We start from the raw sequence: 72,089 nt of genomic DNA on the forward strand, positions 1-72,089 counted from the left end.
GATGCTTTCAGTTTACGTACTGCTGTTAAAATAGATTCATCATCGGTGGCCACATCCGGCATGAGAAGTCCTGTGGCCTGTGTGTTGGCAGATGCTAACGATATCTGTCTATCTGTGAGCACCTCCTCAGAGAAAATGTTAGAAAACTTTGTTGTAAACAGGTCGCAATTAACTTGTGGCTCGGAAGCAATCGTTTCGTTCCACTTCATCGAAGATGGTAGACCATTCACATGACGCTGCAGTTTGGCATAGTTCCAAAACGATTTTGGGTGAGATTTGAGTTTGCGTTGAACTCCGATTTGGTATCGATGAAAGCATCGCCTGCTTAGGCTTTTATAGATGTTGTTAACTCGCACGTAATGGTTCCTCAATGACGCGGTCTTCTTCTTGGAGTACTTTTTTAGCGCTGCTCTCTTTTGTCTCTTCAATCTACGGAGTTCCGGAGTCTGCCACTGATTACGACCTTCAGAGACTGTCTTTTTTGGGACATGTCGGTTTATCGCGTACCACAAAACATGTGAAAATGTTTGTGCTGCAGTATTAACATCATTTACATCGAGAAGCTCGTCCCAATCTAGCGTTGAAAAAATACGTTGAATGCTGTCATAGTCTGCATTCCTGAAGTCGTTAAAGATACACGCAAAAAAATTGTGCGGTAAAAACTACCATTTTAGGGGGTTAACTTAAGCGCTCGCACCGGCAATTTTCAGCAGACCAGAAATGCGCTTGATTTTACCATGTCTGTAGTCGGAATCAGATTGTTGTAAATTATTTCTGTCAAATGTACCAGTAATGCGGTGGGGTGTACCGTAAACATAGTAAATTGGTCTGAATTTCCATGGTAGTTTCAAGAATGGGCGTAGTCAGCTAAAATAGTTATTTTTACCACAGAATTTTTTCCCGTGTAGGAGCTGAATCAACCTTACTTTCAACTTTGTTACTTATATCAAAGCTGATGTGTAATGCTGGATGATGAATGACGGGCTTCACAAATGGTGCTGGAGCTAATGCTATATTAGGAGCCACGTCTTGGGAACTAACAAAACATAGATCGAGGCTGCGGCCGTTCTCATTCACTACATGATTAATTTGCCGAAGTGTAGCGGTGCTGTAACGGTCGAGAATCTTGGTTGTACTCACGTTCAACGTTGAATGACAAGCATCTGGGTAAAGAAAACCACTGTCCGATTACCACAATTTCGTCAGAATTCGAGGCTCTGTCAACGATAGTTGAAACGGAATTAGTATGTGCTTCGATTAGGAAGTCGTCACGCGTTCTGTTCGGGCTAGTGATTTTCGAAATTGACCACAATTTTCACAGCAGTGATTTTGGTAACGACAGCTTGAAACTATAAATTTATTATTACTATTTTTCTTATAAAACTATTTACACCTCTACTTACATTTTATGGTTTCTTCGCTTTATCTAATTTCTCTTCGGGTCTCAGTAGTGGGCGCAGCGGTATCGATTATCCTGCGATTACAATTTATATTCTGAAAATTAATTTCCTTTACCGCAAGATATAATGTTCTAACTTACAATACACTGAAGACCCGTTTCCACTATTCTTCCACTATCCCAAACCTTCTATGCTTCAAATTCTTCTATTTCAGTTCTGTTTCCCGATTTAATTCAACTCACAATTTACGATTGTTTGTTTACTTCTCTCGCTTGGAGCAATTTAACCACCAAACAATTCACCTACTTCTTTTACCGCCAACTTCACAACGACCATCATCAGCATGCGCGATAAGCGCAGGGTTTTTCAATGTATGGTGGTGCGAACACGTTCTATCGGGAGGGATGTAAACAACGCACAGATAGAGGGTGTGATCCGATAGTTCAATTGCCAACCACAACTGCTCAACTGAAGACCAAGTATCGTCTTCAATTAAGTGAGCTTTTATGCCTTGTCGAATAGCAAGGAGAACTCCACCACCTTTAGTTTTCCTGCTGTTATGTGGCCCACGATCGCAACGGAAAACTTCATACTAATGATCTAGGGCTTGGCTCGAAAGAGTGTTTTGAGTCAACCAAGTTTTGGTAAACGCAATGATATCGTAACAACAATCCGAGCTAGCCAGCAAATAGTCGTTCAAGCAAGAATTCAATCCTCCGACATTCTGATAATAAATGTCAAGAATATCATCTTTAGTTGAACTCGTGGTTATGACATTGACATGCAATGCTGACTGAACATTTGCATCCTCAGAGTACGTGCGTAAACATGAAGTAGCCGTTGATAGCGAATTCACACTGGCGTTGTCACTCCTAGTCGGCTGTAGTGAAGCAGTTGTAGCAGCGATCGCACTAAAAATCAAAATACTTTCAGGCAGTGATGATATTCCGAGTTGGTTAAACTTGCCTGAGCAAGCATGCTGGAAAACCCCCTCGCCGGTTCCGAACACAGCAACGGAACGACTTGGACGGCCGGAACAAACAGGAACTAACGAAGAACGGCTGAGCTCGACTGTGTCGGGTGGCTTGGGGGCTTCCATCATGCTTTGTGATGTGCGTTCCGTTGTTGAAGATTGGTGAGTATTCGGATGATGATCGCTAGTGTCATGTCTGCGTGGAAATGTCATTTTAAATAGGACTCTCTGTGGGAGATTTCATGGCCCTGGAATTTCTTTACTTTTATTGAGCAAAACAGCATACTAAGCTTTAGCTAACAAAACAGTCATTTTTCTCTGATATGTCTCCAGTCTTACTAATGGACCGATGTACGAGTTCAATTTTAGACTTTTGAGCGGTGCAGTGTTATTTATGTGGCTTCCCCTGACTGTTTTGTTAGCTAAAGCTTAGAATGCTGTTTCGCTTAATAAAAGCAATGAAATTCCTTGGCCATGAAATCTCCCACAGAGAGTCTTATTTGAAATAGCATTTCTTCTCAACTGCGTACGTCGATCAAAGTCTGAGAAGAAATGGCATTGTTGAATGAGATCCTTCCAAATGTGGCGCTTGTAAAAATGTAAATAAATGGGCCCGCCAGAAAGTTTCAAAGTTGGCTCTAGCAAACGGAAAACGTATGATTTGAAACGTCTCATAAAATGACTTATAGGTCCATTGATAATCCATCAGTTCGCTGTGGTAGGATATTATCATACATTACGCGAGAAGGTGTTCACTCCGTTCACTCGACCCGATCATTTCACAACTAACTGCATTTCCCCGTTTTCCCCTAAACTCCGTTCATTCGCCGACTGATCTGTCAAACCTTTTATCTGTTTCTGACGTTTTTGACGGAGTAGCTCGCGTGCGTTGGTGCATTTCAGTGTTTCGCATCGATACGTAGTGATTTTTTAATTGAATTTTCCACTGCATTAATTAGCATTTGCCTAGTGAAACAATAAGGAAAGAAACAATGGCATCGCTCAATTTGGCCGTGTTGTCCAAAATTTCCAAGTTGGCGCCTATCATCACGAAAAATTTGATGCGGTAAGTTGGGCTCCGGCTCTTCCCCACGGGATGATGTAATTAACCTGAAAATGATTAAAATGTTGTTGCCTATGTGAATGAGATTTCCGAAATGTTTTATTAAATGTTATCCTGTTTAATTTGCAGACCAACGTTACAAACTCGTGCTATTCCCGCTTCCGGACTTGGTTCGCTGCGACACTACTCCAATGAGGAAGCCACCAAAAAGGACGAAGAGCTGTCCGAAAATGAGAAGAAACTGACCACCGAAATTGAGGGACTCAAAAAGGAAACGGATTCTCTGAATGAAAAAGTGAAAGAACTTGATGTAAGTAGCCTCCTTTCTGCTTCAGGGCTGGTATCGGTTCGCTTTCAGCGACTTGGTCTCTGTTTTAATGCAAGTCTCCACAAAGAATCCTTTTTTCATGGAAGGTATCTAAGTTTTTTTTTTTAATGGTCTCTGTGTCTTCCTTTCTGGTCTCAGTGTTTTCCTTATTGCCCTTGCGGTGAATTCTGATACATAATTCTAGAGACTCTTACGCAATTATTCTCCAGGAATTAGTTTTCTGATTCCTCGAGGCAAAGCTCAGGAATTCTTTCAGTGATGTCTTCTGTAAATACTTTCAGCTGTTATAGGCATACCTTCAGAAATTCCTTTGGAGAATTCTAACTAACTCCTCAAGAAATTTGTACAATAAAAACTCCAGATTTAATTAAAGGATTTGTCCGGAATTTGCTCCAGGAAATCCAACGCAACTACATTCAGTAATTTCCACAGGAACTCTGGAAATTTTTCCAAAATTTATTGCAACCCCAGAGTTTTTCACCAATTCAAACGATAACTTTCGCAGATCTACCAAAGATTTCTCCAGTTTTTACAAGTAAATCTTCAAAATCTTTTTTTCAAAAAACGCTAATTCATACGCCGATTTTTCCTGCTCTTCATCCAGTCATTTTCATATGGATTCCTTCACGTATTCATTAACGGGTATTCTTAAGAATTACTTAGAACCTAGCAGGAGTTAAAGGTTCTTCCAAAAATGCATCTTTAAGTTCCTTCAGAAATTTATATTTTAATTGAATTCTCCATGGATTCTTTAAAATTCTATTTGAGGTTTCACACCACTATGTACTACAGTAGTTATTCCGATCAATACTACATAACTTTCTTTTTCAAAGATTATTCATGAATCAACAGATATTTTTTTAGACAGACACACCCGATAATTTTCTTTGTAATCCACCACAGATAACGGAAAAATTATTCCAAGATCATTCGGAGTCCAATAAAAGTCCATGAGTCTATCAAACATATTTCTAATGTCGTTTTAGTTTTTAGGAACTGAGTCGGTGATCAACACATAAACAAACAAACGTCAAGCAAATTGTAGTTCGGTCGAACCTGATTCAGGTTGGGGTTGAAACTGTAATTCAGAACGGGTTTTGCCAGTTCCAACCTAGGTTCAAAAATCAACTCGACATAAAAATCCGTTGCATTGCATTGCGCGGTAACGGAGTATTTCGTAGATTACATACTTAAAATTGTCATGTTATTTACTTTACAATTTAATACCAACTACTTATAAAATTATTTTGGATGAAATAGCTGTTCAATCAGAAGTTAGAGATGACATGACAATTTTCATTGCCGCTCACGCCTATCTTCTCCGTTACGATGAAAGGAAAGGATAATGTTTATATGACACTTAAAGAGAGGCCAGCGACTCACCGACGCCTTCATAGATGTGGAAGAATTGTTCCAAGATCATTCGGAGTCCACTAAAAGTCTTGCCAGGAGTCTATCAAACAGAAGATCAAGAATCAAGAATCGGATAAAGAAACTACTAAGGGATCTTACAAAATCCTACAACAAATCAGTTAGCTGAAAAAATTTCAACAAAAACAGCTTCCAGAAAATTTTTCAACATTTTTCCAGGGGCATCTAATAAATAAAATTACGATTTATCCGAGGAACGTCATATTTTTTTACTAGATTTGAAAGATTGTTTCGGGTATATCAAACGTTGCAACAGAATCCACGAAGTTCTCGTAAATATTTTTTTCAAAAAATATGCTAGGATTCGACCTATGTAAGCTTCTTTGAATATTCTAAAGAATCTTCGTAGTTTTCTAAAGACCTCTGCTATGAACATCTTTAGAAAATTTCATTTAAAATCCTGCTGGTGGATTCAAGAAGATTTCGTCAGTGGTTTGAGTGAAAACAGTATATATTTTCGATTTTTTCTAATCCCTTGAATAATTCGCTAAGGAAGTCCACATGAACTTTTTGTGGATGAAACTGACGAAATATGTCAAAAATAACACTTATTAAAAAACGGCTTCGCGGACCCCCTGAGAAGCCTTCACGGCCCCCTAGGGCTTCGCGGACCACCGGTTGAGAAACCCTGATCTAGGAATTCAATCGATTTATTTCAGAAAATAACTTAGAAATTCATCTCGACAAACATCCAAAACTTCCCCAGAAAAAAAAAGTTTCGGTTTTCATTTTGCAGCGTTTAGTGTGGCAAAAAGAGCGCAAGCCAGTACAAAGCCGTGGTTGGAGTAGGAAAGGAAGAGTTGGGAAAGGGTATAGGGAATTGGAGAAAACTTGACGAAGTAATGCGTTTAAGGTGAAACAGCTTGGAATAAAAATTATATGATGTACCAGAATGTTAAAGAAACGTCAAACTACAGAGCAATTTCTATTTAAGCTTTGTGCACTAGCAGAAAATTTAAAATGGGAAGATCGACTTTTTACGTTCATTATTTCAGCATATTAATTCGTTTGGAATCGTGAGTAGGTAATAAGAATATTTACGGAAATATAATCTTTTCTCGGCCAGTGCGCTGCCATGTCTCATCTCCGATGAATTTATCCTCATTGTAATGGCGGGTTAGATATGAAAACAAGAATAAAGAGAGAAGAAATGTTAGTGATTGTTACATGCTTTATTGCTGTATTGGCCTACAATGAAATTATAAAAAAAATCGCCCTTTGGATTCCCACGATAACAATCCCCATGCAGCTTTCGAGAAACTCCATAGCAATGATCAATGTACACCATGTGCGGCATTCATTTGGAGCTGCCTGACAGCTTACCTTGTCAAGAGGCTGAACCCTCGGTCTGGCTGTTGCCAAGTTTCCCCTCTACCAGGACCAAAAACTCAGACGGACACTGTTTTTTTTATTAGTATTGTTGAATTGGTGATGGAGACTGTAATAGAAGCCTAAGGTAACTTTACTCTTCAATATTCACTATAAAAATGACTATGGAAAGTAAGACGCTGAGATCGATCATTAGGGTTCACTTGCTAGGTTCGAGAATATGTTGAACAGACAAGGAGCTGCTGATTTTCACAATGCTTCCTTTTCTCAGAAGCATGGGAATATGGATATTTTTCAAAAACTATCACGTCACAATACTAATAAAAAACAGTGTTCATGTGGGCACCATAGCCTAGTCCGTCTGAGTATTGGTCCTGATAGAGGGGTAACTTGGCAAAAGCCAGACCGAGGGTTCAGCCTTGACAAGTTAAGCTGTCAGGCAGCACCAACTGAATACCACATAAAAAAAAGAAAACTGTTTATAGAAGCAGAAATGAAGCGCGAACGCGAAGTATGACCTTCCATCCCATCTTCAAGTGCTCTCCACAAGAACAACTCTTAATTCTGGCACTGGTGCTCACACAAGAAATCTGCCTCGACCGAGTTGACTTGTGGTTATACTTTGAATTTTTAAGGGTATCTTTCAGTGAAATTCCTTAAGGTGAAACAGCTTGGAATCAACTTCTGAGATTGCACTAAAACTTCAAAGGCACATATCTCGCAAAGCAGGCCTCCAACAACAGTGCACTTTTTATTTTGGCTTTGTGCACTAGCAGAAAACTTAAAATAAGAAGATCAGGAACGTTTGCCTACTATTTCTCCAGTTTTGTGCCTTTGAAAACGCGAGTAGGGTCACAAGTCGGCCATTGTGACGGCCATTTTTGGATTCAGAGATGTTTCACCTTAAGAAGGCCGGTAAAAAAATAAATAAATGAATTTTTTGAGCAAATACCTGAATTAGTGTCTGATAAAATTCCTGGAAAACATGCATTCAGTAATTTGGACTTCAACTGAGTAGTACGTGTAATGCTTAAAAAATAAAAATATCCAGGACTTCTTCAGTAAATTTTCCTGCGATATTTGGAGAAATTTTTCCAGTAGTTCATTCTATAACATTGAGATTATTTTATCTACCAAATATCAGAGAAAATCTAAATACATCGAAAAACTGAAAAAGTGACTTTAGATACAATGTTGGTTAAAAAGTGATTATGAAGACCTAAAATTGAAAAATAGACATGAAACATGAAGAATAATCCATTTAAATACGATTTCAGGATAAATACAAACGTGCCCTAGCCGATGGAGAGAACATGCGGCGGCGGCTGACGAAGCAGATCGAAGACGCAAAGCTGTTCGGTATTCAGGGTTTCTGTAAGGACCTTTTGGAAGTGGCTGATATTCTGGGTCATGCCACGGAAGCAGTGCCGAAAGAGGAGGTAATTTTCCACACTATGCGATTTTCGGGATAGATTTTTACTTTCTTCCTTGTTCTTTTGTAGATTTCGGATAAGAACCCCCATTTGAAGAACCTCTACGAAGGGCTCACAATGACCAAAGCACAACTGAATCAGGTTTTCAAGCGGCACGGATTAGAAACGGTCAATCCCCTGAATGAGAAGTTCAACCCAAATCTTCACGAAGCGCTATTTCAACAGGTACATTTGAGTTTTAATCTAGAATTAGATGAGCCACTTCCCTATGATTTCTTTTATACCAATCTGACACATTTTGTATTAGCCGATGAGTCCATCTAAAGTGGAGTTATCCCATTCATGCTGTCAACCTCGTTGTCAAAGCGTTGTCTCTTTACACGCGTTACTGATTCTTCTGGTACTTCTTTGGTTGAAGCATTGAACATCTTCCTGATGAGCTCGATGGGCGCGTCATCCCGGCTATGATGCACACGGTCTCTTTAGAAACCGTTCGGTATGCATGATGCTATACGTGCTTTCCAACCGCTTTAAGTTTCTGCTCGTTCTAAGCGCTTTTGATCAGATTGATCCTTCATACCTCAGTATAAATAGCTCAACAGCCTGCGTTAGCTGACAATTTTAGCAGAGCTGTTAGACATAATTCTCGAAAGCGCTAGCCGTAGATGCCCTTTCACAGACATATTCAACGTGCGAAGCTGAGCTTGTCATCGATCTTTAGTCCAAGATGTCTCAGAGATCGCTTGGATTCTATGGTGCCTATCGATATGAGTGGCCGTTGCTCGGACTTGCGGTAGTTGACCAACACCACCTCAGTGTTGTGATGGGCCAGTTCTAGTTTCCTAGACCTCATCCAGGCCTTAACTATGGAGATCGAGTACGCTGCTGTCTACTATGCTTCCTCCATCGATTCGCCTTAGACCACTAGGGTGATGTCGTCGGCGAAGCCAACAATCTTAACACCTGTCGGAATGGGCAGTATACAGATAGGTCTATACGCCGACGGATCGGTTTCCCCGTCTTTGATAATAGCACCAATTTCTGTCGCATCCTTACATTCGGGAGTTTTCCTCCATTTATGCAGCGTTACATCCGGATGTATCCCGGTTCTGAACATACGGGATACCATCGGGTCCCGGTGCCTTATTTGACGCGAATGATTTCACGACTTCTGCTAGCTCTTCGTTCGTTCGTTATCCTCGCCACTTCTTCTCCGTCATCTGCCACATACAGCGCTGCAGCGCTGGGGGCCATGGGCTTGTGGGATGATGCGGGAAGAGTACATCGATTATCGATCGCAGCAACTTGGGCGACTTCTCTTGGTGCGCAATGGAACCTTTGTCTTACCCAGCTGTCACTACTGGCTGCTGATTAGCTCGGCTATCATCCTGTCGACCATGTGGGGAAATTCCTCAATTGATCAGCTTGGGGGCGCGTTACAGCTGCAAGACAACACGCCGCTATTTGTTGCTGTCGCAAAACCGTCATTTGAGATAGAGACTACTTCTTGGATTGGATATTGTCCTGTCGTCCCTCTAATTGCTAGCTATTGAGACCAATTCGCCACCCAGTTTCCGGTGTTGGCTGTTATGCTTTCATAAGTCCGATAGTAGCACCACGTCGATCTTCGTTTCCGAGACTGACTGCCAAAGCAGCTGCTGCACTACATAACAGTGGTTGAAATACAACTGAATTACTTATCTGCTCTGTCGACACATCTTAGGTACTTAGCTATTTGCTTACAATCGCTTGCCATATGGCCTTCGGTGCCGCATTTTCTGCACAGCTTACTTCTGTCGGGACCATTGGATTTCCACGATATATGGCCTTTCCCAAACCACTTGAAGCAAACTTCAGGAGGCTGTTGTATGCTTAGGCAAGCCGACCAGCCTACATTGAGTATGCTCAAGATTTTCGCTTTTTTGGCATCTGCAACCGCCTTATCGCCGCCATCTGGGCCCTTTCTAAAGTGGATGACCTTACTGGTTACGTCGATGTCACACTGCTCTTTGAGTGCAGCCGAGACCTCCGCTGCATCAGTGATTCCATCCAGATTTTTACACTGGAGAGTCGCTTTTACAGTCAGGAATCTCATATCAACCTCGTTCTTTTTTTTATCTAATCATTTATTTAGCAGGCTCATGCGCTCTTAGGCATTACGGAGCCGGATTCTATTGATTTAATTTACAAAATCATATTTGCTTCCTACGGAACTACGGAATCGTAAAACTCGCGGTTTGGTCGAGGTTAAGGAATACAATCATGTTTGGAAGGGATGGGAATTTAGGGTTTACTCGTTGATCTTCAACAGCAGCATATTGTAGTGGCGTTATTGGTGCTGATCAACGCAGAGTCAACATGACGACAACCTGTGGTACAAACAAACGAGTTTTGAGAGAAAAAAGATGGACATACAAAAACGGGATAGGGTAAGGTACCGTGGGGCAAGTGGGTAATGGAATTCGCATAGTTGAGATTCTTCAAATTCTAGAGACTTTAAATTGAAACAAATGAGGTCGTATATATTTTTTAGCTTGACTCCCACCAAATATAAGCAGCATGCTGAAATTGATTTTTATGAAAAATTAAAGAAAAAATACAGAAAAAGTTTTTGAAAAATGTCTCCTTACTTTTCACTTGCTCCAAAAGTGGGGCTAGTGAAAAGTTTACCGTTTTGAATAATAAATTCAAAAATAAACAGTTATATCCACGATTTCTATAAGCTTTAACATTTGTTAAGGCTTCTCAATGAACAATAACATAAGTAACATGTAAACAAAGAAAATTTTATTCTTTTCACTTGAATTTTCTTCTGTTCAGTTATGTTTATTGAAATGATTCGACAACATTATAACTGCAACATTTCCAATGTTAGTTCTTACATTATAGGACAGCAATTGCATTTCTGCTCTGTATAATTCCCACCGCTCGTTGTTTGTTTTTGAGAAAGTCGGATAACTCTTCGGGAGAAATCAAACGGAATCCTTCAATAACGTTTTTAGAATCTTTGTTATGTGGATAGACCTATATCCCATTTTGATGTTTTGAACTAGCTTTACATAGACATTCCGCGAGATTTCCGTGTGTTCTCTAATATTGCAACTTTTCAGTCAACGTCTTCCTTTTAATTGGCTGCCCGAAGTAGACATATTAATATTGTAATGTTTGGCAGCATCTTTTAGAGAAGTTCCATGATTTCTAATAGCTTTGACCGCTTGAGTATAGTGTTTCTTGAATTATCAGCACGTTATGTTGTTCTATGATAATTGCGAACCATGTTTACTTATGGCGACTTAAAGAGAAAACACAAATTCAATCTCTAATGATAAACTTTTCACTTGCCCCACCTGATAAGAAAATTGACGGTGTTTAAATTTAGTTATTTTTAGTTCTACGTCGAATTAATTCTAAAACTTTTTTTATTGCAGATTGAAACTGTCACAGAGGACAACTAAGAAGTGGTACAGGAAATTATTTTCCGCAACTTTTTTCCACTGAAAATATTAAAATAAGATTGTACGCTGCCAACTTGTTACGGAGTAACAGTTGACAGGTTAACAAATTTTCGCTCTATTATGCAATAATGACTGAAAAATCTCAGAAATATCTTACCTATCGTAATGTTCTCAATGGCCTCAAAGGTTTACGCTTGAGTTCAAAATGCTATTTCACATATTCAGTGAAATATATCAATTGTTTTCACTTACCCCATTTACCCACTTGCCCCGCGGTACCTTATACGAAGTGAACAAGCGAAACAAAACAGCATGTTTTCAAACAGAAATGTCAATTTGCTTCAAAATCTTGTAAACAAGGAACATGTACTCAAAGTCCAATCTACCCAACACATCTCTAGTGTCTTCATTGTCTGGTTTTCCTCGGACCCTGAGGGATGTACACTGAAACAAGCGTTGCAGTAATGAGAACCATGAACGTGTTTTTAAATTTACTATTCCAACCACGATTGAGCTATCATGAACGCTTTTTATTTGTGTTTTGTTCGCTCTCATTCTAACCGCGTAGATAGCCGAGCGGCTAGCGTTCGCGCTTGGCAATCGCCAGATCCTTGGTTCGATTCTGGTTTGCTGCAAGTTTTTAACCATGATATAGTAATTTTTACTATACAAATGGTGCCATGGTAAAATTGAATGCACAAAATATTCTAAATAAATGCGAATTTACACACTTAGCTCAAATCACCGAAGTCGGTAATTCGTTTACCGAAATCTCAACAGCTGAACGGTCGGTAATCAGTTCGGTAAACGAACCGATTACAGAACGATCGGTAATTTGAATTTTTCAGCGCAGATGTCAAAACTACCGATCGTTCGGTGATTTTTTACCGAAAAGCTGTAATCCATGACCGCCGGTTGTTTTTTATTCCTGGAAGCTTATCAGCAACATAAAAAATAGACAAAATACCACATATCATCTTCATATTTTTATTTCATCGTCATGATTGTACAATTGTATATGTTCATTCGCGTTTAAGCTTCATTACGACACGGATAAGTAAGGAATCAAGCAAGTCGGAAGATGGGGCCGTCGTTGTTGTTGATGAAAGCTGGCTGCGTTGCTCCCAATATGGGACGAACAAAACGAGTAGCTGTGCTGTGCACGGTGGTTCCTAAAAGCCGTACTGCAAATAATTTTGATTTTTACTTTCGTAATAGTTTTTACACAAAATGTTTGCAGCTTCTGAAGACTCACCAGGAAAAAAAATACATCACAGCAAGCGTCGATGGCGTCAATTTTCAGATTTACCGACTTCGGTAAACTAACAGATTAATTACCGAAACATCGGTTGAATATTTCACCGTTCTCGGTAATGCTGGCGAATTACAGACGCCTCAGTAAAAATGATGACAGATTCACGTCGATTCACCGAAATTCAGTAATTTTGCTGTCAAAAACTGCTTGATTACCGAAACATCTGTAGTTTGGTAAATTACAGATCAGATTCGGTGATTTTATTTACAGAACTCTCATACTCTGTTTGAGTGTGTAGTCTGCACAAATCAAGTGGCGTTGTGTATTTAATTTAACTCTCTGATATAGTATTTTCAACCGCAACGCTGTTCTCAGTGTAGGTACATTGATTTGATCTGGCAATTGCGTATTCGGGACAGCACCAGTCAACATGGTTGATGGCTTGGTAACCTGCTCCACAACCACATCGATTACTATCTGCGAGCCCTATTCGATAGAAATGCGAGCATAACGAGTAGTGCGGTTGGACATCAGCCGACACATCATCTTGATAAAGTCACGACTCATGATCATCCCTCTAAGGCGAAGTATGCCGTCATTGGAATTTATACGCGTCGTTGATGATTGTTGCTAAATCATGTTACACTTTTGAATTAAAACACGACTTCTTTGATACCTGCGGGAGAATGGAATGTAATAACCTGCCCAAATCCCCTGTATTCCATATTTGTTGCCAACTGAACAAGGACTGCTAATAAATCTTGCCTTCCGTTGCGCCTACCTTGGCGAGTGCGTCCCCTTTCTCATTGCCCGGAATCGTGCAAAGCTTATAAGCTGCACCTTTTTGTTTAGCATAATTCTTTAAGATTAGGATCATTTCACCAATCGTAGTCCGCCTTATAGTACAGCTATTAGCAAACTCGATTATTACATCGAGTTGCTCAGCAGTAGAGATGGTCGGGTTTCACATTTTTCAAACCCGAACCCGACCCGTACCCGAATTATTTTATTCCTTCAAACCCGGACCCGACCCGAACCCGAGACAAAAATTGAGAAGCAAACCCGGACCCGACCCGAACCCGAAAAATTTTTCCTGTTCAAACCCGAACCCGACCCGAAACCCGAAAAAGTTTTCTAAGAAAAACCCGAATGGAACCCGAGTTCGAAAAGATGATAAATTCATCGTTTCTGATGCACAGGGAAGCTTGCTGGTTGTTACTTTGTGAACAATTCTCATCAAACCCGACCTAAACCCGAAAGTTTTGAAGCCCGAACCCGACCCGTACCCGATAATTGTTTAGCCTTCAAACCCGACCCGAACCCGAACCCGAAAAAATAAAAATTTTCAAACCCGAACCCGACCCGAATCCGTCGGGTTCGGGTTCGGGTCGGGTTTCGGGTTTGAAAACCCGAGACCCGACCATCTCTACTCAGCAGCCAATTGCATTTTTGAGATCCCGATTAGTCACAGACCCACTATTCTCACTTGTGTTGGTGCTGGCCCGCTCATTTCTTAGCGGATACCTAAACCGGTTACTGATGAATCCAGAACCCTCCTTTCAACTTGTTATTTGGTTTAATGAATCATTAGAGCCGCTAGATAAGTCGCTTTTGTGATCCCATGGTTATCTAGCCAAGCAGGGAGGCCATGCTAGAGTTTACATAGTCATTCATGGGGTGCTATGTTCAGAGCCGAATCGGCGCAAGTCAGATAATGACATCTGAGCCTACTACCGCCCAGTTGACCAGGCGACGGATTTGGAGCTCTATTCAACTTTGAGATCTGCTAAGGTTTCACGGGATGGGGACAGCCTGCACCTATAGCCCACTCGCCTTTTCAGGCCAGTGCCCGACTATGAACTTTTTGTTCTTGCTGCCTGCATTGCAAATCAACGCAATACTGAGATTATTAGAAATACTTAAACCTTATTCTTAGTCATTCGACTGTGCTAAAATACTTCTACCTTTTCTTCTTTTTTTTCCAGGAAGTGCAAAACGTAGAACCAAACACGGTGGTTGTGGTGAGCAAAATCGGCTACAAACTGCACGAGCGATGCATACGGCCGGCATTGGTTGGCGTCTCGAAGGGATAAATTGCGGCAGCGAATTTGTTTGAGTTTTTCAACGGACAATGTGTGAATGTACTACAAGAGGATTCCAATGTAATTAGAGTGTATGCCATTCTCGTGGCGTCGATTTGTTGTATAGCGCTAAGTAGAGCTGAGTTACTGAGATTCGGCCGTTCAAATGGACGATCAATAATAATGAGAATAGATGAAACCAAAAAGTCTGGCAGTGATATTATTCAAAGTTTTGAGAAGTCCCAAGTTACGTCATAGTGGGTGGTACGTTTATTTCCTGTGTAGTAGTAATTCTGTGAATTTGCAGCCCATATTCTTGTGTGCAAAGCTGATCAGCTTCATATCATTTTCTTTTATCAATTTAATTCGGATGATAGCAGGTATTTAACTCTAGAATCACAACTATTGGAAAGTAGGAAATCTAAACAAAATAAATCGGATAAAAAAGTGCCAAGGTACATTTGATGCAATCCAGAAAGCTATTATCTAAAATCCTTGCTGATACTGCTTTGATTCAAGTTTCGTGTTTATAAATTCCAGTTGGCGCTTGGCTTCGCACTCTGGGAAATTGTTCAAGTCGTAATATTGTGGTGCAATCGTCAGTAACCATTCCGCTGTAAGAGAAGTAGAAACAAAGCAGTTAGTGTATACCCAATCGATGAACGATGATCGGTTTGTCTACTTACGTTTCACGTCGGTCACGGTTCGAATGTAATTTTTGGTAGTCAGCACAAATTCGTTGTACATGACCCAATTCGGCCTGTGACCTAAACAGGTTGATGGATGCAGCTGCACTATTTGATTATCCTTGATCGTCACGTAATGCTTCGTCTGCTCCAAGTAAGCTACCTGTGAACGATAAGTGAAAATCGTGTATTAATACATAGGGTACACGTTTTACAACTGCCACATGGGTTGCGTGGCTACCCACACCGTACACTGACGTAGATGAAGAAAATGCCGGTATCCAAGTGTCTAATGCCGAGCTGATGACGGTTGCGAAAGGATTCTCCTGGTCCAGATAACATCCCCAACGTAGCGCTAAGGGCAGCAAACTTGGAGTTCCCATATATATTTAGGACAGCGTTGCAGAAGTGTTTAGCGGAAGGCTGCTTCTCAGACAAATGGAAGGTGCAGAAGCTGGAGTTGATGCCAAAACCGGGAAAACCGCCAGGAGATCCTGCTTCATATAGACCAATATGCTTGCTGGATTCTTTTGGTAAACATCTGGAGAAGATCATCCTCGGCAGGATCTACCCGGAAGACGAGAACGGATTGTCGAAAAGGCAGTCGGATTCCCTAAAAAAAGTTCGACGGCGGATGTTATTCGGGCAGTCAGCTCTAATGCGGGTTCCCGAATATCTGTGTAAAGCTCGGCAAAGTTACTTTCAGAGTCGGATACTGGTTTACGACACAAACCAGGGACGAATTTCATTTGAGTGTAATCGCTAAACACCATTGAATCGTGGATGACTGGAGTCAAGCTGCAGTTGGCTCATCACAAAACGAAGGTGGTGCTGGTCAGCAACTGCAAGGCGCTTCAGCAGCTCGAGATCAACGTCGAAGGACACGCAATCTTATCGAAGCGCTCTCTGAAACACCGTGGAGTAATGTTCGACGACAGGCTAAACTTCAACAGCCACGTAGACTATTCCTGCGAAAAAGCAGCGAAAGCAGCTAAGAAGCAGTACGAGGCGTTTTCTGGCGACCGTATCATCGTCCATACTGCGGTACGGAGTCCCGGCTTGGGATGCAGCGTTGGGAACCTAACGTAACCGATATAAGCTGGCAGGTACGTTCTGGCTTATGGCTATACGGGTGGCGGATGCCTACCGCACTATATCGTCGGAGGCAGTATGCGTTATCGCCGGAATGATTCCCATCTGCATCACTCTGGCTGAGGACATTGCATGCTGGCAGCATGCATGTAGACTAGGAATTTGAGGAATACCATTAGGTTGGTTATAATGGCCAAGTGGCAGCAGTAGTGGAGTAACTCGGAGAAAGGAAGGTGGACCCACAGGCTCATTCTTAACGTGTCGGTGTGGACGACCAGAAAACATGTAAAAGTTAAGGCTAAGTAGCCCGTCATTCGTTTTAGCAGAAATGATGACTTTGCTGCATGCAATTACAAAGTGATAAAACTCAGTCTTGATAGTTTATATTGGCTTGAAAAAGTATCCTTGTACGCGCTAACATGCATAAGTATGCTGATACTTTTTCAACTGTGTCAGTGCAAAACCAACTGATTTTCTTTGATTCGAAATCGAGAGATGCATTAGCAACAATCATCAACGACGCGTACAAATTTCAATGACGGCCTACTTCGCCTGACCTTCTTCCTGACCCAGTTTTTGTCAGGCCATGGATGCTTCCGGAAATATCTGCACAGATTCGGACATGCAGTCTCCACATCGTCCAGCCTGTCCAAATATTGAGGAGACCCTGGAGCATGTTATACTCGACTGCCCTCGATTAAGATACGAAGCGAGATGATATCAGATACGACCGTCCCAAATCCGCGTAACATCGTGCAAAGTGCCAGCATGAAAGCACTTGGAATGCGGTGAACAGGGGGATAACGCAGATTATTTCGTTGCTGCAAAGGAGATAGCGGGAAGACCAGATCCGGATTGGAGTAGGCTAGATCCTCCGTCGGGGACTAGACCGAGTAGAGCGGGCGTAGCGTAGTATCGGTAAGAAGTCGTCGGGGCACCTGTAAACCGGAAGTCATCCTCCAACCGGAATTGCAGAACCGAGCTTGGCACTTGGCCGATCAACGTTGAGTCGAACTAAGCTGAGTCCACCGCTGGGGTCTAGCTGAGTAATTCGCGAAGCTGAACCAGCAAATGGTCGTCGGGGCGCATGTGTACCGAAAGTTTCCCTCCACTGGAATCGCAGGACCAACTTCGGAATATGCCCGGATAGCATCGGTTCGGGAGATCTTCCGCCGCCGGGGAAATCTTTGCCGGAGTAGAATAGATCCCCCGCCGGGGACTACTCTGAGTAGTATGTAGTGTATTACCGGCTTGTGTCGTCGGAGCTCCAGTGACCATCCTCCAACCAGAATCGCTGGACCGACTTCGGCATCCAACTGGTCAACCAGGAGAGCTCGAACAGCAGCAGCGGAGAACGAGTCGTCGTAGAGCAATGAAGTGCACATGAGCGTCCAGTAAAAGTTCAACGGGACCCTAACGAAAGGCGGAATCACGAGAGGCGGAAACTCAAAAGGCAGACTAACTTAGACGTGTAACAAAAGGCGGAAAATAACATAAGGCATAACCTAAAAAGGCGGAATCATTTTAAAACGATTTCAAAATGCTTACTTTAGCTTCCAAACAATAATTAGACTGAGCTGTTTAGGTTCCCAATCATATCAGCGTTTTCAAAATCACTAAGCGGACTTAGAATTTCTTTTCAAAAACGGTGTTTTTCAATTTATATGTAGGTATTGGCCAATTAATACATGACAGGTAAATACCGTCCAATGCTCTCCATTACGCTGCGGTGCCACTATAACCGAGAAATATTATCTCGCACCATGTTGATGTTAGGTGAAATAACCGTCGCCTGTTTCTATTTCTTTTATTTATTGTCGCCTGTTTCAGCCTTAGGTTTGCGCTAAATTTTCGATAAATCTAGTCAATATTGTTGCTTTTTCTTCTGTTGCACTACGCCCCCACTGAGACACAGTCTGCTTCTCAGCTTAAAGTTCAATGAGCACCTCCACCGTTATTAACTGAGAGCTTTTTTTGTCAAAGTTGTCATTTTCGCATTTTTATATCGTGTAATTCTACGTCACTAGCCCGAAAGACACTTGCTCGAAAGTAACATTAGCCCGAATGATGGACATAGTCTATTCTTTAAAAAAGAAATATCTAATACATTATCAGTGATTTGTCCTTCTTTTAATCATCGGCTATTCTTTCTGGACTTATCACCTTGAATATGTTTGGCGCCACAAGCCACTTAAGAGCCAGTTGAAATTGATTCTTCTTTGAAACATATACTGTTTTTTCGCCTAATATTGTTGCTAGTGATATTCAAGCTGATCATATTCGTGTTAATGTCATGGCACAGAAAAACAGACGTAGCAGCTAGAACAATCACCCATTTGAAACTTTGTCTCGCAAATGTTACTGTCTAATGCTGAAAATGCTGTGCTTGGCAAACCGAGAATCAGGTGGCAGTAGTGTGCAAATGCGATACGAGCGCTAAGACTGGCCAATCGACCAACCATAAAATATTAGAATTGTGCACAATTTTGCTGTACGATGCACATAATTCGAATGTTCCATCTGTTTGTCAGTGGTTATAGAATCCTCGCATTCCAAAATGCTTCATAGAAGTGCCTTTGTAGTTATTTTTCCCAATACGGTGCTATAATAGATTTACTACAAACGCCATAATTCGGACCATCGCATTGGCTCATGGAAACATCGAGTCATGGAACAGAAATACTTTGGAGAGTTGCACAGAATACGAAACTATTAAGTCATATTCTTTACTAAATTTGATTTGTAAACATGTGACATCATTCCTATTACCACCCGGACAACTAGATCATTTTTTACAAATTTGTTCGAGGTGGATAGGAACGACCTAGGGAAACAGTTATGTTATGTTATGTTATGTTATGTAACAGTTATGGCCATAGTGGTTCCCTATTTGGCCATATGATAAATTTCGAAATCATTCACATTTGGAATCTTTTTGAATGGTTTACCGTAACGACATATTTAATACCTTACGAGACACAAAAAATAATTCAAAATTTGAAAACAATTTTATTAACACATATAGCGAAATAGGGAACAATTACGTCCATCACTGGTACACCTACTCTATATCACCTTTTTATTATTGTACACCGTAAAAACCTTTTTGAGGGGACCATCATATTAACCATGAAATTTTAGTTTTGGTTTTAGTATGATATCATGAGTCGTTATAAAGTCATGGAACATCGACTCATGGAGGTTTCACTGTAATATCAAACCGCAGCATCACATAAGGCTAATTTAAATTTGGCGGACTTTTTGAACCAGCAGAGCAAACGGCCGGCCGTTTGCTCTGCTGGTTTAAAAAGTCTGCCAAATTTAAATTAGCCTTATGTGATTCCGCCTTTCGTGTTTCTGCCTTTCGTGATTCTGCCTTTTGTGCGTAGTCGCCTTTTGTTAGTTCTGCCTTTCGAAATTCCGCCTTATGTGTTTCCGCCTTTCGTGTTTCTGCCTAACGTAGGACACCCGGTCAACCAGGAGAGCTCGAACAGCAGCAGCGGAGAACGAGTCGTCGTAGAGCAATGAAGTGCACATGAGCGTCCAGTAAAAGTTCAACAGGGTTCTATTGCTACTGTCAACACAGTGACTAGACAAAATTGCAAAATCTTCAACCCTACTTAAAGAGTAAGAATACGCGTTTTGATTAAATTATATATTCTCACAGTTGAAAACCGGAATTTTCGACACGCGAAAAACGGATTTTCTCCAAGTCCATGCGACGGAGCTACGTCGGACAAGGTGCGCTGTGTAGTACACCAGATCCGCTGTCCAGCGCACTATGCCCGACGTTAGGTTCGACGTACAGATTTAGAGAAACATCGGTTTTCGCGTGTCGATGGTTCCGGATTTTAACTGGAGACGCGATATTAGCTTTGGTGAATTTGTAAACCTTTATTTTATAGACAAGTAGATACCCACTATATATCAAGAATTATCCATAATACTAAAATACGGAATTTCATTAGGCAACCTAATCAGCCGACTCAATATACACTACCCGTCTTAAATACGGACTCACTGAAATAAGTATTGCAACACTCAGCTGAATAATGAATCACCCCCAAAAAGTTTAGCATCACCTCAAAACAGGTTAATTCACATTGCTATATCTCGAGATCCTTACGACTTGCAAAGAAGCGATCTTCAGCAAAGTTGTTCAGGGGATCAAGGACATCCGGAAAGCGAACAAATTTAGTTCGCGATTTTGCCGCTAGGTGGCGCTTGTGAGCATGTAAAATTGAGCATTTTGAACTAGTTCTAGCTTGTGATTCATAAGAGATAGAAAGTTCGAGTCTTCCGCGAAGTTGTTAAGAAGGCCAAGTACAGACTAGAACACGCTTGGTTTAGCGAATATCCCAGGAGCCGGACTACTTAGGAAGATGGCGTCTTCGGCAAAGTTGTTCAGTGGCTCAATGGCTATTATTGATCGAGTTAGTTGATTCTTAATTTTGCCTACAGGTGACGCTAGTGAGCATGAAACATTTGTTTTGCAGATCTTAGGATCTTGACCACCTAAAAAGATGGCATCTCCGGCAAAGTTGTTCAGTAGCTCAAATGCTTTCTTTGTTTAATCCTTGAAGTTCAAGATTAGCTAAAATGAGGTTGGTCCTTGAGCTATGCATCAACTTTGTCGAAGATGCCATCTTTCTAAAAGATCAGGATCCTTAAGTATCCGCAAAACAAAAGTTTCATGCTCACTAGCGCCGACTGGTGGAAAAAAAATTAACTAGCTCGAACAATGATAGTCCTTAACTTACTGAACAACTTTGCCGAAGATGCCATCCTTCTAAATGGTCACGATACTGAAATATCTGCAGAACATAAGTAAAAGTTACATGCCCACTAGTGTCACCTAGCGGTAAAATTCCAAAATAAATGAGGTACGATCAGATATTGCCCACCTCCAGAACAACTTTACTGAAAACCCCTTGTTTCGAAATTATCTGGCTTTTGAGATATACTGATTTAAAATTGCGGTCTACTCATTATTATGCGACTTCTATGTACATTTGTTGATTTTACCGCATTATAAAGGGCCATACTGTAACTAAAAACTGTCGAGTATTAGGAATACATTTTGGTTTGGTGTCGATAGATATCTTTGTTACAAAATCATAGCATATAAATCACAACTGTTGTACAACAGCGCGACAGCCTGAAGGTTAAATGCTTGCCCAATTTTAGATTTTCATCCAGGCATGGGCCTTTTTATAGCCCAACTTGGATTTTGTTAGCGTGCCTTGGCCCAAGGCTAGGCCCTTTTGGTTTTCAACGAATAATCTCTATTTGCCTCTCACCATTCTAAGGCCAATGACAGTTTGCGATTTTTTTTCGATTGTAGGCCCTCTTGATGGAGAGATCCGGCCGTTTTAAGCAGGGAACCAATGAATGATTTGTAAAACAATTTGTAAAAATAAGGTTGTTTTAAAAATCGAGTAACGGTAAGTAAGGGGCCTTCCTTAGCCGAGTGGTTAGAGTCCGTGGCTACTAAGCGAAGACATGCTGAAGGTGTCTGGGTTCGATTCCCGGTCGGTCCCGGATCTTTTCGTAATGGGAATTTCCTTCACATCCCTGGACATAGAATATCATCGTACCTGCCACACGATATACGAATGCGAAAATGACAACTTTGGCAAAGAAAGCTCTCAGTTAATAACTGTGGAAGTACTCTTTGAACACCAAGCTGAGATGCAGGCTCTGTTCCAGTGAGGACGTAATGCCAAGAATAAGAAGAAGAACTGTAAGTTGTATGATTATGTTGACAATATTTGTATACTTTGTGAGAGATGCTATCGAATTGTATTAATATTCGATTTGATAATTGGCCCTTTAGAATTTTAACGCGAGATTTCCCCTATATTTTACCCTAACCGATAGGGTAAAGTAAAGGGCGAACACGAAATTATTGCGACACATTCAACAGGGCATAACTTTTCTACCAACTAGGGCATAACTGGGAAAAATCAACCAAATTTTGCACACTTTCTCATTGATATGTGTTCACGCAGAGAATTAACAGCTATTCAAAACAATAATTGTTTTTGTTATTTTTAATAAAACTTTTCAATTTGTTGTAACTAAACGAAGTGCGTTGAAGCAGCAATGATTTTTATTGAAACAAAACAGAAATATTTTTGAATTTTCTGACAGCATTTCAAATCAGATTGATTTTTGAAACAACGACAAAAAACTTCATTTCAAATTAAGGATTTGTTTGTTTCAGTTCGTTTTACTGTTGATTCTGATATATAAAGAGCTGATCTGCCATTTTGTTTTACGCTTTTGTGTAAAAGTGAAAATAACCGACGCGGAGAACTTGCAATGCAAAAGTGCAAAAAATCGACTAGTTCAATACTTTAGAAACATCGGAATCCATTATAGAAGCCTTCTTTGGTAAGTTATGACCATCATTTTCTAGTTTTGAATCAAATCATTTCATTTTTTTTTATTATAGCAGAAATACTGGAACTAACTCAGCGAAAGTAGATTTAGCTGATGAGTCCACCTCGTCACTTGCGGTGCAAAACAGTTTCATTCAATAATTTGAGATGAGGAAAGTGGCGCAGGTACTTAAGGCCGTTTTTATATTTGCTTGTCGTTGTAAATGTTAACTAATGAAAACAAAAATAAATTAATTAATTTTTCAAGCTACAGCCGTTTGTCTTCATGTAAAAATAACAAAATGGGTGGTGAGAGAAAGGGGTTGGCATCAACGAATATGTTTTATTATTTCAAATAAATATATTATAGAATCAAAAAAAAAAGACTTTGTTTCAAAAAAGATTTTTTTTTATTTTAATGCAAAAATATTGTTGTTTCAAAAGAATAAATTATTAAATCAAAAATAAATTTTGTTGAAACGTATTGGACCCAGCTGTCAAAATCAAAAATAAAAATTGTTAAATTAAATTGATAGTATTTATTAAAATAATGAAACGCAATTATAAGCCGGCAGATAATACAGAAATATTGTTGTAATGACTCAGAATATATTTGATATCAAAATTGTTTTCTCTGCGTGTTGTTTACATGCTGTCAAACTCGTGTTGTTCGATTCAACGAAAATGGAGGTAAACCAACGCGAGTCGAGAGGACAAATTCTTTCCAAACACCTGGAATTTCCTAACCTGTCGCACCGGCAGTTGGGAAAAATGTTGAACATTCACCATTCAACCGTCTCCAGAGTGTTGAAGCGGTTCCAGGAGCGGTTGACTCAAGCCGTGATTTGGCTAAAAAGATCGGCATGTCGCAGAGCTACGTCCAGAATATAAAGAAGAAAGCTGGACTACATACATACAAGGTACGGAACTTCCTAAACCGCGATGAGCGGCAACAATCGACGGCTAAAGCTCGGGAAGGGAAGCTCTACGAGAAGATGCTGACAAAATATGGCTGCTGTGTGATGGACGACGAAACGTATATAAAAGCCGATTTTTAGCAAATTCCGGGGTTGGAGTTTTTCACCGGCCAGAGCAAGTTCGATGTGGACGACAAATTTAAGAAGAAGAAAATGTCGAAGTTCGCCTCCAAATATCTCATTTGGCAGGTCATCTGCTATTGCAGACTGAGGAGTGAGCCTTTCGTGACAAAGGGCACAATAAATGGCGAGATCTACAAATCTGATTGTCTCGAGAAGCGCCTTTTGCCGTTCTTGCAGCAGAACGACGCTATTTTGACCAGATTTGGCATCATGCCACTATTCTAAAAGTGTCCTGGAGTGGTATGAGGCCAATTCTGTCCAATTTGTTCCTAAGGACATGAATCCGCCAAACTACCCGGAGCTGCGCCCGGTGGGCAATAATGAAGCGGGAACTTTGGAAGAGCAAGAAGACAGTCAAAGACGAGGACATGTTAAGAAAATGAAAAAAAAAACTGAGAAACTGGTACCGGATGTACATGAAACTGTAAAGACTTTGATGGAGGGCATCAAGCGAAAATGCCATTAATTTTACACTCAAGGCTCCATCGATCAACTTTTCTTTTGATTTTTGAAGTAAATATATGTATAAAACTACCCCAAAATTTCGTTTGATTCTAAACATTATAAGAAAATTGGCATGACATTTTCGGTGTCGCAATAATTTTGTGTTCGCCCTTTATGAGCAAGAGTATGAGCTCCAGAAAAAAATGGCAAGATAAGATCGCAACACGAGTATCTTTAAAAATGATGGTCTTCGACGGACATGAGACTCGAGTTACCTGCAAGTTTTCGATTGTACCAGTCTAATTCAACTATCATCCTCATTACAAGTTCCAGTAGAGCATCTTAAAATACGTATATGAAGCCGGACTCACCTGCATGAAGAACCCTTCAACCAGAGCCTTCCGAATGTTGAAATAGTAGTTGGTCGTGTTGAAGTCTGTGCTTGTACGTTTGAGGTTGAACCGATCCATTATCCGGGCCAACTGCTGACGCACATTGTCGGCTGATTTGAGCGAACGGAAGTTGATGAAATTGTCATAACACCAGCTTGGGTCTTCGTTGTCTGCGGGACATAATATGAAGAAAACGGAAGTACATTACTACGGAGTTCGCCAGCAATTCGACGTATGGAACTTACTCTGCTTGAAGGCGTGATACACGTTCAGGAGTGTGAGATGGTCACCGTCGAGATGGGCAAAGCGCTTCTTGGCATCATCGGCGGCCTTTTTGAGCTCGTTCGGGCGCACGAAACACTGCGGGACTAAACACAAGTAGGGTTTGGGAGGCACACCGCAAGAAATACCGCGCGCGTCCCATCAAATATAGTTGCATTGGGCATACAGTTTCATTTTAACCTAAGACTTCAATCATTTAGTTGGTTTCATATTCGGCTTGAATCGTTCAGACTTTTGAGACGTTTACTAAGGTGTGACATCAAGGAATCGGTTAATACCACGTCTTGCTAAAGCTAGTTGTTTCCAATGGCCAAAGGATTCAAGCCGCATACGAAGAACCGACATAACATAAGAATACAGCAATCCCGCTCCATTGAGCAATGGCATTTTCCGATTGGTACTTATTTTAGAGGCTCCTTCAAAGGGGATGATTTCAATCATGGAGGATCATTAAGGTAGGGATCAAGGATTTGAACGGAAGGGATCTTTACTACTGAATCAAAGCAAATCTCACCCGACAGCATAGCCGTAATTGAGAGGATCTCGTTCGAGCAGTTGTGCTGACAGCTCGCGATCAGCATCTTTGCCAGCTGTGGATCTAGTGGAAATTCGGCCATTACTGCTCCCAAATCCGTCAGATTTCCGTCATCGTCCAGGGCGGCCAAGTAGTTCAGAAGCTCCAATGCTCGCATCAGGGTTTCCGGAGCCGGAGGGTCCATGAAGTCAAAATGTACCAAATCGTCGATACCGAGTTTCTTCAACTGTAACACAACAGTTCCTGGATCGAGACAAAAATATGTTAGTGTGGCAATGTTGATCCATATCGGAGGGATGGAAGCGAAAAGTGGTAATAAAAAATGTTACATTTCGTTTCATACGACGAATAATAGCGCTTACGACGAAGTAGAACGAAACCCTAGTTGAATAAAGTGACTCGCTACCAGCCCATATATCGTAGATTTTAGGTACTTACCTAAATTGGATCTCAGAATTTCAGGATAAGTGTTATCCTGCATTTCCGTTTTGTATGCCTTTTCGGTGTACAACCGGAAGCATTTGCCAGGCCTGGTACGGCCTGCACGACCGGCGCGCTGCTGAGCCGAAGCTTTACTAATCGGTGAAACCAGCAAACTCTCCACGCGAATTCGCGGATTGTAGACCTTCTGTTTGGAGAATCCCGGATCAATCACAAACACCACTCCATCAATGGTGAGCGAAGTTTCTGCAATGTTGGTGGAGATGACCACCTTTCGTCCAATGGCTCCGTTTGCCTTTTTGGGTGGAGCTGCTTCGAAAATCTTCTGCTGCATGTTGGGTGGCAGTGAAGAGTACAGTGGAATGCACTTCAATTCGCCAACTTCCGGTCCGAGATTATCGATTTCACGCTTCACTCGTTTGCAAGCTTCTTCAATCTCCTCCTGACCGGTGAGGAACATCAAAATGTCCCCTTCAACGTCTTCGCACATGTGAATCTGAATGACGGTACGGATGGCCGCTTCCAAGTAATCCCTTTCCGGTTCGGGAGTGTAGAAAATCTCGACCGGATGGGTTCGACCCGGAACATTCATCAGTGGGGCATTGTCGAAGTACTGCTGGAACTTGCCTGCGTCCAAAGTGGCGGACATAATAACGAGTTTCAGATCTTTTCGCTGACGAATCACTTCCTTGAGGACACCCATCAGCAAATCTGTGGCCAGCGTACGTTCGTGGGCCTCGTCGAGAAGAATCACCTGATAGGTTTCCAACATGGGGTCACTCATTCCTTCACGCAGCAACATACCATCGGTCATGTATCTGAAAAGAGAAACATTAGCATTGTTAGTAGAAATCAGATTTCGCAAATGTGAGGTCAAGTAAAAAATCGGACCATTATCTCGTTATTACTAGAATCCGGGTATGGCTATCAAGCGTCTCAATCAGTACTCAACGCAAGTCAAAGATGAAATAATTGCACATTACCGTTACAATACAGAGTAATTCTCACTGAATTGGCACATATCTTAAGATTTTTTTTTTTCTTTTATCACTACCGTGATGCTACCGTAAAGTACCCATATTTCGCGCGCGCTCCTAATTTCGTTCACTGACATTTTGAACTTGTTCTGCGTAAGAAATTTTTGATAGCTAGTATTTTGAATAATACTACTTCAGCCATGGTTACATAACATGCAATTATATAGCCCAATAAATTTCAACAAATATGGGTAAAATGTCAGTGAGCGAAATTAGGAGCATGCGCGAAATATGGTAGCATCACGGTACCATATTTCGCGCGCGCTCCTAATTTCGCTCACTGCCATTTTATTCATATTTGTTGATACCTATTGGACTACATAAATGCATGTTATGCAACCATGGCTGAAGTAGAATTATTCAAAATACTAGCCAACTAAAATTTATTTCGCAAAATATGTTTAAAATCTCAATGAGCGAAATTAGGAGCGCGCGCGAAATATGGGTACTTTACGGTAGTATCATTCTAAACATTCCATTCATTTCTTATATCTAGGTGTTCTGTGTTAGACAACACTATCGTCCTAATTTGGTAAAACAAAATTAAGTTTTTATTATAAATTTTGTTAACAACATATTATATTTCATTTGCCGTAACAGTTCAGATTTTTAACAGGTGAGTTGATTTTACCTACTTATAGAAGAAAAACAAACGCTTTCAATTTACTTAACCTTAAATACGTGACGCATTAATCATGGAAATAGAAGATTATAACGATTTTTGCCTGTTTTTACATTCGATATTCTATGTAACTCTTTAGTACTATATCAGGGAGGAAGCTTCAGAATCATTTTCAAAATTTTATTTGGAATCCTCTGCAGAGCTTTCTTCCTGGTATTATAGCAGCTAGTCCATATTGGTACAACATGGCAGACCTGAAAATTTGTTCTTAAGACAAATTTTCGATTTTCTGCCAATAAGTGGATAAAGACATTTGATATAAGGTACCGTGGGGCAAGTGGGTAATGGAATTCGCATAGTTGAGATTCTTCAAATGGATCATTGAAGGTAGTTTTTGCCAGTGCTCACCGCATCAAAACAAAGGCGCCACTGTATATGGGCTTTAACATTGTGACAGCATTGCTGTTCTGTCAAACACACAAGGCTACGGTGGCGCTATCTGTGCTTTCCATAGCGGCCGTTTTGGTTGTTTTAATGATCCATTCTAGAGACTTTAAATTGAAACAAATGAGGTCGTGTTTATTTTTTAACTTGACTCCCACCAAATATAAGCAGCATGCTGAAATTGATTTTTATGAAAAATTGAAGAAAACAATACAGAAAAAGTTTTTTGAAAAATGTCTCCTTACTTTTCACTTGCCCCAAAAGTGGGGCAAGTGAAAAGTTTACTGCTTTGAACAATAAATTCAAAAACAAAGTTATTTTCACGATTTCTATTACAGTGATACCTCCATGAGTCGATGTTCCATGACTCGATATCGACTCATGGAACCATACTAAAAACAAAATTTTATGGTTGCTATGATGGTCCCCATGGGCGTAAATAGCCATCAGACTTGAGGGGGGCCACGGCCCCTTCTTATGAGAGACAAAAGTCGTAAAGGATTTAGATAACTTAACAATGCTTGTTTCGATAATATTTGTGAACCGATTATAGTGGCGCACTTTCATACAGAGTTAGATCAAAACCCAAAAATCGTCCAAACGCGACTGATCAACTTTCTTGGACACCACATGTCACTTTTATGGAAAAATAGTAAAAATTTATTTAAAAATCTATGTTTCCGTTCTATATTGCCAAGATGACGTATTCAACGATAAGAGTTGTTTGAAGAAAACAGGATGGAAGGTATTTTGCTCATGGATTTATTAATATCCAATCATAGTAAGGCAGAGCAAAAGTTCGACCTTAGTGTTATAATCAAATTTTTTATAAAAACAATAGCAGTTGAAAATAAATACCATACAATGAACCTTCAACATATTTGCTATAATTTTGCTGATTGTCTTAAACAAACTTTTGCCCCGTCGGTGGGGTTCGACACTTTTACGACACACATACTTTATATAAACTTATGTTTACAGATAAATACACTCTAATTTTTCATCAAAAAATTGCCCAAAGCCCAAAAAAACCGTTTTTTTTTTTTTGCAAAACTAGGTGAATATGTGAAATGTTGGTGACTTTTTTCGCACGATCAGGTCGAAATGAACTAGCCCAGGGTTAAAAATCTCGTTACAAAGACAAACAAAAAGAATTGATATAATGTCCATATAAACTACGTAAGACGCAAAAAATTTTGGCGTAAGAAAAAATAATAAAAGAGAGGGTCATATTATAAACACTTAGAGAAGAATTAAAAGCGTGTCTTAAAGCAATCTTCAGTATGAATAAAGCTTTACGTTTATTCTACAGAAACAAATAGTAACATGGTCTTATTATCTTTTCAATCTTAAAACTTCAAAAAATTGGTATCAACATAACATTGAAAAAAAAAATTGTTGCGTCATCTACGATTTTACACGGTTCGAAGTGTTTTTTTGTACGAATCCGCCACTACCGTACTATATGTAAAAAGATTTAAATGGTCACAGTTTTGCTGTCACATTCAAATGCAGCTGCTTCACCGTCGGTTACTTAGGGGCTGTCCATTAATTATGTAAGGGTTTATGGGGGGAGGGGTGGTTTGAGATTTCTTACGTGCCATACAATTTATTTTTAATTTTCATACAAAAAATCTTACCATGGGGGGAGGGGGGGTTGAAAATCCCGAAAATTGTCTTACGTAATTAATGGATCGCCCCTTACCAGCAGTTCATGTCTGTTCCCGAAGTCTCGGAGACAAATTTATCGAATGACTTATAAATTGAATATGAAACATTTAAAAGTTCGCGAAAAATGTTTACAAACAAAAGTTCGCTTACTGCACCATTGTTTATTTTCGAGATTTTTTTTTTGAAAAACTCAACCATAACTTTCATACACAAACATTTCCCAGTAACAACGATTCACTCTAGATAATTGATCATAAAATATCGCAGCTTGTTTTAAAATATGAAAAGACTTTGGCTTTCTAACTAACAATACATTCATTTCATCATATCTTCATCATTTTTTTTTCGGGGGGACCAAGCCCATGGTTCGGGGGGGCCAGGCCCCCCCTGGCCCCTCCCTATTTACGCCAATGATGGTCCCTAGAAGCAGCTTTCCAAAGGATTGCTGTTCCATGACTCGATATTTCCATGAGTCGATGGTCCCTTCAATATCGACTCATGGAGGTTTCACTGTAGCTTTAACATTTTTTAAGGCTTCCCAATGAACAATAACATAAGTAACATGTAAACAAAGAAAATGTTATTCTTTTCACTTGAATTTTCTTCTGTTCAGTTATGTTAGTTGAAATGATTGCAACATTTCCAATGTTAGTTCTTACATTATAGGACAGCAAATGCATTTCTGCTCGGTAGAATTTCCACCGCTCGTTATTTGTTTTTGAGAAAGTCGGATAACTCTTCGGGAGAAATCAAACGGAATCCTTCAATAACGTAGTTAGAATCTTTTTTTTTTTTTGATAGACCTGTTGACGCCGTAATAGACTGGCCGTACTCATGGCCGGGGTTGGTAGCGAATTAAATTAAACACCGTGCATTACACTTATTTAACGTTTACTATATATACATATTTACACCGGTAATTAACTTAATGTGTATCACTCCACCCAAACCCAGTCTGTGGGCGAAGGGTGTGACGGCGAAGTAGCGTGCTCGGAGCACACACAGAATGTGCTGTGGACCGTAGTGATCGGTCGGCGATCAACTATCGAACTGGCTTGATCCGTTGTTGGTGATGGTTGTTGTCGCAGAAGTTTGGAGAGGGGGGGGGGGGGGGGGGGGGGGGGGTTATCTGCTCTGCCTCGACTGGCTAGACGCAAATACCATTCTGCCTTCCCTGGCTATGCGTTGTTGGGCTTATAGCGAAACAGACAGTCGAAGACCATGGACTATTGTTTCCAACCTGTTTGCTATCCAATGATCGGGATGGTGCAACATACAGTGCACATCACTTTGCACAATGGGTGAGAGTTGTTGAGGATGGTGACAAAAATGCAATACTGCGAATTCAGTTCACGTTTGGCGTGAACAAGACCTATACCCCATTTTTATGTTTTGAACTAGCTTACATAGACATTCCACGAGATTTCCGTGTGTTCTCTAATATTGCAACTTTTCAGTCAACGTCTTCCTTTTAATTGGCTGCCCGAAGTAGACATATTAATATAGTAATGTTTAGCAACATCTTTTAGAGAAGTTCCATGATTTCTAATAGCTTTTAACGCTTGAGTATAGTGTATCTTGAATTATCAGCACGTTATGTTTTTCTATGATAATTGCGAATCATGTTTACTTATGGCTACTCAAATTAAATCTCTAATGATAAACTTTTCACTTGCTCCACCTGATAAGAAAATTGACGGTGTTTAAATTTAGTTATTTTTAGGTCTACGTCGAATTAATTCTAAAACTTTTTTATTGCAGTTTGAAACTGTCACAGAGGACAACTAAGAAGTGGTACAGGAAATTATTTTCCGCAACTTTTCTCCACTGAAAATATTAGAATAAGATTGTACGCCGCCAACTTGTTACGGAGTAACAGTTGACAGGTTAACAATTTTTCGCTCTATTATGCAAAAATGTCTGAAAAATCTCAGAAATCTCTCACCTATCGTAATGTTCTCAATGGCCTCAAAGGTTTACGCATGAGTTTAAAACGTTAATTCACATATTCAGTAAAATATATCAATTGTTTTCACTTACCCCATTTACCCACTTACCCCGCGGTACCTTATTTCTTTTTCCAGGCTAAATTCTAGCCAATGCCATAGAACTTTCTTGGAGAATTGCGAAGGAATTCCACAGATTGTTCAGAAATTCTCCTTGAAATTCTTAAGATATTTTTCCAGATATTTCTTCAATACTTCTCAATGAACTCTTGAAAAATTTCCTCCAGAAGCTCCTCATCTCCAAGATTCTCTAAAAATTGTTAGAGAATTTCTTTCAGTCTTAGATATTTCTAAAAATAGCATTTGATTTCCTAAAACTATTTTAGGAATGCTTATAAAAATATTTTTCAGGATAACATATTTTTTTTCCAAATTGTTTTCATTTTTTTTTCTTAGAATATCTATGATAATTCTTCACAATGATTCGTTACAGTTAATATTTTAGGATTTCGATATGAATTACCCCTAGTTTTTTTCCCCGAAAAAAATATCTAAATATTCTTAACAGAATGTATTCTGGGCTTGAAGAATGCGCTGATTAGAAGGTTTCTAATGTTTCTCTTGGACTTGTCGTACCTTCAGCAATGCTCCGAGGAACTCTTCTAAGAATTCATCTACGAGTATCTCTAAGTAATATCACAAATTGTCAATAGCAGGGCTGGGCAAAAATCTGAAATTCACCCAACAGTAACCAAACAAAGCCAATCACAGTCAGCGAAGCCAGTGAAACTCACGTCCATCGCTGCTGTAGGCAAAAAGCCTTGATACACCCGTTGCTAAGGGCAACCCAAAATTACTGTAGAAAAATATTCTATTTTCCGCTGCATTTCCCGCCTTCAATGACACTAACGTTTTAGAAAATTCATGCACCCAACATAGGCTACTTGATGAGATTCACGTTTTTGAACTACTGTACTGGGAAAGCCACGTGATTTTCACGAAATTCAAGCCTACTACTATTACCATTCCCAGCACTGGTCAATAGATTGTCAAGATTATTCCAAACTAGTGGTCCCGGCAAACTTCGTCCTGCCATCAAGTAGGCTGTTGAAAAATGACATGCACTCTCCTTTACAAATTGACAGATAAGTTTTCTCCAGTTTTTTCAACTTTTCCGAAGAGTTTTCTAAACTTTTTCTTCATACGAACACGTCGGAACCCTAGATGAATACAATAGTGAAAGAATTGCGCAAATCCGTTGACCCGTTATTAAGCTATTTCGTGACATACAAACACTATTCCATTTTTATTTATATAGATGATATTCCTGAAATTTATGCGTTTCAATGATTTTCTGAATTACTAAAAATAATCGAGGAACTTTGAGAATCATCCTCAGAATTTCTGGAGAATTTTCTGGGTCCTGGTTCCTTAGTCGAGTGGTTAGAGTCCACGGCTGCAAAGCAAAGCCATGCTGAAGGTGTATTGATTTAGCATGATCAATTACTTTGCAGACAATAAACTCGTTTGATGTTTTAGTATTGATATTTTTTTCCCTGACCTCAAGTGAAATTCCCTGATTTTCCCTGACTTTCCAGGTCAAAAATAAATTCCCTGACATTCCCTGACTTTCCAGGTTTTTCCAGGTAGTCGACACCCTGGTACATTCACCTGAAAAATCAGTCGAACAACGAATTATACTAGAAAAAAAAAACTCATTTTCTCAACACTTTATCATATAAAAAAAAATGTTCCTTGACCCGATGTAAAGTTCAACTAACAGGTTATCGTTTAAAATAAAGTTCAAATTACAAATACAATTACGAAACAAACAAACAAACAGAATACTAAAACCAGTAAGACAATACTGTCCTGCTATTTGAGAGGAAACTATCTATCTTGATCTAGATTATTAGAGATGGTCGGGTTTCACATTTTTCAAACCCGAACCCGACCCGTACCCGACTTATTTTATTTCTTCAAACCCGGACCCGACCCGAACCCGAGACAATAATTGAAAAGCAAACCCGGACCCGACCCGAACCCGAAAAATTTTTGCTGTGTAAACCCGAACCCGACCCGAAACCCGAATTTTTTTTGTAAGAAAAACCCGAATAAAACCCGAGTTTGAAAAGATGGTAAATTCATCGTTTCTGATGCATAGGGAAGCTTTTAGGTTGTTACTCTGTTCACAATTCTCACCAAACCCGACCTAAACCCGACTCAAACCCGACTTTTTGTAAGCCCGAACCCGACCCGTACCCGATAGTTTTGTAGCCTCGAAACCCGACCCGAACCCGAACCCGAAAAATTTCAAATTTTCAAACCCGAACCCGACCCGAACCCGTCGGGTTCGGGTTCGGGTCGGGTTTCGGGTTTGAAAACCCGAGACCCGACCATCTCTATAGATTATCATTGCTTAATCATTAGATCACGAAAATAAAATCTTGAGTGATCATTTAGTTTAAAAAAGTGACTTTAGGGACAAATTGTAGCAAACAGTGACTTTTTAGTTACCAGGTCGAAAATAGTGACGTCACTAAAAAAATGTGACCCGCTACCAGCCCTGTCGAGATGGTGAGGTCGGTCCAGGATCTTTTCGTAATGGATTTTTCTTTGACTTCCCTGGGAATAGAGTATCATTGTACCTGCCACACGATAAACGAATGCGAAAATGGCAACTTTAGCAAAGAAAGCTCTCAGCTAATAACTGTGGAAGTGCTCATAAGAATACTAAGCTGATAATCCGACAGCCCCAGTGGAGATATAAGGCCAAAAAGGAAAAACAATCCAATGCTGCAAACGAGTGGATACTTACTTGAGAATGGTCCTCGCCGAGGAGCAGTCCTCGAAACGGATGCTGTAACCCACTTCCTGCCCCAGGAGGACATCCATTTCCTCCGAGACTCTCTGGGCGACGGACATTGCGGCCACTCGACGGGGCTGCGTACAGGCCACCCCCTTGTTGCCACTGGCCCTGGCAAAGTCCACACACCACTGGGGAATCTGGGTCGTCTTTCCGGAACCTGTTTCACCGACCAACACAATGCACTGGTGTTCCGACAGGAGACGCATAAAATCCGCCCTATATTCGAAAACCGGCAGCGTAATTCGCTTTTTGTACAGGTTAAAGTAGTTCTGCGTGTACGGAATTCCGTTCAGAGGGTTGGTTTTCCCATTGGAGGCGGTTGTCCCGGTCAAGGCCACACTGTTGTTGCCACTGGTGGACGCTCCGGAATCTAACATCCCTTTTTCCTCCCTGCAAAAAATCGTAAGCAAACATCGTTTTTAAGCGCCGCCGCCATATTGCTTATGGGCATCCGCCACCAAACCAAAGGAAAATTTCTTACCTTCGCTTCTTGATGAAGGGATCCATCACTTCGATTCGTCGTTTCGACATTTTCCACTGCGGATTCAGACCGCGGACGCGATGCAGCACAATTAAACAGGAATTAGCGCAAGCAAATTGGCAAAAATTGGGATGGAAAATACGCGGAACCACACGCGTCTTCCCGTTTTTGTCTGCGATCACTTTTGCACAGCTTCGTAAAGCAGACCCTTCAGACTTCAGACAGGCAGTGCGAAAAGACGAACAATGAGGAGAAACAACGAGAGAAGAGACAGCACTTCTACGAATCCAACGCCCTTTTTTTTCGTCACCCTTTTTGATTTTTCCGTGTGCAAACTGGTTGATGGGCCTGATGGGCCTTGAATTAAAAAAAAAAACAATAGTAAATAAATTAAGCCCTGGCTTTTTTAAACTTGTTTAAAACTGAACCTAAAGCGTTAGTTGTTTTTAAAACTGTTAAAAATAACCAATTTCTTGTTTGTTTTAAACAAACTTTTGTTGATTTTAAATGACAAAATGGCGTGGTTTTTTACGAGGCTGAATCACACTTAAATTTTGTTTGTGCAAAATTCAACCTTAACTTTAGTTTAAAATTAACTAAAATTAATTTGTTTTTACCAGCTCAAGCCTGATTTGCTGCTGAACAGGAATCGCTAAGGAAATTTCTCGCCGATTCCTTGCAGAAATTTCCTACAGCAACTCCCGTTTGAACTGACGTTTCTTTTCAACTGCGTACTGCGATCAGAAAAAAAGCGCTTCCTTGATCAAATCCTTGCATGAATTTCTCATGCATCAAGAAGATAGGCCAAGAAATTACTTGTCAGCAGCGAATTAGGCTTCAAACCGTAAAAAATGGCCATTTTCGTCGTTATGAAATCGAAAATGTTCTGCGGTACAAAGTCACTTCATTTTCTAACACCGGTACACAAGGAAAAAATCAAAAAGGGTGATACAAATGAGTGTTGAATTCACAGAAGCGTAGACAGCGCCGAAATGTTTCAGAGGTCAGCTAAATTAACACTTCATGCATAATTCTTCAATCCGACGTATCTGCAAAAATAAACAAACCGAGATTTGCTTTGCATGGGCTTGGCAAACGCATAATCTACATATTGAGCCAACAAAAGTATTCCTAAAACCATTTTTCGATTTTTTGAAATAAATTTCAATTTTGCCCTATGTGCACTTTACTCAGTGTTTTCAATTTGGCTACATACACCCTGTGTTTGTAAAGCGACTTAACTGTCAACATTTTCATGCTAGCACATACACCGTACGTATGCTCATAGTAAAGCGACCTATATGCCGAATCAAAACATAAAATTTGAATCAGCAGATACGTCATACCGTTTCCGAATCACTAAACATGTTGGAAATCGAGAAATTCGGATTTCTACAATTGTAGCTAGCTGACGCGTCGGCTAACTGATGTGGAACATCATCAGTATTCGGTTCTAGACAATTTCTTACCAAATTTCTTACAAGAACTGTTCTCCATCTACTTTTGTTACTCACAACTCCGTCCGGTGCTCCTGTTGGTCGAGTTGAAATTGGAAACATTCGCAAACCAATATTCGTTGTAGTTGAACGTAGAAACTGTCGAATTAACGAATTTGCAAACCGGTGTATGTGCAACTTCAAAACAATACTGGTGTATATGACGTGACGCATGTGAAAAACGAACTGTCAAACCGACACATCAAGCAAGGTGTATGTATCAATCAAGGTATGGTATCGACGAATCATCATGGTGTATGTGAGTAGCACAAAGCAAAAGGGTTTATTCGATAATTTCACCAGTTTTTCAATCTAATTCAAAACGAATCGGAATTGTTTAATAGTGGTTAGAAACAGTGTTCTTTTTTTCAACTTGTAGAAGACACAACAATAGAAAAAATGCAAAACATTTTAAATAGGATTTAAAATGCTTCACAATGGGTGGTATGAATAAAAAACTTTGAACTTTACTACATGTAGCATCTACTCAAAAACAAAATCCACAAAGTTTACTACACTTTTGGTATGAATAAAAAACTTTTCGAACATGTAGTACTTACTACTTTCGAACAAGAGCAGTGACTGAAGCTGCACGTTAAGAAATTTCCATTCAGAGTGCAGAGTGATTCTGCACGTAAAGAACAATCTATTCAGAGTGACGCCTAAAATTAATACAATCATGCATATGAAGAAAATGCATGGAATCTAATCGATTACGCGACAATTTGCACAAATCATGAAGGTGCTGTTATTTGACAAAATTTGTTGTGTAATTTTGCGATTAGTCTGGTATTCTCTTTATGTCTATGATTTTATGATGATGGTACATCAAAGAATTTTCTGGGTGGTTTTCGGCCTTCGCCAACGCCAGTGATTGATGATTTTTTAAATACTAGCTTAACATCTATGAAGAGATCTTGAGATTACAGCTATTAAATTTGGAACCACATATTTACTAGCACTGAGATTCTGGTGAAATTGCGGTAGAATTTTGATGCTCCCCGTGTGTTTTCTTAACAGCATGTTGAATTCCGGAAGTTCTAAGTGTTTCCGCGATATTCTCGCTATTTTGGTGGAGTTTCTGACAGTATCCTTGGAATGTCTAGAACTTAGAATGTCGAGATTTTTATGGGAATTGTAGTGATTCCATTGGTAGTCGTTAGAATTCAATGAGGATCTCCCCTAAAACACCACGGTTCCCTTTGAAATTATCAAAATTCTTGTCGATTTCACAAAAAATCCCATTGAAATCTATAAAATATTTACCGACATTCAAATCGTTTATATTAAAGCTTTGCTTCGAAATTCCAACGGAACTGGAGATCAACGGAAACTTAAAGGTTTTTACAATAATTACGAAGATTGGTTTTCAGAATTACAAATATTCACACAATAATTCGCAGGAATCCCACCGCAATCTCATAGATTCTTACAAAAATACCGTCTCAAAGATACCCACAGAATTCCAAGAGATTAATATTCGGAATCCCATTCCCACCCCAATTCTAGAGTTTTTAACAGATTCCTAATATTTCCGCAATATTCCTAGAATGGTATTTAAACTTCCAGAATTATCACAAAAAATCCGACATCCCTATCGGAATCCCAAAGTTCCTACAGGAATTCCGGAATTCAAAAGGAAATCTGAGATGTCAGAGTTTACAAGTAAAATTTCAAATTACATTATAAATATCTGAATTCCTACCGACATCCTAAAATTCCTAGAAAATAACATAATTATCGTAATGCCAGAATTCACACGGATATTACAAATTGCTACTGCCGGTAATCTTACCGGAATCTCAGCATTGGTGGGGCGAATGTTTTCGTAACCTCAGAATTCCTAAGCAAAACTCAAAATACCTTCCGAAATATCAAAACTCATATCGTTTTCCCATGATTTTTACTCAAAAGTAAATTATTCCATTCAATTCCGCAATCTCAAAGCATGTGTAGCAACCTCTGAAGCTAACTACCAGTAGCTTTGTAGTAAATGCTACCTTTATTCATAGCAATGCATTGTTTGTAGTATGTTCGAAAGGTGTAGAAAGGAAAATGACACAAACATGTTCCACTCGTGTTCCACATATAGCGTTTACTACCGAGAATGTAGTAAACTCAACTTTACTACATTTTATTCATACGGCCCAATATATTGCATCGCATTTTTCTCGAATCCATCCAAATGTTAGATACGCCGGTTTGAAAAATTAGGCTTGACTTTTTTGTCTTTGTTATGGCACAGCTCTATTCATCTTGACGTTTTACCAGACGAATGTGGTTCAAAAAGAAATGAAACCAAAACAAAGTGCGCAATATTTTTAAAAGAAACGTGAGAGTTTTCGGCATTTTTGTTATCGGAAAGTGCAGTCTTTTTTAGATCTTAATTTGTGAATATTTCAGGTAGTTAAGTGTATAGTTAATCGACAAGACTGGAAGCATTGAATCCCCTCAATCATTTTCAGCATGCTGCTTAAAAATATCCTACAAAGCGGCCGAATACCGGCACAGAATTACATAATCAAGAACCAGATCCAAACGAGTGCCGCTTGCCTGGAGATCCGGAAGTTGGCCCGGCTTCGCGTGGTGGACAACAGCGAAATCGGCAAGAGGGCTATGGCCGAGGGAAAGCCGCCAAAGTGTATCCACGTGTACAACAAACAGATGGTGGGCAAAGTCGGGGACAAGGTCCTGGTGGCCATCAAAGGGCAGAAAAAGAAAGCCATCCTGGTCGGATGCCGGCAAAATCAGCTGCCGAAGATTCCCAAATTCGACAGCAACAATATTGTGCTGATCGATGACAATGGAACACCGCTGGGGACGAGAATCCATGTGCCGATTCCGACGATTCTCAGGACCATTCTGAAGGAGAAGACGCAGGCGAAAGGGGCGGATTATACGAAATTGCTTGGGATCGCCAGTAGATTTGTTTAGGGGAGGTGAATGTGCAGATTACAATAAACTAGAATAACAACCAAAAGCATTTTTTAGTTCATTAAAATTAACTTTTCACCAAGATTTCTGTCTGGAGGTTTGATTTTCCGCCGCTCGCTGCGGGCTATTGGAGAACAATGAATGGTTCCTCTCCTTGATTCGGACCTGGTATCTACGACTTCCTCATCCAGCCCATGAGCTATCTGCCCATTTCTCACCCGTATATAGTTGTGCTTATGCTGCGCGGCGTGTGAGGGGAGAAAAAAAATTTGACATTTCTTTGGAGACATTCTTGAAAAAAAAACTCAAAACTTGCTTAAGAAAATCTCATAAAATTATTGGGCAAATTTTTGTAGAAACGTTAGAAAGAATCTCTGGAGCAATTGCTAAAGGTATCTTGAGAGAAAACTTCAGTTGTAATCATAGGAAATCCTTAGAGGAATTTCTGGAGAAGGAATTGATTTCATTTCAGAAGATGATTTTCCTAGGAATCTTGAAGGATGCCTCAGGGAAATCGATGGATGGATCACTGGATACAATCTTGGAGGAGTTTGGTTTTATGGATATCTGAACATACCTGAAAAGATTTCTGATGATATTCCTAGAATACACACGAGCATTAAGTCTCATAGTAATGTAACAAGGAATTAAAAAAAAGTCTTAGCTCTTAGTGAAATATCTGATCTGATGGTATGAAGCATCAAACCCTTGTCTCCTGGTTCTTATTAGGTTACGTTTTATTTCCTTGGTTCCTGTTCGATATTTTTTCGACCTCTTTTTGATGCCTTCTAGATTTCTTTTTTTAAAGAGCTCTTTTATTTCCTCTTTTTAAGGTCCTCATTTGCTACCAACCCTGTAAAGGCGAAAAAAATTTAATGTCTTAGTCTTGTGATAACGACTGGCACTGACTTTGTTTCACAGTGCACACAATTTTTGTCAACGTTTGTCCTTCTCATGGTTCAGAACGTAACGCGCCTTTGGTTTGTTCATATGCTACAAGCGTTAAAGAAATTAAGGTTTTTTTTAGTTTTAAAATTTAGGTTTTTTTGGCGGTTTAAATATTTACAACGGTTTGATATTAAAATTCTAGGTCAAAATTAAAATTTAGTGCACTTACATCTATTCCACAATTACACTTACAATTCCACAAAGGATCACTAGTCGCCTCCAACCATTCATTACGACCGCCAGTCTCTGCTGCAGGACCGTCCAAGACGCGCCAACACGAGCTCAGTCGTAAAATTTATGCCAGAGCGTTTCAACTTGTTGTCCGTCGCCAATGTGTACAGAACTTCCTGTCTGCTCTCCGCATTAAGAAGAGAAGTTTTCGGTGCTCCCACTTTCCATTCACCTGCATGTACAGCTTCGTACGCTCTGCCGAAGAGAGCAGCTTGCACTGAACATTTCGCCACGCACGTGGCCAGTCGGTAGCTAGGTTGCTTATTTCCACCTTGGGCAGATCGGTCTGCTGCACGAAATGCCGGTGGATAAGATCGGCGGAGGGATTTTCTTCGATAAGAAGTGAAATGTGGGAATAGTTTGTAAGCATAATCTTGAGGTCAGGATTGTCTATTGTGATTGCTGGGCGAGAATGAACATGGAAAAGAAGGGATTTAAAATGGAGAAGGGAATCGATCTCCATGAGATGTCGGTGGTTTGCCAACGATTTCGCCTTAAACGCTGGCAAATGGAGATTCAAACCTCCATGCTTGTTGCTACGCGTCTTCTCCAGAGAAACGCGTCCATCGTGGAGGTGACTTTCGCCGGTGGTGGCAACACCGACGAAACGTACCACAGCTTGTTGGTGCCGAACGTGTTATGCATAATCACCTTCTGGTGCAGTATCAACATGCGCAGCAAGTGTAGCCACAGTTGTTGCACAAACTTCCCCATTTGCGTATTCCAATTTGGTATGGTCATTAATCTTATAGAATTTACGAAGGTAATACCCAAAATTTTGACCACATTTGCTGTTTGCAGCCATTGGGTGTTAATTTGATTACCATCGCAAAGCCCAACATCCAGTGGCGTAGCTAGGGTTTTTGGGGCCCGGTGCGGTGTTCCATTTAGGGGCCCTTTAGAAAGTAATGTGAACGCCGTTCAAATGCGAACGCTAATGTGAAATCAACTGTTGAAATAAACGACACAAATGTCAGGTAATGAGCCTACAGTTCTTCTTTTTTAATTCTTGTTCAAAAATACATTAGTTTACTTAAAATTATCGAGAGGACTTCCAGTGAATTACCATGTAAGTTGATATATTAGCTGGCGGAGTAGCTCTGGAAAGCAATGATCCATATACAGCTTAAATTGGGAATTCTAGCGTTATGTTGACATTTCCCGAATTTTGTGTTTTGATCGATTTTGAAATTCTTGATGGCAGAATAGCCTTAAATTATGCTAACTAATTACAAAATGAACACCAAAGATTCTCTCAAGAGTTCATTTTGTGATGTTCACGAACTTCCTGAAAATTAATAAATCCTAAAAAATCCAATGCAGAATTCTCCTTAGGATAACCATAAAAATTTCCTTAGAGATTCCAACATAAATTTCTTCAAAAAACCTTCCTGAAATTGTTCAAGAAAATAAGTACTCCAGGAATGTTTAAAATGATTTTACGTTTTCTCATAACTTCCACCAAGATTCCCGTTTACAATATCTTTATGATTTCAAATAGTATTTTCTCAAAGGATTCTCTAGAATTTTTTTTCAAATCATCGTTCAGAGTTTAACCAGTGAATTCTTTCAGGCATTACTCCAGAGATTGTCCCTAAGATTACTTCGGGAATTAAAGAATATAGAGTTCTTAGAGATTTTTTTTGATTGCGACAGTAGGAATTCCACTAGTTAATCCAAAAAAAATCTGATGGAACCCTGGAATTATTTTTGAGGAATATCTCAGAAGTTTTTATGCATTAATAATAAAAACTTCTGAGATATTCCTCAAAAATAATTCCAGGGATTCCATCAGATTTTTTTTTTCAAAGCGATTTCAGAGATTGCTCCAAGAGTTTCTAGAAACATTTGATCAGTATTGACTTAACGGATTCCCGTCCCAAGGATTTCTTGAGAAATTTCATAAGAAAATTGTAATTAAATTCCTCCAGGATTTTATCAAGAATATGTCCAAGAACTGTTTCCAAAGAATTCCGGATTCTAGGGATTTTAAATTCAAGGATTTTGAATTTCTCCAATAGTTTTTCAAATATATCTATGAATTCTTCTATGCCTTTGATCAAGAATTTCATCAAGTGATTTTTCCAGGAAATAAAGAAGATTCAACTATAAATTCTTCAAACCATTCTGCCTACGATACTTTAATTTTTCCGGAGTATAGAAATTCATAAATTATTCCAGCAGTTCATCATGAATTCTTTCAGCGACTCTTTCGAAGAATTATCCAGTAACGATTCTTGAAATGCCCTAGCAATTATTCAAAAACTCGTACAGGTATTCGTCGAAAAACCTTAAAAAACAATCTTCTCAAAATATCGTCAGTAAATTAATTACGAAATCCTTCCATTTGATTCCATCAGGAATTTCTTAAGAAAGTTCTTTAGGATTTTTTTCAGTAGCTTCTCCAAGTAATATTTAAAGTTTTCGTCTATAGAATATCCTACCGATATTTTGTATTACAAAATATATTCGGGAATTCATCCAAAAACTTATCAAGATCTCCAGATCCCCCAGAGAATTCTCCTGAAATAATGCCGATACTCTCACAACGTATTCGTTCTGAAACTTTTCCATGGAAAATCTCTCAACGTTAGTTCTTCTTTGAACGGAGTTTTCTAGTGATTCCTTCATCAATTTACTGAAACGTTTTTTAAAGAATTCTTGGGGAATTTATTCTAAAATTCTGTCAAGAAATAACAAAAGGATTTATTTTGAGAGTTCCTCATAACAAAATTCTTCAAGTCCCATAATTGCCTAGGGTCGGTGTTCTTTTAGTGGACAGTCCCCTATAGTCGCACTAGTGGCTTTTTACGGCCATTTTGATATAATTTTTTTCAAAACATTTTTTGACATGAAGGTCAGGAGCTATTTATCTAAGTACCATTGATACACATATTGAGTTTGTTCAAAAAATGATCGAAATAATTAGTTTTGCTTAAAATTTTAGCTCCCTTGCGCCTATAGTAAACCTATTGTCCCTAAAGTACCAATACTGAGAGAAACTATTTTTTTTTATTTTACGAAATAATTGATGAATTAAGAACTTTTTTTACATCAAACGATAGCTTTTGATCCACACTTTGTAGGAAAAATATAGAAGTTTTGTAAAAATACTGTTTTGATAAGTATTTTGCCAACGACGTCATCCTAGTGCTACTATAGGAACAGAAATAAGAAATAGTGCTACTATAGGCACATGTATTCCTATAGTGGCACACGCGATAATAAATACAAACATTTGAGTTTTCGTAGTTTTCATATTTTTCCCATAAAACTTTAAGCTTTCAGATGTTGTAAAAATAATGACGCTAGCGTTATTTTTCGATTTTATACGAATTTTTGTTCTTAGCTATGCGGTTATTGGTACATCGACCCTACAAGAACTGTTAATGGACGGCTCAACAATAACTTTTTAAGGGTTTCTGAAAGATCTCGTTTATGAATTTCTTTCAGAGTTTTTCTGAGTGTTCAAGGATTCCTCCAAAGATATTTCTGGAATACATTTCTTCAAAGATTGCAGCAATAGAGACGTAACAATAAAGAAAAGAAAATAAAAACAAAAATAAAAAAAAATAAACACGCAAAAATATGTAAGAAAGGCTGAAAATGCTTGCTAGGTCAATAACATCAATTCATGATCCATTTTCCAATAAAAGTATACATGGTGAACGAAATTTAGATACAAAAAAACTTGCTTCGATATAACGTAACCTCGCAAATGAACAGTATAGTATTTTTTTAAAGAGCTCCTTTATGAAGCTAGGGAAGATCTCCTATACCTTTCTGATTTATATTACAGACAGGCCTTAGTGAAGTATAACTCATCAGAAAGCATATAAAATAAATTATTATGCGTTATCGAGCTTCTGCGTTATCGAGCCTTAAAAACACTTAACTTTCGAATGTTGGGTGAAGATTTTGATTCCGCAACAGGAATTTTAAATAAATGGAAATGTGTGGCCTTTTCATGATTCTTATTCCGGACGCCTCTTCGCTTTTGCCTCGTATTCCGGACACTTTGATTCGAATTCCGGACAGATCATGGAAATCGTAGTTAGAAAGGTCAAATAATCAATTTAAGTCGACAAACCATTGAATAGACGTCTGAGGCAATTAGGTATTGTAAATTTGTATAGAATCTATGGAAAAAAATTCACTATCAGAATTTATGAAGTTTTTTTCTCGAGGAATCTGAAAAGAAATTTCTAAAGAACCATTGAATATATTATCTTTAAAAAAGGCTCTATTTTTAAGATCTCTTAAAAATAGAGCCTTTAAAAATAAAGCCTTGCATTAAAATAGAGGCGAAGCCTCTAAAAAGAGATCTTCTACCAGCCTTGAATATGTACAAATTATGTCCCGAAGATGGTTACTGATTTCTATTCTAAATTATAATTGAAATGAAATACGGTGAGGTCTGTAACATACCTCCAAATCAGTTTCAGATACGGTTATGGGCCCCACACATTTGGGTAGATCTGTATAAATTTCAAAATTAAACCGAGTTATCGAGGATGAATTTTGAGGTATTTAAGCTTTTCTAATCACTAATACCATTGATTATGGGGCCCTACACATTGCCGATCAAGGTCACCGTCAAACTGAGTTTTCATCTGCTTGTAACACAGGACTGAAACGGCTGTCATCCACGAACAACTAAAGTGAAGCCAAAAATTTGGTGCTGGAGAAGGTGCTGATTTGACAGCTCGTCCAAAAATACCGTTTTAGGCACGAGACACACTCGTTTTGGAATGCGACATCCATATTTTATCTATCAATCTGGTGTTGAGTGCGTATTACTATATCCAGTTTTTCTGTAATTGCTAGATAATTTAGCCACATTTTATTTGGAACAACGAAAAACGATTATCAATAGTATCTATAATGTTTTTTATCACACGACATTTGTCGCTACCGCACGATGATGAGGGTAAAGCCTAAATTTGTTTACTTCAGCACTAGCGCCACACAGATGGTGGCAGGCTTCAAGAACTAGCGCTTTCTTCAGGGGGTTGGCTTGTAACCTGTTAGTTTTCTAGAAATCAAATTCTTTATTGTAAATGAAACACTTACCACGATTTGGGGGCCCCTATGAACTCGGGGCCCGGTGCGGACCGCACCCACCGCACCCCCCTAGCTACGCTACTGCCGACATCGATCGCCACTCTTTTGCGCAGATTGAACCGTGCGCCGGCGACAGCCTCGAAGCGAATGAATATCCCATTCACAGCTCGATCTATTTATTTATTTATTTCGTCAAGCATAGGTAGACTACATAGAATAATTACAATAATTTCTTACATGCTATGGATTACTTCTATTGTTTTTTAGTCGTGTTTTAAGCTGCTCTTTGGACATAGTAATGCCAATGAATTCGCAATGTACATTATACTGACACATCATACGGTTTATTGGTCCGTTTTGAGCATGATTTTTCTGAAAATAATTTTCTTGTTATTAAATGCCGAGAGGGTGTGTGGAAGTTAAGTTGAGAAAGAAGTGCAGCAGAGTCTACACGATTTGAAATAATGTTATTTATAAAGAGAATCATTGCGAACTCCCGGCGTTGCTTAAGTGTTTCCAAATTGATGAGCATGCAGCGTGCTTCATACGACGGAAGTGGCAGTACAGTCCAATTCAATTTCCGAAGGGCGTATAAAAGGAATTGCTTCTGTACTGATTCTATGCGTTCTTCGTGTACGACATAGTACGGGTTCCATACTAGGTGACAATATTCCAGAATTGGTCTTACATATGTAATAGTGGTTATCACGCCCAATGGTATGAGTGCCCTAGTGTAGATGTAGTTGTGAACCTTAGAGGAAAACAATATGCACTCAGTCTAGAAAAACACCCAGAAACCGGGTGTAAATATTTCAAATTGGGTAATATTTCCATATGCATTTTGATGAGTCTGGAAAGTGTGTGCAAGTTTCTTTGAGGAAAACAAAAACAAACTGTGTATGACGAGCGTATGCTAGTCTACATGTGTTCAAATGTCACTAAGCTCTATATACAATAGTTTAATGAACCAATGCACGTGTTCACTATTTGACGTTTTAGCGATGCCGTGTTATTTACGTGACCATGGCAACGAGTGAATTCAGCACCGCTCAAATGTCAAATTAATGAACTCGTGCTTGGTCCATAGTATTTGGGTCTTGAAAATTGTTACTGAACCTCTTAATGAAGCCAAGCATGCTGTTTGCTTTGTTTATTATGGAATTATAATGTTCTACAAAAGTGAGTTTAGAGTCTAGGCTTACGCCTAAATCCCTTACAATTTTACACTTTTGCACTACTTGATTTCCTAAAAATACTTCAATTGGAGGTGTAACATATTTTTGACAAAATGCTATTGAATTACATTTTTTGATATTGAGTTGGAGTAGACTTTTTTTGCACCAAGTGAAGAATAAGTTACAGCCAATTCAGATTACCGACCCCAGTAAAATTTTACTGGGTTTTGGAACTACGGTTTTTTCGGTAATTTTTACGGAACAACGATTTCTATCGCGAGCAACATTGTATTTTGAAACAGGATAAGTAGGAGGCAAATTGTCTCTAACGCTTGTCCTCGTTAAATTTTGCATTTAATTTTGCCCCAGCAGCTGCTGGAGGCTGGTAACTTTTTTGTACACTGTATTGTTTCATCTGTGTTAAGTGTTGCATGCATGTTTCGTTTGGTGGAAGTGTATAGGTGCTAAGCAAAATGACTGAGTGCAAGCAATGTGGGGCCCCGGTATTAATTTCTGAAATACCGACCACATGTACAGGTTGTTTGAGTGTGTATCATTACAAGTGCACACCACTGACGAAAGCTGTTGCTAAGCTTGTCAGTGAGAACGAAAATCTGCTATTTAAATGTAGTGATTGTTTATCAAGCCAGTGTTGTGGCGAGCAGAATTTAACGCTCCCGACCGTACGAATGTTCGAAGAAGAGATGAAGAAGATTTCTTCTATTTCGGATTCGTTCAGTGGCGTTCGGGAGCAAATTGCTGCTCAGATAAACGACGCCGGGATGGATGAATTGGTGAGAAGTCTAAATAGTACCATGGATAAAGCAATTTTTGATATGTCAAAATCTGTGAGCAAAGAGTTGGAAAGTATGAAATGTTCATTTTTTGAATTTAACTCGAATAAGAATTTAGTTGCAATGAATGATAAGCACGGTACATCAAGTACGGCATCGGAGCCGAGCCTGTTTCCCAGAGGCAAGAAACGTAAGGTTCAGGAAGACGTTTGCGCTATGTCGGATGATGTTTTTGTTGAAAGTATTAGTTTCGCGGATGTTGTCAAGAGTAACGCTGGGATTAAAATTAGAAATAAGAGTACAAAAAAGAAAAACACTACGAATGATGTAATGCAAGTGACTCGTAAGGCTCGTCCGGTCATTGTGATCAAGCCAAAAGAGTCCAACCAGAGTAGCGAAGATACTCGCAAAATTTTGATCAACAAATTGGATCCGAAAAAACACAAAATAAGTAACTTGAGACACGGGAAAGATGGCTCTATTATTGCTGAGTGTGCAACAGGATACAATGTTAATGTTGTGAAAGATGGCATTCAAAGCGATTTGGGTGAAAACTACAACGCTGTTGTTCCCTCATCGGTGCCAAGACTTTTAGTGAAGGGCATGAGCGATCAGTTTTCCTCCGATGAATTCATTCGGATTTTAAAAGATCAGAATGAAGACATCGCGATAAATGAAGTCAAAGTAATAAGGATGTATGAAAATCCACATTTCAAGTACAAAAAGTACAATGTTGTTATTGAAGTTGACAAAGAGACGCATAGTTGTTTGTAAACGGCGCAACAAGTGTATGTTAAATTTGATCGGTGTCGTGTTGTTCCAGAGATTAGTGTTTTGAGATGTTTCAAATGTGGAGAATTCGGGCACATGAGCATGAATTGTAAAAATTGCGATGCATGCTGTAGGTGCAGTGGAAGTCACAAGACATCCGAATGTACGTCAACTGTTTTGAAATGTATCAATTGTATAAAAATGAATAAAGAACGTAAAATGAACTTGGACGTCAATCACGGAGCATTCAGTTATGAATGTGAAGTCTTTAAGAATTTGTATCAAAGGAAAAAGAGCAGCCTACATTTCAATGAATAGCAACCAAGTTCCAGTAGTAATGTGAATCAGTTCGATATCTTGTATTTAAATATAGCCGGTTTATCTACAAACTACGTTGAATTACGTCAGATTGTAGAAGAAAAACGTCCACATCTAGTATTTTTATCAGAAACGCATATTGTTGACATAGATGCATTTGATCAATATAGTATTCCGGGTTATAATGTGGCTGCATGTTTATCACATTCGAGACACACTGGCGGAGTTGCTATTTATGTCAAAGAATCAGTTCAGTACAGGCTTCAATTGAACGAGGTTTGTGAAGGTAATTGGTTCTTGGGCATCGCAGTTGATCGTGGCATGAAGATGGGTAATTACGGTGTATTGTATCACTCTCCCAGTTCAAGTGACCAGCGTTTTATTGAAATTTTGGAAAACTGGCTTGAGATGTTTGTAGATTGTAGTAAATTAAATGTTCTTGCTGGTGACTTTAATATTAATTGGTGTGACAATTCGAATTCGAATCATTTGAAACGATTAGCTGACTTTTTTAATTTAAAACAAAAGGTAAATGTTTATACACGTATTTCCAGACATAGTCAAACTTTAATTGATCACGTTTATTCTAATTTGGATTCTGTTAGTGTTATTAAAAATTCTGATTTAAAAGTAACTGACCATGAAACATAAGTTATTAATATTGATGACAATAGTAGATATAAAAGTGACTTTGTAAAATTAAAGTGTTGGAAAAAGTATTCAAAACATGCTGTTTCAAGTCTTGTCGAAAGAAGTGTTGATTTTCATACAAACGACGGTTCGTTAGATCAAAAGTCAGCTGTTCTAACTGATGTTTTAAAAACCTGTACCAATAAATTAGTCGAACATAAATATGTTTCGTTGAAAAATTCGAACAGCTGGTACAATTTGGATTTGGACAAACTGTACAAAAAATGGCGTAGAAATAATAATAATACAAATTGGAATAGGTACAAGGTCGCGCGTAATAAATACTCGCAAATGGTTAAACAAACTCGTTGCGAGTATATTCAGAGGAAAATTGATCAGCATCAAAACAACAGCAAAGAGTTATGGAAAATTTTGAAATCCTTGTTAAAACCTAGTAATTGTAAACCGCGGTCCATAACTTTCAATGGCACATTAGAAGAATCAGAACAAGTAATAGCATGTAAATTTAATGAGTATTTTGTGGACAGTGTTTCATCAATTAACCAATCCATTGAGTTAGTAGATGAACCTGACGAAATAAAACAGCCGATTAACAATAATTGCACATTTGAATGTTTTCACCCAATAACGTTGGAAGACCTACGAAATATTTGCTTTTCTATGGGAAAAACGGCTGGCGTAGATAACGTTAATGCGAGAGTAATACAAGATTGCTTTGATGTCATCGGACACAATCTGCTGGACCTGATTAATGAATCGTTACAAACTGGGCACGTGCCACAAGTTTGGAAGGAATCACTTGTGATTCCTATTCAAAAAGTTGCTGGGACGATTAAAGCCGAAGAGTTTCGTCCCATCAACATGTTGCACACATTAGAGAAAATTTTAGAACTTGTTGTAAAAGGCCAGCTGTTAGCATATTTAAATAGTAATAATTTGCTAATATCAGAGCAATCGGGATATCGGGAAGGTCATTCCTGTGAAACCGCATTGAACCTGGTGTTGGCAAAGTGGAAAGAAAACATAGAGCGTAAAGATACGATTGTTGCTTTTTTTTTTTTTTTTTTTTTTTTTTTTTTTTTTTTTTTTTTTTTTTTTTTCTTTTTTTTTTTTTTTTTTTCTTTATTAGTATGATTCCAAACATTACATTCATTTCTTATATCTAGGTGTTCTGTGTTATTTGACAACACTATCATCCTAATTTGGTAAAACAAATTTAAGATTTAATTAACATTTTGTTAACAACATATTACATTTCATTTGCCGTAGCAGTTCAGTTTTTTTACAGGTGAGTTGATTTCACCTGCTTATAGGAGAAAAAAAAACGTTTTTAATATACTTAACCTAACTTAACCTAAACATATAACGCATTAATCGTGGCAATAGAAGATTGTAACGATTTTTGCCTGAAATTATTGATTATTTTATTTGAGATTTGTTCCAATGTTTCAACATTGGATATTCTATGTAACTCATTGGTTTCTTCCTGGTATTACAACAGCTAGTCCATATTGGTACAGCATACAACATGGCTGGCCTGAAAATTTGTTTGAATATCAAAAGCTTGTTCTTAAGACAAAGTTTTGATTTTCTATTAATAAGGGGATAGAGACATTTTACATATTTATTACATTTGGCTTGAATGCCCTCAATGTGATTTTTGAAAGTTAAATTCTTATCTAGCATGAGCCCTAGATACTTAACTTCATCTGACCAATTTATTGGAACCCCTCTCATCGTGACAACATGTCTACTTGAAGGTTTCAAATAAAGAGCTTTTGGTTTATGTGGGAATATTATTAGTTGAGTTTTGGAAGCATTAGGAGAAATCTTCCATTTTTGCAAGTATGAAGAAAAAATATCCAAACTTTTTTGCAATCGACTACAGATGACACGCAGGCTTCGTCCTTTGGCAGAGAGGCCTGTGTCATCCGCAAACAAAGATTTTTGACATCCCTGGGGTAGCTCAGGTAAGTCAGATGTGAAAATATTGTATAATATTGGTCCCAAAATGCTGCCTTGAGGAACACCAGCTCTTACAGGAAGTCTTTCAGATCTGGAGTTCTGATAATTAACCTGAAGTGTACGATTTGACAGATAACTTTGAATTATTCTAACAATGTATGTTGGAAAATTAAAGTTTTTTAATTTTACAATCAAACCTTCATGCCAAACATTGTCGAATGCTTTTTCTATGTCTAGAAGAGCAAGACCAGTAGAATAGCCTTCAGATTTGTTGGAACGGATCAAATTTGTTACACGTAAAAGTTGATGAGTGGTCGAATGTCCATGGCGGAATCCGAACTGTTCATTGGCAAAAATTGAATTTTCGTTGATGTGGGCCATCATTCTGTTCAAAATAACCTTTTCAAAAAGTTTACTGATGGAGGAAAGCAAACTGATTGGACGATAGTTTGAAGCTTCTGCAGGATTTTTGTCTGGTTTTAAAATTGGAACAACCTTAGCATTTTTCCATTTGTCAGGAAAATATGCTAATTGAAAACATTTGTTAAATATATCAACTAGAAATGATAAGCTACTTTCTGGAAGTTTCTTGATGAGGATGTAGAAAATTCCATCATCGCCAGGAGCTTTCATATTTTTGATTTTTTTAATAATAGTTCTCACTTCTTCCAAATCAGTCTCCCAGTCATTTTCGAAAACGTTCTCTTGATTGAGAATATTTTCGAACTCCTGAGTAACTTCATTTTCAATTGGACTAGTAAGTCCTAAATTAAAATTGTGCGCACTTTCAAACTGCATAGCAAGTTTTTGAGCTTTTTCGCAATTAGTTAGTAATAATTTGTTTTCCTCTTTCAATGCCGGTATTGGCTTCTGAGGTTTTTTCAAGATTTTAGATAATTTCCAAAAGGGCTTAGAGCCAGGGTCCAATTGAGAAATTTTATTTTCAAAATTTTTGTTTCTTAATTGAGCAAAACGTTTCTTGATTTCTTTCTGCAAATCCTGCCATATAATTTTCATAGCAGGATCGCGAGTGCGTTGAAATTGCCTTCTCCTCACGTTTTTAAGACGGATCAAGAGTTTAAGATCATCGTCTATAATCACGGATTCAAATTTTACTTCACATTTTGGAATTGCAATGCTCCGGGCTTCAACAATGGAATTTGTTAAAGTTTCAAGAGCATTGTCAATATCAAGTTTAGATTCTAAAGAAATGTTAACATCAAGATTGGAGTCAACATACGTTTTATATATATTCCAGTCGGCTCGTAAATAATTGAAAGTGGAGCTGATAGGATTGAGAATCGCTTCTTGGGATATTTGAAATGTAACAGGGACATGATCAGAATCAAAATCAGCATGAGTAATCAGTTGGCTACAAAGATGACTAGAGTCGGTTAAGACCAAATCAATCGTAGATGGATTTCTAGAAGAGGAAAAACATGTGGGGCTATCAGGGTATTGAATTGAGAAATATCCTGAAGAGCACTCATCAAATAAAATTCTGCCGTTGGAATTACTTTGAGAATTATTCCATGACCGATGTTTGGCATTAAAGTCACCAATGACAAAAAATTTTGACTTATTGCGAGTCAATTTACGCAAGTCAGTTTGGAGCAAATTAACTTGCTGCCCAGAGCATTGAAAAGGCAAATAGGCAGCTATGAAAGTATATTTACCAAACTGTGTTTCAACAGAAACACCCAAAGTTTCAAAAACTTTAGTTTCAAATGATGAAAACAGTTGATGTTTTATACGTCTATGAATGATGATTGCAACTCCCCCACATGCCCCATCAAGTCGATCATTACGATAAACAAAAAAGTTAGGATCTCTTTTGAGTTTAGATCCAGGTTTTAAATACGTTTCGGTAATAATTGCTATATGCACGTTATTAACCGTAAGAAAATTAAACAGCTCGTCCTCTTTACCATTCAGAGAACGAGCATTCCAATTTAAAATATTTAAATTATTATTTGGATCCATTAGAAAAACGTAATCCAATAACAATTTGATTAGTAAATTTTACACCTACTTGGACTGCTTCAGTCATAGTGGTGGCTTTGAACATTGCATCAATCATTAGATTCAATTGTTCAGTTAGAAAATTAAAATCAGAGGCAGACATGTCATGTGATTTCCCATTGGAATTTCCGGTAGACGAAGAAGCGGAGTTACCTGTGGCGGTAGGGTTTTTTCCATTTGATTTGAAACAAGTAGAATGGGTACCCATGGATCGAACAGGGGAGGAATTCGAATTTCCTGCTACGATATCGGCAAAGGATTTACCGTGGGTAGATACATTCGAAATAGAAAGATTCGAACGGCTACCCGACGGATTAAAATTAGTTTGTGAATGAGCATGATTATGATCTTCCTGATGGGTATGATTCATGATCAAGCGATCTTTAACTGAAAAATGAGCATTGTTCGATACTCTACCAGGCAAATTCCGGAAACGACCGTTATCGTAACGGATATTATCTTTCATCTGCCTGGCACGAATCTCAATGACCTTTTTGCGTGAAGGACAATTCAAAAAGTTGGACTTATGGTTAGCCCCGCAATTACAACATATGAATTTGGTGGTATCTTCCTTCACTGGACAGACGTCTTTGGCGTGAGAAGAACCTCCGCAAATCATGCATTTAGCATCCATGCGACAATTTTTTGTACCATGACCCCACTTTTGGCACCGACGGCACTGAGTGGGGTTCTGGTAATTTCCTCCAGGTTTCTGGAAATGTTCCCATGTCACACGGACATCAAACAAAAGTTTTGCTTTTTCTAAAGCTTTAATATTATTTAGTTCTTTTTTGTTAAAGTGAACTAAATAAAATTCTTGAGAAAGCCCTTTCCGAACAATGCCAGATTGGGTTCTCTTTTTCATAATGATTACTTGGACTGGGGAAAATCCAAGTAAATCATTTATTCCATTTTTGATCTCTTCAGGTGACTTATAGTCACTTGAGAGACCTTTCAAGACAACTTTGAACAAACGTTCAGTTTTGTCGTCATAAGTAAAAAAATTGTGCTTCTTCTCTTCAAGATGTTTGAGAAGAAGCTCACGATCTTTAAGAGTTTCCGGCAAAACGCGACAGTCTCCTTTCTTTGCGATTTGGAAGGAAACCTTGATTCCCCTAATGGAGTTCAAGATCTCCTGCCTAAATCCCCCAAATTCGGAACAACTGACCACGATAGGCGGCACTCTTTGCTTCCTCACTTGAATCAAAGAGCCTGGGCTAGAGGCTGCTTCGATTTGGTTTTCGGAAAATTTGTCTAGAGCATCGAACTGATTGCTCATTTCGATACAATTATTCATTTCACCCTTGGAAGAAACTTCGCATTCCGGGGAAGCGTCCTTTCTTCCATTCTTGCCACGTGTAGTGACAGTTTTAAAACCCACTTTTTTGGAAGGAAGAAGTGAATTCAGAGATTCACCCTTCCTTTTGTTTGTTGTTGATACCATGTTTAATTAATAAACGAAAGAAGACGTGACCTTCGAAAGGTTTTTTCCCAAGACGGTGTCCAAGAAGGATTACCACCGCTAGCTTTCGCCAACGGGTCCAACGAAAAATCGAAGGCACGGGTCCAAACAAGGATCGTAAAGGGATCAATAGTAGAAAAAATAGTACTGAAAAGTACTATTGAATGAAAAGTGCTACTTGAAAAGTACCGTTTTTAATTTTAGCACTGAAAAGTACTGTTTTTGTAGCACTGAAAAGTACTGTTTTATTGCTTTAGGTAGTTTTTAAGAAAACTTCCAAGAGCAGAGAGAATTCGTGTACGCACAGCACGAAGGTACGATGCGCACTTATACGATTGTTGCTGTTTTTTTGGATCTCAAACGCGCTTTTGAAACGATTTCTCGGCCCTTGTTGTTAAGAACAATCAAGCGCTTTGGATTTTCGGGTTCTGCATATAGATGGTTTGAAAGCTATTTAACTGATAGAACCCAACGGACTGCTTTCAATGATTCTGTTTCGAGCCCCGTGGCGAACAGCCTTGGCGTACCACAGGGGAGTGTATTAGGGCCCGTTTTATTCATTATGTATATAAATGACATGCGACGAGTTTTACGTTTTTGTGACATTAATCTTTTTGCAGATGATACCGTGATATTCATTGCGGCTAAAAATCTTGATGATGCCGTTGCACATATGAATGCAGATTTACGTTCTCTGAGTAGATGGTTGAAGTACAAACAGTTGAAATTGAATATAAGTAAAACTAAATTTATGTTGATATCGCGGAATCGAAAAAATATAGACGTCTCAATACAAATTGATGATGAGACAATTGATCGCGTGCGCGAAATTAAATATCTTGGCGTGATTATTGATGACAGATTAAAGTTCGACGCTCACATCGACAATGTTATCAAGAAAATAGCCAAGAAGTATGGAATTCTCTGCCGATTAAAAAACGATTTAACGATTGCTAGTAAAATACATTTGTACAAATCAATCATCTCTCCACATCTGGAGTTTTGCGCTTCCATTTTGTTTTTAGCAAATGAAACACAAATATCGAGAATGCAGCGTTTGCAAAATAAAATAATGCGTTTGATTTTGAGATGCAACAGATTCACTTCCTCGTCTTTCTTATTAGATGCTCTTCAGTGGTTATCGTTGAAGCAAAGAATTGTATTCTTGACGATGGTGTTCATTTTTAAAGTAATTAACGGTTTATTGCCTCGATATTTGTGTGATCGAATTGAAAGAGGAAGTGACATTCATAGATATAATACTAGAAACGCGAATGAATTAAGAACACCACAAAACTCTTTGTTTTTTAAAGGAATAAATGTTTTCAATTCGATGCCTATACACATCAAACATGCTGCAACTCTATCACAGTTTAAGAGACTATGTATTTCACACGTCAAAGCTGCCTTCTGAACAGCTACATGTTAACTTTTTTGTACTTGACTAATACTGTATCTTGACGAAGTTTTGACTAACGGATATTTTGTATTGACTATATTGTAAAATATGTTTAATAATTATTGGGGCACTAATAAACTACGATGTTCGCCTCGATGATGATGATGGATTTTTTATATATTGACGTAGTTATAGTTTATTCCTTTTTATGTGTAGTCTACGGAGGTTTGAGTCCCGCGCGCGGTACACAGGTATAAACGACTGTTTGATCTTCCGAGCATTTCGTCCGCTGTATCGTTCGTCGATTCCAGAAACCTCGTTCCGAAGGATGCACTCACCGACTCACGATTGTATGACATATGGACGACTGCATTGGGCGATCCCCAATTGGCGATAGCGGGCCCCTCACGGAATTCTGCTTGTTTTTCTGCGATTCCAAAACATCAGTTAACTGCGAAGCCGTCGATCTCATTCAATGTTTCTGGAGGATCTACACAGCATAAACGTCCGGAACGATGCCCTGAAAACCCAAGTGATATGCCATTCGATCTGCGAATTTACTATCAGAACGTGCGTGGCTTACGAACGAAAATTGATGATGTGTTCCTGTCTACGGCGGAATTAGACTACGATGTCTACGTTTTCACTGAGACGTGGCTTGATGAGTGCATTGAATCTCGTCAGCTGTTTTCTCCGGATTATTCTGTATTTCGGGTTGATCGTTGCGCTACCAACAGTTCTCGCCGTCGTGGTGGTGGCGTTCTTATCGCCGTTAAAGAAAAGTTCGGAACGACAGTTGTTTCTACTCGAGCTAATATTGAACAACTGTGGGTTAAAATGTCGACTCAAGTGACTGATATTTTTATTGGTGCTTTGTACATTCCTCCTGACAAAAGTCAAGACGGAACTTTTATGCAACTTCATCTCGATGTTATTTCCGAGGTCTGCAGTTCACGCAGCGATGCAAGTCCGCTTGTAGTTTTTGGTGATTTCAACCAACCCCGTTTGGCATGGCTATTGAGCAACGGTTACGCTATCGTTGATGCACTAAACTCCCACATTTCATCGGCAAGTCAAATTCTTCTCGACAACATGGCATTCCAAGGCTTGCGACAACGTAATTCGATCCGTAATTCCAGTGGCCGCGTGTTGGACCTTGTGTTTAGCGATGACTCCAGTAAAAAAAGTGTACTTGCAACTCCAGCGACAGAACATGTTGTCCCACTTGATCGATATCATCCTGCTCTTGATTTCTCCGTGCAAATACCATCATCAATGACGTTCTACGAGGACATCGACCTTTCGGAACGAGACTTTCGTCGTTGTAATTTTGATGCACTAAACAGTCTTCTTTCCCAAGTTGATTGGTCCGAAGTACACCAGTGCTCTGATGTAGACAGTGCAGTAACATGCTTTAATGCCATTATTCATAATTACATTGCTGAAACAGTTCCGCTGAACAGACCGCCAAGAAAACCGGCTTGGTCTAACCGACATCTTGGTGTCCTCCGACGTCGACGTGATAAATTGCTTCAACAATACAATCGTCAAAAATGTTCACATTTCAAACGACAGTTGGACGAGGCTAGTCGTATATACCGTGGATACAATCGCTTTCTGTACAAAAATTATGTCGCCAGGAAGCAGAATGATCTTCGTCGGAATCCGAAGAGTTTTTGGAACTTTGTCAACTCAAAACGGAAAGAGCACGGCCTTCCAACAACAATGCACCGAGGAGATGTTTTCACAAGCAGTCAAGATGAAAAGTGTGCGCTTTTTGCACAGCAGTTTTCAAGCGTTTTCGTTGGCCGCATTCCTACTGTTCAGGATACTGAAGCTGCCACTTGTATAGTGCCACGTGACGTTGTTGACCTTGATATCTTTCATGTCAATGAATCAATGGTTTATGCTGCATTACAGAAGCTTAAATTATCGAATTGCCCTGGACCTGATGGTATTCCGTCCTGCATCTTTAGAAAATGCGGTGCTTCTTTGGTGGCTCCACTGGTAAGCATTTTTAACAAATCGCTGCAATCGCAACTGTTTCCAACTGCTTGGAAAACATCCTACATGCGGCCGGTATTCAAGAAGGGCGATAAGACCGATTTTGCCAACTACCGTGGAATAACATCCCTTTCAGCAGGTGCGAAATGCTTGGAAACCATTGTTAATAAAGTAATGTTCAGCTCGTTCTGTTGCTATATTAGTGAGGCTCAACACGGCTTCTTCCCTAGGCGGTCGGTAGAAAGTAACTTGGTTGATTTTACTTCGACCTGCATTAGGTCCATGGATAATGGAGCGCAAATAGACGCTGTTTACACGGATATCAAGGCTGCCTTTGACACTGTGAACCACGAGATTCTGTTGGCGAAATTACTTCGACTCGGTGTTTCAACACGAATGTGTAATTGGCTGCAATCGTACCTTAGAAACAGGAGTCTCTGTGTGAAGGTTGGATCTACTGTATCGCATCCTTTTCACCCTGCATCTGGGGTACCGCAGGGCAGCAACCTGGGACCCTTACTGTTTTCGCTGTTCTTCAATGATGTGACTATCGTTCTTGCAAATGGCGGTTTGTTAATCTACGCAGACGATTTAAAAATTTTCCTCGTCGTGAGAACTGAAGCGGACTGCAGAGACCTCCAGGAGCTATTGAACCAGTTCGCACGCTGGTGTACCATGAATTTCCTGGCTGTTAGCGTTTCCAAATGCTGTGTGATTTCATACCGTCGCTGTAAATCACCAATTTTGTACGATTACAATATAAATGGTCAGGAACTCGAACGTGTGGACAAGGTCAAAGATCTGGGCGTTTTGTTGGATTACAGATTGACATTTAAACTGCATTATGCCACTATCATTGACAAGGCGAACCGTCAACTGGGCTTCATCTTAAAAATTACAAAAGAATTCAACGACCCGATGTGTCTGCGTTCCTTGTACTGTTCTCTGGTTAGATCCATTTTAGAATTTGCTTCTATAGTATGGTCACCTTATGAGGCAGTGTGGATAACCAGAATAGAAGCAGTTCAGCGTAAGTTTGTGAGACATGCTTTGAGGGATCTACCGTGGCGTGATCCGTTGATCTTGCCTCCTTACGACCATCGTTGCAGATTGCTGGGACTGGAACCGCTGCACGTCCGGCGCAAAAATAGCCGAGCTGTTTATGGATCGAAAATTGTTCGTACGGAGGTTGATTGTCCTGCTTTGCTTCAACATGTGCAATTTTATGCTCCAGAGCGCGTACTACGGACAAGGCAACTGATCCAGATAGCTTCCAGGAATACTGGTTATGGAGCAAATGATCCGTTAAATTCCATTTGCAATGAATTCCGACAAGCTTATGGTGTATTTGATTTTAACTTGACGACAAATACTTTTAGACAACGCTTAAGCAGAACACGTTTTATAAATTGACTATGTTTACATTTTTTATTGTGTTAGTATTAGTATTTCATTAAGACCATGATGTCCGATGGAAGTAATCAAATAAATAATAAATAAATAATAAATTACTTATCATTTGAATTGACAATTTAGGCTGTTGGTGGATGCCATGCATTAGTAGTAAGTTTTCTGGTTGAATGTCGGAAATTTCTTGAAAATTCAAATGTTTCCGATAGGTTTGACATCATCGGCGGGGTTATCAATTCTGGCAATGTTTTGGATTTTGTTGAACTTTCTTGATCACTATTAAAACTTATGAAAAGTGTGGTTGAGACCAACAGACTTTTTACCATTTTTTTTTTTGCTGTATAGTATGGGAACTTGTAATGTTGTTTATATCTGTTGAAATAATCAGACCGTTTATTGTTTGCAAATCTGGTTAACATTGATCATAATTAATTATCTTAAAGATATATCGTCTCGCTCAAACCTTTGTAGGGGTATGTGGTGGGACCATCTTCATCATCATTACCGAAGAAAACCCAGTAAACCAAAATATGTTTTGATTGATGGAAATTACTGACTTAGTCAGTAAAATTGTAGAGCGTTTTCACTGGCTTTCCAGTTTCCAGTGCTTCATGCTTTGCTTCTCCGGATTCTGTTTTTTTTTCAGAAATCAATACAAATTAAAACCCAACCGACATGAACATGGACATCGATATGCATTTATCGTGCGAATAAACATCTACGGTATGCTCATATCTCAGTGGAAGCAATCGAAAAATGTGTGACAAAATCATTATTTGGTTGGTTTGCATACAAGAGGCAAACTCAATAATGCAGATGAATTTACCTCTTGTATGGAAACCAACCGAATTTACCAACGTAAGCAGTTAAATCGTCCTTAGCGGAGCCTTTTGGTTGCTTAAAATGATTAAGTTTCTCACTAAATTTCGACTACTTATCACGAGAAAGCGCAAAATAGGTGCAGGAACAGTTTGGTTGCCATAGCCGTGTCTCCCGGCGCCGGACGATTTTACAGCAGGAGATTCTCATTTGACACTTTCCCGCATGCGCATCTGTTTGTTTTGATTTGATTTTAACGACAAGTCAGTAAAAAACATCAACTACTGAATAGTCGGTAATTGTTTTTACTGACTTTTCGGCCTGTTCGGTAATGTAGCAAAATTGGGTCTGACAGCTACCGTAGTTCAGTAAAAAGTAAAAATTATTACTGAACATCAGAAGTTTTCAATCAAAAAGCTAAACGTTCGGTATTTTTTATGATTTACAATTCGTACCCAGTATTAAAAATTACCGAACAAGCAAATCGTGATTGAGTGTGTAATGTCATTCTGGAATTCTTCTTCGCTAGAATTACTTACTTCCATGAAGAGCTTCATGTCGTCTGCATATATAAGAAATTTTATTTTTTCTAAGTAAAAAGGAAATGTCGTTTACATACAAAATAAAAAGAAGTGGGCCTAAATAAGAACCTTGGGGTACTCCAGAGATTACAGAAATGGGTGCTGATAATTTATTTTGAAAGAGCACTATTTGTTTCCGATCTGGCTCCATTCCAATTTTTTCGCAATTGGGTCCTAAAATTTTTAATGAAATCTTGTTTTTATTTTACAACACAAAAGAGCATGTTACTGCAACTACTTTAGCATTTAGCACCATGCTTAACCATCCAATCCACTATGCAAGCAGATCTCGCCTGTAGACGAATCCACGCATTCGTTGTAGCTATTTCTGTGATCAGCCTCACTATTAAGCACCAGATCGCAGAGAGGTGAAACAGTCATCTTCGTTTTGTAACTCTTTCCACGGCCCTTCGCAATAGAAGCTATATTCGGTCTGGTACAAGCCAGACAGCATTGTAGTGTGATGTTGAGGAAAGCAATACCTACATCAAGCCTGCCATACCCATCAACAGTATACGGGACAGTGTAGTATTCTCTCTTCTATACTGTCTCTCCATGCTCTTCAACAGTAGCCAGCAATAGCAAGAAGGCCTCATCAGTTCGATAGTTGACTGCCGAGAGATCAGTTTCGTCTAGCACAGTCATTCTGTGCACCCGCGCGCGCCCGCGTGGCCGTCCCACCTCTCGCCCACAGACCGGGACAGGTGCAGCGAATTGTGTCATAAATCAATTAAATGTATATAGTGTAAATAAAGTTTTGAACTGCATTACAATCGTAATCTTAACAAGTGTTCTCGCAAATCTTACGAAGATCCTATTTACACTATCGAGTGGACATAACGTGCATATCCTGTCGTCGTTGATGTTTGCTGCACCTTAGGGCCCTGAGTAAGGTCGATTTCTATGTACGGCGTTAACATCATGATTAAACTTTAATTTAGAAATTGGGTCCATAAATGAATCTTGACACTTTTGATCATGTTTGACGTTCGCTTAGTCGACAAAAACACCACAGGGGTTTTAGTTTTAACACTGGGGTTGTTCCAAACTGACATTTCGGAAGGGACACGAAAAACAAAATATACCCAAATTTTGAATTTAAGCCAAGGGGTGTGACAAAATCCAAAGAAACATGAAAAATGCTTTTTAGACTCAAACCAACGAAAAACATTAAAAAAATGAGTAAACATGTGTTTTTGGCCTAAACTTAAGCGTTTGGCACTAAAATTGGGACAGGGCTTTAGGACCCTATTTGAAGATCAATAATGGTATGTCGATTCGGTCAAATGAAGTCAGTATAGAGGGCTTCTACGTGTTTGCCATTATCCATTGCGTTGAGAATGAAAGATACAAATTCTAGCAGATTGGAAGATGTTGAGCGGCCTTCAAAAAAGCCATGCTGCCTACAAGTGATTTGGTTTTTTGCTGGAAAATTTTGTCGTTTACGAGAGATTCGAAGAGTTTGGGAATACAGGAGATAATGGCAATTCCGCGATAGTTCCGTTTGTCAGATTTTGTACCTGATTTGAAAACAGGTACCAAATATGAGGATTTCCAAGCTTCTGGGAATTTTCCATTATTTAGAGACATGTTGAAAAGGCGTTCTAAGGAAAGGGTAAGTTCTTCTGAGAGATTTTTGAAGAACACGGGTGCAATGCCGTCCGGTCCTGCTCCCTTAGTTGCGTCCAGGTTTTTTAGTGCCGATAAGATTTCTTGTTGTGATAGTTTTTCAATAGATATACTATTAGAAATTTCTGGGAAAAAGGAAAAGAAATTGCGGTCGCGGTCTTCTTCAGAATAGGTGGTATACACTTCTTGGAAGAAATCTGCAAAGAGGTTGCAGATATCGGAAGAGTTTTCACCTATGTTTCCGTCAAAATGCATTCGCGAAGGGAAATTGCTACTTTTTAATTTAGTGTTTACATAATTAAAAAAGTTTTTAGGACATGATTTGACTTCAGATTCGACCTTACGATTATATTCTTCATGTGCGGAATTGATGGCTGAGTTGAGTTGGTTACATATGTCATGATAATTTTGTAAGTTCGTGGCAGTATTTTCATTTTGTATAATTTATGCGCTTTCTGTTTCTTGTTCTTTAGGTTTTTAGTTGTGGGCTAAACCACACCGGTAATTTGTTATTCTGTATACGTCTTCTTCTTCTTGTTGGCACAGTGTCATTAATTATTTGTTGAATAATTGAATGGAATTTGTCTACTTCGGTGTCGACATTTCCTTCAATACTTATAATATGTTGCCAATTAATTGTACATAGTCTACGTTTGGCTTCGTTGTAATTTGCTTTATTGTATTCCGGCACTTCCTCGTACTCCCAGTCGCTGGGGAGAGAAGTTTTATGTATGAAGATTGAGTATTCAATAGGGTCCTAAAGCCCTGTCCCAATTTTAGTATCAAACGCTTAAGGTTAGGGCAGAAACACATGTTTACTCAATTTTTAAATGATTTTCATTGATTTAAGTACAAAAACATTTTTCTATGATTTTTGAGATTTTGTCACGCCCCTTGGTTTAAACTCAAATTTTGGGTATATTTTGTTTTCCGTGTCCCTTCCGAAATGTCAGATAGGAACAACCCCAGTGTTAAAACTATAAGCCCTGTGGAAATTTTGTCGAAAAAATGAATGTCAAACATGATCAAGGTTTGTCAAACATGTCAAGGTTCATATTTGGAACTATTACTAAAATTGAATTTTAAAAAGGTTATAGCCGTTATTTGAGCTAGAAAAATTGCTAAAGTAGTTGCAAGAACATGCTCTTTCGTATTATTAAATAAAAACAAGAATCCATTAAACATTTTAGGACCCAATTGCTGTGCAAAATACCTCATTTTTCCATAGAGGTGATAATGATGTATACACACAGAAATCTTCAGTGCAATTTGTAAATGAGAGGTCTAAGTAAGAATTTTGCTGGTTTTTTACGTGATTAATTTGATTTAGGCCAAAATGTGATATTTTGTCGAATAAAAATTGTAAAGTACTGTCTTCGCCTACGACTGGGAGCAAAAGTGATTCATTTTCATTGTCTGCAATGAAGTCGGCATTGCGTTGGTTGAAGTCGCCACAAATATGCAGTTTTACTTCAGGTTCCATGTTTGAAATAATAGTTTCGACAATTTTGAAGAATAATTCAAAAGAATGTTTGTTAGCGTGTTCAGGTCGAAAATACACGGATGAAAAAATATGCGTTTCTCCATTAATTAGAGCTTTAGCCCAAATATTTTCGAATTCTTTGTGTTTGAAAGTTTCAATTTCTTCAGAAGTAAAGTCTCCATTGATGGCTATGAGGACTCCACCACCGGACTTCTCATTACAGTGTTGAAAATTTCAGTCGTGCCGAAATACATTAAAATTGTTTCCGAAAATTTCTTCGTTTCTTACGCTTTCGTCCCAGCTAGTTTCAGTTCCAAAAATTACATTGAAAGAAGATAAAAGTTTTTGTTGTATTTCTATCATTTTGGCTGAGATTTTCATGCGATTGAAATTTTGGCAATATACCAGAATTTCAGTCGCATTCTGTTGAGAAGACGAAGAAATTTTTGGATTATTAGTAATACTTACATTACTATGTAGCAGAGTTTCTACTTTCTTGTCGAAAATTGTCATTATTTAAGAAAACTCGGAGCCTGCAGTTGGAATTTTGAGCCACTCTCACGCAGCTACTGAAGACGATGAATCCTCTCGCTGGATAGATATTTCCGGTACGATTCCAGGTCCGTCACTGCTGCCGAAGGGTCCAGTCCATATTCCTGATGTACCTCCTTGAAGATTCGAAGCAGATGCTCAGGATCAGATGGGAGACCTTCAGATGCCAATTTCAGACGAATACTGGTCGCCGTAAAGCCATCCACGCATACATTTTCCATGTTGATCGTGCATGTACGCGAGGAACAGTCGGACGACGTCCATGATTTTCGGGTCACGCAGACGAGCTTTCAAGAAACGATCGTCACCCTCCGTTGATTGCTCCGTTAAGCGCACAATGGGTGGTCGCAATGGATCCAAGTCGAATTGGCTGTCACTGCTACACTGTTTGGGTTGAAGGTTTCTGTTGTTGTTGAGGTGGATGATGGTGAGTGACATACGGATGTAGGGGCGTTGAATTTCCTTGGTTTTCTTTTTCTGAACGATACGGATTAATAGTTTCGCCCTTTGTAAAATTGATTGGCTTCGGGACTGAGAGGCCAGAAATTGGATGATCTGTGTTGGAAGGTGGACCAGCAAATTGAACTTTGGCCATAGCTAGTAGCTCTTTGTCGAGTCAATAATTCCTGCTGCGTTCAGGTGGCTGGTTATTTTTTATGCTGTTTGATGGTTGACCACTATTTATGCGGGAGATTTGTCGCTGTCTTCGTTTTTTTTTCGTTGTTTGGCTTTGTCAGCGGCTTTTTCTTGAAGCTTTCGACGGCTCAGCTTCATGTCGTATACTGCCTGTCTTGTTTCCAGCACCGCTTATTTCCCAAAATTCGCCAACCAGAGGAGAGACTGTCAGTTTTTGATAGGAATTCGGAAATTCCTTGTTGTGGCTGTTGTAGTAGTTGTTGTCGTTGTTTTTGTTCTTGTTGTTGCTGTTTCTGCTGGTGATGTGGCTGTAAATTGGTATTCGAGGAGATAAAGTCTTCTGCTAACTCTTCTACCAATTTTTTGTTCGCTTGCAGTGGGTTTTTATTCGGGCTGCCCTCAATGGTCTCAACAGCAGCAGATACAGACTTAATCTCATCCAATATTTCCTTCGATAAGAATAAGATTGCTGCATGTTTATGTTCCGTCGTCGTTGATACTTCTGCTATTGCTGCAAATGCAGCTGATTTGGCTAAAGAGGCCAATTCATTTCTGACCTCGTCAATTATTATTGGAAGTGGGAGTGGTTGGAGGCTCCGTTGGCGTGATTGCATTTACTGCTACTTCTGCTGCCGAATTGACTGCCTTTTCAATAGCCAATGCAGAATCGCCAAAAAAGTTTTAATTTTTTGTGACATTTTTGTATTGGATATGTTGATGTCGGTGATTGCTGAAGTCACGCGTGAGTCACACGACACCATGTGCTGGTCGAGTGCATTGTGTATGCTCTCTTTGTTTTTGTTGGACAAAGCCAACGATTCGTTTACTTCATTGAGCAGGTGCTCAATGCTTTCAAATAATACTGACACTAAGCTGAATTTACTTAGGTCAGTAGCAATACGCTGATTGGAGTCGTTTTGTGAGCACACCGCTTCAAGAAGTTTTTCTTGTTGATGAAGCAGCTTCCGCACGTCGGCCTCCTTCATAAGGATGTCCTGGCAGTCGGCACACATTGGTACACGAGGTAATAATGTGCTCCCGATGTCTCTGGACTCCAATACAGGCAGCGTGGTATTTTTTGTCGCAATAAGACTTCATTCCACACGGCATGTTTGATATATGACCACACTACACACACGGGGGTAAAAAAAAGTTACTTCTCTACGCTCGCGTCGCGGGTTAAAAAAAGTGTTGCTATGTTGTCAAAAGTAGAGGATAAATATATACAATTGAAATACGGACTGACTGGTACGCGCGCAGGCCCGGGGTCAGAAGTCTAGTTGTAAAATATTTACAAGAGCGCTACGAAAGCGCGTCCGAACTCAAAGGTGGTTCGTCACAGAAAAAAATGATCTGCCCAGCTGAATTCACGATGACGCTGATATCGTCGGCAACCAACAAATCGTTGTCACATACTTGTTCGAGCCTACATACCAGGGGGTGGAGGTAGAGAACGAAGAGATGCATAGACAACGGGTCACCCTGTCGGACCGAACGCTGAAGAGAGACGAGATCCCGACTGAAGCCGAGCGAAGGTGAAACAGAACAGAAATGAGTGCCGGACCAGATCGAACGCGTTTTTCAAATCAAAGCTAATTAGCGGTGGAGACTCGCAATCCGATCTTTCAGAGCAAGAGTGACCTGGAAAATGTTGCGCTTCGAGTTAGAGCAATTCGTGCCCGTTGTCGCCTCCCTACTTCTTCACCAGCACAATGATGCCCTCCACAAAAGCAGGGGTAATGTTGCCTGCTAGAGCTTCGTTGAGCAAGATATTGAGCACTCGATGGATCACATTGAACATGCGGAGATAGAATTCCCGTGGTATACCGTCATTGCCGGGGGAACGCCGCGGCGTACTCGCTCTGATGGCATAGAGGATTTCTGCCGTGGTGATCTCGTCCGTGCAGGCTTGATTGATGGGATCGTCGGGTGGAATAACACGCTCGCATGCAAACCCGTCATCGTTGCTGTTTTCCGTTGCTTCTTCTGTGTAGAGGCCTGAGAAGAAGTTGAGCAGATTCGCTTATGTCGTTTTCGTTTTTAGGAACTGGGTCGGTGATCAACACATAAACAAACCAACGTCAAGCAAATTGTGGTTCGGTCGAACCTGAACCGGGTTAGGGTTGAAACTGTGATTCAGAACGGGTTCCAACCTAGGTTCGAAAACGAACGCCAGTTCCAACCTAGGTTCGAAAACGAATTCGACATTAGATTGCTGCTGGCTCGGCAATGGTCTCATTTTGCTTCGTTCGCAACAGTTCTCCCAACTGACAAATCGATACGGTCCCGCCACGTGCGTCTTGTTCATTCGCATGAACATGTGCAAAAAGCTGCGTTGTAGCGTCAACATTTCGCCCTTTAATGGATTGATGGTGGGTAACATTTCGGGGTGCTGATAGTACCCGTCGTACGCTAGCCGTAGCTCCACGTATAGATGCTAGTGTGCGTCGTGAAATTCGTCAAAGACGATACGCGATTTACGCCTGATTTTTGACTTAGCGTACGAAATCTACCACTTGATCCACGCGCCGTAGTTTCTGCGCTGCCGAGTCCAATATTGCCACTGTGTTTGGAACCCGGCAACGTTCTCGTCAATGAGAAGATGCGGTCAAAGGGACCAGAAACCACGGCCGGGCTCATGTCCTAGCTGGGGGAGGCACAGACGGAGTGTACGCGCTTTCTGGTCCGTGAATGAGCAGACATGCGTATGCACGGTACGCAAATGCTCCCGCAAACCACTGCTCACATAAATGCGGTCGAGGTGCAATTGTGCGTTCCGGCAAACGTACATAAAGCCGGCATCCCGCGGCCGTTCTTTTTCTCGTGTGGTCTACATTCGTGTCTACGACGCAGCCAGACAAGGAGAGCTGGTCGTTTTCCACTTCATGCAGACACACAATATATAGGCTTTGGCTGTTGATGAAGGTGCGTAGCGCCGCTAGTTTCGTGGGTTTGATGATGGTGCCGATGTTCATGGACGCGATATTGTAGGATGTGAGAGCCATTATGGTTGGGAATCCTCATCCTGCTCGTTGTCATCGTCTTCTCGGCGGGGCTTTTTGCCGGGTGGGTGCCGATGATTCGTCGGTTTCGTTCCCGTTGCCATTCTTGCTGTGCGATCGCAACGCATGGATCGGATTTTTGAACAAGTCCACAACAGTAACATTGGGTTGGGTAGCTTCGGTGGCTGAAGGAAGCGGGGCAATATGAGCCCCCTAGATTTAAGCAAAGAAAACGGTGTTTTGAACATAAAAATGCATTGCCTAAATACACTAGTTTATTTTTTTACTGCATAGTCATCTTGTTGCACCGCTACAAATGGAAAACTTTGCTAGAAAATAGGTTTAAACAAGTATTGCAATTTAATACTAGAATTACATGGTCTGTTTACTATGTGTTATGTATTTATCAAAAATAAGCCGCTAGAATTAACAATTTCAAGCAAAACTAATAAAATTTCCTTTCCAATATCGTACACTCTTCTCTATGTTGTTTTAAATAAAAAAAAAACGATTGAACGAGGTGGCTCATAATGCCCCATATGGTTGGTGAACACGCAGAAAAACATGGTTTTCAAAAACGTTCTTAAAATAATTTTCAAGTTGATGATAACATTAATTATAGACACAACATGGAAAAAAACATGTTATATTACAAGTCACTAGCATTTAAACAATAGTTTTTGCTGTTTTTCTATGCATTCCATGACGTTTTCCTTAGGCGGCCCATATTGCCCCGATCACCCCTATACGAAATATGCTGTTTACATGTTTAACTGTGATTCGGGGAACACCTCCAAGTCGAAATCCTTAATGCGATTAATTGCTTTTTTCTGGAGAAATTTGGCGTTCGGGGTTTGTTGAGTCATCGGTAATTAGTCTTGCTTGCATTCTTTAGTTTGATGTGATAAGCCGCAGTTTGCCGCAAACCGTGACCATGGTGCTGCTATCTGAATGCATTCATTGATTCAAAATTTACTCCACATATTATTACTATTCAGGAATTCCTGTAAAGATTCATTGACATATTCCTCACGAAAATCCTAAGTCCTTAAAGAGAGTATCCAGTGATACTTTCGTCGATTTCGTTCATGATTTCCTTTTATGACATGTTCAAGAATTTCTCCAGAGATGTCTACTGCCCCAATGTTCTTAAGATTTCCTCCAAAATTTCTGAAAGTAGTCGAGAAATTCTTTGAGGAATTTCCTAAGGAAGTTCTCCTGGGCCAAGTTTTGGAAATACTCACCTGACAATGGGTTGAAAAATCTCTGGGAGAATCTGTTGGAACCGAAAAAGGATGTTCACTCTTCGAGATTGACAACTCGGGAACTATTCTATACTATAACATTTTATTAGACACGTCTTTGCTTTCCGTAATCGATTCCCTCCATCATAAGTGGATTGTCGGCCTTCTCCGTCTTTCGTTTTTTCGGTACAAAACTCTTCTTCCGCTTGGTTGTAATTCCCGTGACGTGCTTCAACGAATCCGGAACGATGTACTCCGGAACGTCACCGAGATGTTCCTGAACCTTAACCGTGTGCAATGTACGGTCATGCCGAAGGGCTTGCAAATCACGAGGGTTTTCCTCAAAGAAGCTCTGCAATAATGTGAGAAAATGATCAAAACTCTGAATCTTTTTGCGATTAAAATGTGTTACCTTAAGCTTTTCCGAATTGAACATTTCCGTTTTGATTTCCTTTATTCTGGCTTCACGAATGGAAAACTTCGTTACCGCTCTCCAAGCATCTCGAGCTCTGTACCGGAAGGGTTCCACTTCTTCCATCTTGAAGTGATAGCTCCTGAAAACATAAAGATTAAGCATTAGTTCCCTAGAACTCAGTGTCTTTTCTCAGAGTTTATATACTTTAGCACTTGATCGCCCTCTTCGTAACCCGGCCGCAGATGATCCTCCACAGCATCCATGGCTTCTTTCTCTTCGATAGAAACCAACGAGAGGACGCTTCCGGTATTGTTTCCTCGGGCAGTTCTTCCCGCGCGATGAATGTACGCATTCACGTCCTTCGGGAAGTCAAAGTTGATCACGTTGGACACAAACTGGAAATCGATTCCGCGGGAAACCCCTGCTTCCGATTCAACTTGTTTGGCGATCTGTTTGATCATTTTCTTTTTCTGACCTTTCTTCTCGTTAACGGATGGGTCCAGCACGTGCAGTTCATCCGATGCAATGATTATGTCGTAAAGGCCCTGAAAGTATAATTCATAGAAAATCTATTCTTTTGGCGAACTCGTAAAGGGCGAAAAACCACTTTGGGATGGTACACAAATTATGTCACGCTAAATTTCAACTTTTTCGACCCAATCCCCCTCTGTGAATGTGAATGGTTCCCTTCGGTATAGTATAACGCCATTCTTTCCGTAACAGTTCTGGGTGGTTTTACTGAAATCTATGTCTATAAATCTTTCATTAAGTGTCCTCTGTAAAAAATGTTCCCAAAATCCGATTTCAAATATGGTTTTGGTTTAATGTCGTATTCGAAGTAATCACAGGTGAAACACCCCAGGTTCTCCAGGCATTATTTCGGTAATATTTGGATGTCGGTTCAATTCCAATTGGTTTGAAACTTAAGTAATTATCACAGGGATTGGTAATAGGTTTGCCAAACTCTTGATTGGCTTTGGGATTTGTCTTATTAAATGCTGCTTACCCTGTAGCTTACCCTACACAAGGCGAATAATGAGTTTCAAATAGACAGTCCACTGGACGTTTTCCAATCGGTGGATAGTGTCAAATCTGCCATTATCTGAATCAATACATCCATAATTAAATGCACATTGACTAAAAGTAAAACCAGAAAGCAAATATTCTACTAACGCTTCTTTGACAACAATTCTCAAGCGAATCTTCTCCATTGGTCTGGCATGAAACAACGGCTACACAGTGAAGGATTTGAATATACATCGATGCTCATCGGTAACATATAACAGTTCATTTTTATTCCGTGGATTTCCAAAACAAATGCTTATTTAATTTATTCTATGTGATTGAATAATTACTTCAAGTCGAACACCTAGAATCGTAGAAAAGAATTAAAGTTTATGTAATAAATTTGGTAAATGTAAAATAATATGAATACTAAATACAAATCTGGTGAAAATTTTTGACAGTTCAATCAACAAATTCAAATCAGCGCCTACTAAGACTTAGCTATAAAACCTATAGGCAACAAATGTCAAAATCGAATCACCCCCTGTTATTTTATAGCTAGCGTAAAAAGCTGGATAGCCTATTTTTAACGACTTGACCCAGTAATCCACCAGAATAACTCCGGCCACAGGAATATTTCCGAGTTCCTCTGGCCACTTCTAGAAACTAGATACGTGGGCCAGTGAACTGACAGAAAATCATTTGAATCCGTTAAGAATTTTCTGAGCGGTGAGGGTTTTCAATGTTCTTGCTTTCACTCAGGCCTTCTTCTTTCTTGCGTTACGTCTCCACTGGAACAGAGCCTGCTTCTCAGCTTAGTGTTCTTATGAGCACTTCCACAGTTATTAACTGAGAGCTTACTATGCCAATGACCATTTTTGCATGCGTATATCGTGTGGCAGGTAC

The 72,089-nt window shown here is 39.4% G+C and overlaps 4 protein-coding genes across 4 annotated transcripts in view; 2 read left to right on the forward strand and 2 right to left on the reverse strand.

Moving 5' to 3' along the window:
- The first annotated feature begins 3,225 nt into the window (after nt 1–3,225).
- LOC5564769 (grpE protein homolog, mitochondrial) lies at nt 3,226–14,954 on the forward strand. The gene is made up of 5 exons (XM_001649087.2): nt 3,226–3,439; nt 3,566–3,746; nt 7,802–7,963; nt 8,027–8,182; nt 14,653–14,954. The coding sequence occupies exons 1-5, from the start codon at nt 3,366–3,368 to the stop codon at nt 14,758–14,760; spliced, it is 681 nt and encodes a 226-aa protein (XP_001649137.1). The 5' UTR covers nt 3,226–3,365; the 3' UTR covers nt 14,761–14,954.
- A 41-nt stretch (nt 14,955–14,995) lies between these two features.
- Nucleotides 14,996–35,400, reverse strand: LOC5564781 (putative pre-mRNA-splicing factor ATP-dependent RNA helicase PRP1). Its single transcript, XM_001649086.2, has 8 exons — nt 35,174–35,400; nt 34,642–35,082; nt 26,101–26,921; nt 25,642–25,905; nt 25,091–25,213; nt 24,825–25,015; nt 15,435–15,597; nt 14,996–15,362 (listed from the first exon to the last, which is right to left on the reverse strand). Exons 1-8 carry the CDS (start codon nt 35,221–35,223, stop codon nt 15,235–15,237), a joined length of 2,181 nt encoding a protein of 726 aa, XP_001649136.1. The 5' UTR covers nt 35,224–35,400; the 3' UTR covers nt 14,996–15,234.
- Nucleotides 35,401–38,920: 3,520 nt separating this feature from the next.
- On the forward strand, nt 38,921–39,649 carry LOC5564791 (39S ribosomal protein L14, mitochondrial). Its single transcript, XM_001649085.2, has 2 exons — nt 38,921–39,072; nt 39,135–39,649. Exon 2 carries the CDS (start codon nt 39,136–39,138, stop codon nt 39,601–39,603), a length of 468 nt encoding a protein of 155 aa, XP_001649135.1. The 5' UTR covers nt 38,921–39,072; nt 39,135; the 3' UTR covers nt 39,604–39,649.
- A 30,198-nt stretch (nt 39,650–69,847) lies between these two features.
- The window catches only part of LOC5564792 (probable ATP-dependent RNA helicase DDX56), a 7,241-nt gene continuing 4,999 nt past the window's right edge, over nt 69,848–72,089 (reverse strand). Inside the window, exons 4-6 of the mRNA XM_021849190.1 lie at nt 70,383–70,723; nt 70,176–70,317; nt 69,848–70,115 (exon numbers count right to left, since the gene is read on the reverse strand). Of these exons, the coding sequence (XP_021704882.1) occupies nt 69,870–70,115; nt 70,176–70,317; nt 70,383–70,723 (729 nt within the window). The 3' untranslated portion in view covers nt 69,848–69,869. The remainder of the gene's footprint in view (nt 70,116–70,175; nt 70,318–70,382; nt 70,724–72,089) is intronic.

Source organism: Aedes aegypti, chromosome 3, assembly GCF_002204515.2.
Source record: "Aedes aegypti strain LVP_AGWG chromosome 3, AaegL5.0 Primary Assembly, whole genome shotgun sequence".
Lineage (NCBI taxonomy): Eukaryota > Metazoa > Arthropoda > Insecta > Diptera > Culicidae > Aedes > Aedes aegypti.

Bases quoted from the DNA above. Each gene is read 5' to 3' on its own strand.
- LOC5564769 (XM_001649087.2), top strand. From the start codon at position 3,366: ATGGCATCGCTCAATTTGGCCGTGTTGTCCAAAATTTCCAAGTTGGCG. The intron at 3,440-3,565 runs GTAAGTTGGGCT...TTTAATTTGCAG, and splicing joins ATCACGAAAAATTTGATGCG to ACCAACGTTACAAACTCGTG. The intron at 8,183-14,652 runs GTACATTTGAGT...TTTTTTTTCCAG, and splicing joins ACGAAGCGCTATTTCAACAG to GAAGTGCAAAACGTAGAACC.
- LOC5564781 (XM_001649086.2), bottom strand. From the start codon at position 35,223: ATGTCGAAACGACGAATCGAAGTGATGGATCCCTTCATCAAGAAGCGA. The intron at 25,906-26,100 runs GTAAGTACCTAA...GTCTCGATCCAG, and splicing joins AATTCTGAGATCCAATTTAG to GAACTGTTGTGTTACAGTTG. The intron at 15,363-15,434 runs GTAAGTAGACAA...CTTCTCTTACAG, and splicing joins AACCGTGACCGACGTGAAAC to CGGAATGGTTACTGACGATT.
- LOC5564791 (XM_001649085.2), top strand. From the start codon at position 39,136: ATGCTGCTTAAAAATATCCTACAAAGCGGCCGAATACCGGCACAGAAT.